Source organism: Coptis chinensis, chromosome 9 (genome assembly GCF_015680905.1).
Source record: "Coptis chinensis isolate HL-2020 chromosome 9, ASM1568090v1, whole genome shotgun sequence".
NCBI classification, from domain to species: Eukaryota; Viridiplantae; Streptophyta; class Magnoliopsida; order Ranunculales; family Ranunculaceae; genus Coptis; species Coptis chinensis.
Genome location: NC_141464.1, coordinates 78526233 through 78587180, shown reverse-complemented (window position 1 = coordinate 78587180; position 60948 = coordinate 78526233). Strand labels below are relative to the sequence as shown.

General features: G+C 37.7%; 4 protein-coding genes, 1 long non-coding RNA gene and 6 pseudogenes across 10 annotated transcripts in view; 2 read left to right on the top strand and 9 right to left on the bottom strand.

Moving 5' to 3' along the window:
• Positions 1 to 3124: 3124 nt before the first annotated feature.
• LOC147478357 (uncharacterized) lies at positions 3125 to 7250 on the bottom strand. 3 transcript variants are annotated; one of them, XR_015209439.1, is made up of 6 exons: positions 7009 to 7250; positions 6229 to 6433; positions 5966 to 6054; positions 5711 to 5860; positions 5311 to 5512; positions 3125 to 3590 (listed from the first exon to the last, which is right to left on the bottom strand). It is a non-coding gene; the product is annotated as an uncharacterized LOC147478357 (long non-coding RNA). The 3 variants fall into 3 exon arrangements; XR_015209438.1 differs by lacking the exon at positions 5311 to 5512 and having other exon boundaries at positions 3125 to 3495; positions 5711 to 6054; XR_015209440.1 differs by lacking the exon at positions 5311 to 5512 and having other exon boundaries at positions 3125 to 3426; positions 5711 to 6054; positions 7009 to 7249.
• Positions 7251 to 9464: 2214 nt separating this feature from the next.
• Positions 9465 to 12852, top strand: EMB1473 (Ribosomal protein L13 family protein). The gene is made up of 4 exons (XM_086584040.1): positions 9465 to 10116; positions 10224 to 10409; positions 10919 to 11089; positions 12548 to 12852. Exons 1-4 carry the CDS (start codon positions 9913 to 9915, stop codon positions 12662 to 12664), a joined length of 678 nt encoding a protein of 225 aa, XP_086440166.1. The 5' UTR covers positions 9465 to 9912; the 3' UTR covers positions 12665 to 12852.
• Positions 12853 to 13497: 645 nt separating this feature from the next.
• LOC147478355 (1-aminocyclopropane-1-carboxylate oxidase homolog 1 pseudogene) lies at positions 13498 to 14619 on the bottom strand (annotated as a pseudogene). Its single transcript, XR_015209861.1, has 3 exons — positions 14555 to 14619; positions 14073 to 14403; positions 13498 to 13748 (listed from the first exon to the last, which is right to left on the bottom strand). The product of XR_015209861.1 is annotated as a 1-aminocyclopropane-1-carboxylate oxidase homolog 1 pseudogene (transcript).
• A 614-nt stretch (positions 14620 to 15233) lies between these two features.
• Positions 15234 to 17737, bottom strand: LOC147478354 (1-aminocyclopropane-1-carboxylate oxidase homolog 3-like; annotated as a pseudogene). Its single transcript, XR_015208724.1, has 3 exons — positions 16876 to 17737; positions 16008 to 16329; positions 15234 to 15700 (listed from the first exon to the last, which is right to left on the bottom strand). The product of XR_015208724.1 is annotated as a 1-aminocyclopropane-1-carboxylate oxidase homolog 3-like (transcript).
• An 853-nt stretch (positions 17738 to 18590) lies between these two features.
• LOC147478353 (1-aminocyclopropane-1-carboxylate oxidase homolog 1-like) lies at positions 18591 to 20527 on the bottom strand. The gene is made up of 3 exons (XM_086584038.1): positions 19829 to 20527; positions 19339 to 19660; positions 18591 to 19166 (listed from the first exon to the last, which is right to left on the bottom strand). The coding sequence occupies exons 1-3, from the start codon at positions 20449 to 20451 to the stop codon at positions 18915 to 18917; spliced, it is 1197 nt and encodes a 398-aa protein (XP_086440164.1). The 5' UTR covers positions 20452 to 20527; the 3' UTR covers positions 18591 to 18914.
• Positions 20528 to 22052: 1525 nt separating this feature from the next.
• Positions 22053 to 25193, bottom strand: LOC147478352 (uncharacterized; annotated as a pseudogene).
• A 12-nt stretch (positions 25194 to 25205) lies between these two features.
• LOC147478351 (uncharacterized) lies at positions 25206 to 25556 on the bottom strand. The gene has a single exon (XM_086586222.1). The coding sequence runs from the start codon at positions 25554 to 25556 to the stop codon at positions 25206 to 25208; it is 351 nt and encodes a 116-aa protein (XP_086442348.1).
• An 11799-nt stretch (positions 25557 to 37355) lies between these two features.
• LOC147478350 (serine/threonine-protein kinase PEPKR2 pseudogene) lies at positions 37356 to 38347 on the top strand (annotated as a pseudogene).
• A 6769-nt stretch (positions 38348 to 45116) lies between these two features.
• LOC147478349 (hydroxyproline O-arabinosyltransferase RDN2-like) lies at positions 45117 to 47830 on the bottom strand (annotated as a pseudogene).
• A 7699-nt stretch (positions 47831 to 55529) lies between these two features.
• On the bottom strand, positions 55530 to 57600 carry LOC147478348 (1-aminocyclopropane-1-carboxylate oxidase homolog 1-like). The gene is made up of 3 exons (XM_086584039.1): positions 56945 to 57600; positions 56414 to 56735; positions 55530 to 56232 (listed from the first exon to the last, which is right to left on the bottom strand). Exons 1-3 carry the CDS (start codon positions 57478 to 57480, stop codon positions 55981 to 55983), a joined length of 1110 nt encoding a protein of 369 aa, XP_086440165.1. The 5' UTR covers positions 57481 to 57600; the 3' UTR covers positions 55530 to 55980.
• A 1941-nt stretch (positions 57601 to 59541) lies between these two features.
• The window catches only part of LOC147478347 (1-aminocyclopropane-1-carboxylate oxidase homolog 11-like), a 2790-nt pseudogene continuing 1383 nt past the window's right edge, over positions 59542 to 60948 (bottom strand). Inside the window, exons 2-3 of the transcript XR_015209376.1 lie at positions 60217 to 60538; positions 59542 to 60006 (exon numbers count right to left, since the gene is read on the bottom strand). The product of XR_015209376.1 is annotated as a 1-aminocyclopropane-1-carboxylate oxidase homolog 11-like (transcript). The remainder of the gene's footprint in view (positions 60007 to 60216; positions 60539 to 60948) is intronic.

The window sequence follows — 60948 nt, the reverse complement described above, 5'->3', positions numbered from 1 at the left end:
GTGCGGAAACAACGTTACCCACAACAAACGGATCAATCCTACACAAAGATCGATCCTTCACACTAGACAAGACTTCAACACCCTCCAGGCAATATCCCAACACTTCTCAATATCAAATAACAAGCATATAAAGTAAAACAATTAATGTAAAGGAAGAACAAACCACAAGACGAGATATATATCGGTTCGGCAATTTGCCTACTTCCACATCAAGGAAGTTCCAAGCTTTACTAGATGTCCCGAAAATGATTACAAGTCTTTCAATTCACTCACAAAGAATGAACACTCAACTCACAAAGAATTGCTCTCTTATAATCTCTCTCTTTCTTGGTTTTGGAAAAGTTAGGTTTTCCAAAAAACTGATTTTGTTTTTATACCAAAAAAACCAAAACCGCGTTCTTGTAAAATAAGCCCAAAAAAAAGGCTCGAAGGCTTGGCGCCATCCTCTTCGAAAGACGGGTGAGCGCTGGCTAGGCTTTTTGAGCTGGGTCGCCCAATTCATCGACTATGAGATTCCATCGGACCACTGAAAGGCGCAGGCGCGCTCTGAACGTAAAAAACAGGAAAAAACTCTTTTTTTCTCTACATGTAATTATCTTGTCGAGCATTTATATGTGATTGATGAATATTGTTGGATTCATATGAGTGTACCACTTGTAAGATATAAGAATATTATATCATGGTGTGCAACATAATTGTTATTCTACACTGGAGAATAAAATATCTAAAAAAAAAAAATAATAATATATATATATATATATATATATATATATATATATATATATATATATATATATATATATATATTTTTTTTTTTTTTTATCATTGTCTTCAAAATGATCTAGCGAATACGTTAGCTCTTTTTTTTGTGGTTTTAAATATTTTGGTCAGTTTAAATAAGTAGGTAGCTTGGACATAGAAACAAATTGTAGCTAGCTAACAAAAGATTTTTTTTTTTTTTTTTTCATTGAGAAACAATTAGAAAAAAAAACATCGGACACTGTTAATATTTGTTCTATAGATCTATTAAGTCGGATATAATATGTGGAGTGAATTGAATGTGTAAATAAAAAATTTCCAAAAGATGGCTATGTGACAAGATTACCATTTAAAAACTTTCAATATAATGTGGATCTTATTTCATGTGTATAGAGATTGAATGATTCAAATGATGGAGTGTTGATTTTTTCAAACCATCTGTATAGAGGCGACAAAAGGAAAATGAAGAAATTATAGATGCTAGTTGCATCGTTGAATTACATATGTTTCACCCTGTTGTTAGTCGCATAATCCTTTGATCAATTCTTACATTGGTTATTGGTCCTCATTCTGAAAATGTTATTAGCACCCAACTCTATTAGCACCCAACTCCACATGCAGAACTTTGGCAGGTTTCGGGCTTCTACTTGATTAACATAATGCAATGGAATGTTGGTTCTTTGATAGTAAAATTACATTAAGTGTAATGATCGAGTAGTTAGCAGCAAGTGTATAGTGCACAATGAAGGAGTGCAGAGGCATTATAAGCGTGATCCATTGTGCATACTCATTATGGTATGCGGCCTAGATGATTATAGAAACAGTTTGTTAAGCGGCAACAATTTTGATTATAGAAACATCCATAATACAGATTGGTGTACTAGGCAAAATGCTAGTGTTTTTCATAAAAAAAAAAATTGTTGGACTGGTATTAAAAACTCTAATATTGCTTCCAATAGACAGAACTTTTGTATGTCAGAGGTGTCATGTTGTGCATTACATGCGGTTAATACTACACGTGCCTAATTTATGTTTCGTGTAAGCATGCTTAGATTTCTTACAGTATTTCTAACTATTATATTAAAAGTAATTATTAAGCCTAGTGTTAGACATTGTTGTTAAATTAAAATTGTTCACCCTCCATCCCAATGAGGTAAAAGACATAATGAAATAAGGAAATAACAACACCTAAGAATGTAGAGAAGCCAGTATTAGTAAGTAGGATCATGCCCTAAGCTTCAATCTTTTGGGGTAAGTCCGCAGCTCGGCCCTAAAGATTCAGGATGTGCTTCATTCGTGTTTGGTCTGAATTTATTGATTGGGCTTCAATTTGTTTTTAGACTTTGGGCGAAATTTAACCGGATTGACATCTCTTTAGCCAGTGCTGATACTGGATTATTGGTTGACAAAAGCACGAGCGCAGTGAGGCAGCTAGTAACGGGCCGTAAAAGCAAAATCCAGCATGTTCGACATGGAACCATATTAGGAAACACGAGAGTTAAGTGCAACTGGTACATTGAATTTGAAATGACTCGATTTCAAGGTTTAAGTTGTTTCAATTGAGGCCTTTGGAGGAAGCGAGAGTGCCTGGACGAAGTGATGTATATGCTTGGGAATGGTATTGCCTTTGGAGAAAAAATGAATGTCATCCTCTTCTGACACATCAATCCAGTGCAATGATCTTATTGAGAAGATATGGACGTTTTAGCAGAGTTTCACACTTTCTAGCCTTGTCAATCTTCAAAATTGAGATGCAGATTATCATGAAAGTCTGTCTCATTTCTGTAGTGCTTTCCATAACATATTCAATCTTTGGAACTATCGTAAAACGTATAATTGAATCGTAAAACCTTTGAATTCATAATAGGTAAATGCTCTACTCGATATTGAATATTACTGCTGCTCATATGGTTTCATTTCAGGTTTATTAAAAGCCTTTAATATATTTTCCTGACTGTATAGATGATTAGATTGACCTTTTTTTTTTAATTGACTCTTCTTCTTGTTGGAGGATGCTAACGTATGGAGAATTGCTAGTGTAATAAATTTGAATATATATGAACACTTTTGGTGCGTTCTAGACTTCTTCTTGAACCAGAAATTCCACTGTCTTGCATCCTAAACGTTTTTCTTCTTCCCCCGTTTTGGCATTTAAACAGTAAAAGGCATTTACAGACTCCCTCAGATATTCCTGTTAAATGCCTGTACCATTACTAACAATAACAATGTCATCATACCAACCTAAGTACGACAAATTGTAGCCAAAATACATAAATGTTTCTCCGTCAGGTCGTCACACACCGAAAATAAATGAAGAAGAAAAACCTAGGTAATTGACGAAAAAATGAACACCACCACTTGCATATTTGGGAAAATATATTTCTTATTAGAACCGATTATAAATCTTGAAATGATAAAATCAAACAACTCCAATGTCACATGACTAAGCTAATTCCCCAAATCAAGCTCATTTACAATTAAGAAGATCAAAAGGCTAGCAGCCCACTAAATGTAAATGTAATGTTTGTTTTATATATCTAAACACTTGATGACCCGACTGAAGGCAAATAAAAGAAGAGAAATACGATACTCAAGTTTTGTCCTAGCTTATCCACCAGAATGGGGGCATCTCTTTGGTTATGCCTTTCACCTGCTCCTAGTTAAGCTCTACAATCATATCATCAAGGCCAAAGCATAAGAAAATTGACGATACATCACGAACATGATACGTCATCACTGAACAACCATATATTAAAACAACAACAACAACAACAACAACAACAAAATTGAATAATTAGAGAAAATTGAAGTGAAAAGAAAAGAGATGCATACTCATTATGGGTGGGCAATGGGCCGGGTCGGGCTAGCCCGGCCCTAAAGTCCCCATAGGGCCGGGTCGGGCCGGGTCATAAGTCTAAATTTCAAGCCCTGACCCTACCCTAAGCCCTCTTTAACAGTTTAGGGCCAGGCCTATATATTTTCTTCTTTTTACTGCATCAATTTTAAAAAGGTGATTTTTGACATATCCACAAAAATACTCCCGTACACCCCATAACTAACTCAGTTTTTGCCATACCCCAATAACCGCTTCAATCCAATAATATCTTCCAAATTAATTTGAGATATTTCCAATAGGGGTAAAGAAAGAGAAAAAACAAAAAGACCGAGAGACTCATTCCAAAAGGAAACAACAAATAAAAAAAATTGAAAATAATACTCTGGACCTTGAAGAATCTTTATGTTACTACAACACACTACTCAATAAGAGAACTTCTAATAAAGGTAAAAGAATGCCCAAAAAACAAATTGTTTTTTTTTTCTTCTTCTAGAAGTTGCTTCAAATTTGATTTTTTTTTTCTTATTGCAATTACTTCTTCTTCATCATTGTAGAAGGGTTAAAGGAGTTTAGTAGAAATATATCAAATTGAAAATTTCTCAAGCGGAAAATGAGAAAGATAGCAAGGAGCTGCAATGAGGAAAAAAATACATTAATGGCTGATGAGTGAGAGGAGGAAGAAGACTAAATTCTACAATTTTATCTCTTTCTAATTCCTTTCATAAAGGAGAAAAAAAATGACAGAAAAAAAGGAAAATAAGTGCGAAGGGTTTGTGTTTGCTGGAAGGATAAACACTTGTTTTGTTTTGTTTTTGATATACTTAATAAAATAAAGGGTAATTTAGGAACCTAAATGTGTCTTAAACAATTTTATTTATTTATTTCAAAGTTGGGGTACGGGAGTGTTTTTATGGGTATGTCCAAGATCACCCTTTTAAAACTCATTTATATTACAAAAAAATTTCAAAGATTTGCAAACTCAAAGTCCCACCACTTTGAAATTTGAATAACAACCAATCTAGTAATAATTCTTGATAAGTCAAACAATTTAAAATGCATATCCACAATCTAATAAACTGAAGTACATAGAGATTCATATTTATATTTCAAAATTACAGTTAAAATGCACAAGACACATTTTGAAATGAGCTTTCAATGACATAAATCCGTTATTTCTTGTACTCAAATCTCACCAAAATTACATTTAACATTGAAGAACACAAAGACAAATAAGAGTATAGAATGAGTTTTTACTGACGTCAACCTATTTTTCATTAGGCTAGTGCCCAATGCTCATTATTATTCTTGGCGACTAGGTTAGACGGGAGTTGTGAGGTGTACGTGAGTTGTGAGATAGAAACAATTAGGTTTACAAGTTTTTATGATATAAGACAAGTTATTAAAAGTACCCATACGGTAAGTGATAAATTACAAATGACAGTGTTATTTTAATTGAAAATATGTAACAAGGAGTTTGATAGTTTTAGTTGTGTATTTTATAGTGAAATTATAACTAGGGCTTGGTTAGGGCTTAGTTAGGGTCGGGCATATGTTTCAGAACCTTAGCCCTGACCCTACCTTAGAAGGCATTAGGGCCGGGTCGGCCCTGCCCTAAACTCTGTGAGGGCTTTAGTTGTAAGGGCTTTATAGGGCTTAGGGTCGGGTCGGTCAGGGCCGGGTTAGGGTCGTTAGGGCCAAATTCCCACCCCTAATACTCATGATAAGATAAAATTAATGAATAAAAGGTTTATGCTTGAGCTAAGGACTAAGGTCACATACCATCACTGGAAAAAAAAAAAACAGCATTTCAAATATGAAAACTCATAAAGACATCTTATATTTAGCATGAAATGATATTTTTTTCATTTTATATGGCTATGCTTGCAATGAAATTCCAGCCATCTGTCCAAATCAATCCTGTGTTAAAGAAAAATTCAAACACCACCAAAATATATATAAGAAAGATAAACAAAGAAGAAAAAAAAATGAAGCACCCATAGCATAGTTTGTAGATGATTATAGGAAAACATTGCCAATAAAGAAATCAAATATACCCATATCGGAGAATCGAAGATATATAAAAGTAAACAATGAAGCCCATGGCTGAAAACTCACATTTGATTGAACTTCAATATCTTCCTACTGGGTTTCTTGCTTCGGCTTGTTGAAAAAAATACCAAACTTGTAAATTGTGCTGCTTGAGCCAAGGTGATTACTCTTAAGTCTCAACTGGTTTGCAATGAATATAGTTGATCGGCAACAAACCTTAAGCACAATTTTAATCAATCAAAAACTTTGGAATTGTAAAATATCTAGAACATTACAACATAACAATCCAATCAGTTTCACACCACTATTGAAGAAACTAACCTTTCAGCCAAATTAGGGAGTTATAGGCTTCTTCCTCACGCTGGTGTTCATCTCTAAATTTGATGTACCTCGATCAAAGATTACATGTGCTATACAGGTAGAATCATCCATGCAAGAAATAAAATACAAATCAGATAGCAAACATGAAAAATATTTCACAATATATTTCAAAGACAAAAAATCTGGAAAAAAAAAAAAAAAAAAAAAAAAATTGGAAACCACTTTAGTTCCTGCTTCTTAATTCAACCCCAAAACCCACTTACTGATATGGACAGCAGCATTACTGCTCCAACCGCCGCTTTTGATCAGCTCATTCTCCGTACCGACCGTACGTATACCAACACAATAGGAAGTGTTAACGGCTTCAGCGGGATAGTTATCCAGTTCCTAGTTCAGCTCATCTGCAGATTTTTCGATGGGTTTCTTCTTCCCACGTCGACTCTAGAAATTAAACCACCACACATCCTCCTAAACAAATGATAAATCAGACTGTCAGTATCCATAACAAAAAAAATAAAATAAAGATCCATAAGGTTAACACCTACTAATTCCAAAAGTTTTCCACATAACCTCAAGAGGGATTTTCACAAATAATTCAAAAAATAAATAAATGAAAATAGTGAAAGAATAAATCAGCAAACAAAGAAGTCATTATTCCCATTCAATTGAGCCTGTAAGAAGCTATCGCTATATATGAATAGGGTCTGTTCAATGTCATTAAAATTGGATATATATTATATTTTTTCTTCCTTAAAAAAATACAAACACTCAATTAAAACATGCATGTTAGAATTAAAAACCCATGGCTTGAACAATCAGTCAATGTAATAATACCAATTAATGGTAAACTTGGCTCCACAACCATGGTTGAAAGATAATCACATCAAAGTATCATTTTTTTGTTCTCAAATGCTTAGAATGAAAAGAACGAAAACAATTGTTCCAACCATATCAAAGGCAAGAAGACATTACTGTTGGAAAATTGCAGACTTATATTACAGGATTTAAGAATATTAGAAAACGAAAATGAAAGAAAGTATTACTTTTGATTATGAAAATGAAAACAGGGTTTAAATTTATGTTTTGTTGGTTGCAAAATGTTTGATTTGAACTTTCCAACTTAACTGGTTTTAATTGGGAATATCATGAATGGAGATGCAAAGTGTTTGATTTGAACTTTCAAACTTGGTTTAGTCCTGGAAATGCTTTAAATTACCAATTTACCCTTTTCGCAAAGAGCAAAAAGAAAGTGGTTGTCTAACTTTCCGGTACCTTTGAATTTAAATCTTTGGTCTAAAACTAGGAATACGGGGACTAATTGGAAAATATCCTCTTTATATATAAGATACGATAAGATAAGATAAGATAACAAGTTGGAGGAAGTGATAGGTACTGTTTTTGTTTGCATTCAATTTTTAAAGTAAAAACGAATCAGCATTCTACTTTCCTCCATGTGAAGCTTTGACATTTGAAGATCTCAGTGTCATATGCTTTGCTATAAAGAAACGTTAAACCTTCATTGCTTTTGCCAACAGAGAGCTTCTTTAGATCTAAGAGACAGAAAGATGGCTAAACATGAGTGCAGCAGTGGGAGGTTGGGTTTTACCAAGTTCTCCTCTCCAGTACCTGTTATTGGTTTGGCCATAGCAGAAGTTTCTTTGGTATGTATGTTCCAACTTTCAGTGCCTGTTATTCGTTATCCATAGAAGCACCTTCTTTGGTATGTATGCTACTCATGATTTTCGCAAGAAATGGTTGTTACGTCGACCATTCACACTAAATTCAGTTACGTGAACTCTGCTTCCAATAGCGGCGAAACTCCCAGAAGATCTCACAACTCCAAAGCCCAGGATTCTAGACCAGTTGTCTAAACTTACTGGAACTACTTTAATATGCATCTATAGGTTGTTTCAAGCCATCTATTGGTACTGAAGACAATTCTGAATGCTAAACAAACAAGATAGCCTTGAGCATTTTCGTCATGCAAGGTTATTTTCACTACATGTAGCTGATGTCCACTGGTGAACACCATAATCTCGTGTTGAGTGATTGTATTGCTTGCGAAGTGTGGTACTTTCCTTGACATATATCGTTGAAAGGGAGGTTTCCTCGATGAGAACAAAGCGCTCCTTACAAAGGGTGGTAAAAAACTATGTAACAACACATTGAAGTTGCTATATATGTAAAAGGTTATAACTCAAATCCTCAATTTGTAATATGTAAAACCCCAAGTGGTTCTATCATTGGTGGATTACACATAATTTGTCTAGCTGTCCTAATACAAGGTGCACTCACATCTCTATATTGAAGCCATTGAAGATTTGGGTGGGAAGCCGTTGAAGATTTGGGTGGGAACAACCGGTTATGGATGTCAATCTGGCTAGTAGCCTAGTAAAGCTTTTATCCAGATCCCGATGGTTTATATGAATTCTATTGAGAGGTCATATTTAAGTTATATGAAGAGTAACTATGTATATCAACGTGTACGACGATATCTTGAAGATCATGCAAAGACTAGTACAATGCCATGAAAGAGCTGGAAGATCCGATTCAATGTGGTAATTAAGGCACTAAATGATTGACGTGATTGTCGAATAATTGTGGAGTAGAACTTGAAGAGCAAGTCTGCAGACCATCTATTCAAACTCTATTCAGATACTCTCCTTTCTGAGCTATTCAGAGAAATTGGAGTCATGTCCAAGTTATACTAATCGAGAAGTTGCTTCTGTTTCAGTGTTGCGTACTTCTAAGAATCTCCGAAGTTCCTCGTCCACATAAGTTCAGTGGTTCTCCACTAAATATATATGTTTGGTGAAGCCTATGAAATCCAAGCTTTCAACCGCTGTGTGTATGGGCTTGAAACGCAGTACTGATAGTTATAGAAGTGAAATACACAATGCATCCTCATTTGGTCATAACTCGATCATGAAGTAGGCATATTTCATTACAGACTTCATCAATCTTCAGAGGTAGTCGGTCTGCTGACTTGAATTCCCTCTGTAAAACACAATTCCCCCAGTTAGAAACTTGGGAGAAAAGTATATAGAAAAGCAATGTACGCACGTACTATGCATCTATTGTTTTTGTTAGTTTAATTTGCCTAGTGCAATTCAGTTCTTTTTTCCCTTTGTTGGTGTATTTCGGTACCTTCCTTAACACTATCCAAAAAAAAAGGTACCTTACTTAACAAGCAAAGTTTAAATTTTCAGATTCCGGTTAATCAAGATCATTTAGTTTCTTTTACCCAAAAAAGAGATCATATAGACTTTCAATGTACATATTGAGCCAATTCTGATTTGTTAACTTTGTAAAATAATCATAATCAAGTGAGCGGTAGTGAACGTTTTTGAGTTGGGCAAATTGTTATTTGTGTGCCCCCCTCCCCTTTCTTCACAATTTCACTCTCTTTCTCCCCAGCCGATACGTTTTTGAGTTGGGCAAATTGTTATTTGTGTGCCCCCCCCCCCTTTCTTCACAATTTCACTCTCTTTCTCCCCAGCCGATCTCTTCTCCGCCACTACTCCCCCATTCACGCACACCCCTCTCTTTTTCTTCTTTTCACTTACTCCCTCTCTCGTGACTCTCTTTCGCCCATAACCCTCCTCAACCAAACCCAACCCTCTTTCTTTCTTCTCCATCCTCCGCTCACGCTCCCACTGCATTGCAGTTATTCTAGTAATATCAGCATTCCAATATCGGCATAATTGTATCTGCCGACAATATAAGAAACACCAATCAAGTCGATACTTCATGCGTATTTATTCCATGTCGAATTTCTAAAAACAATTTTAAAAATGTAACGGGTCATTTGAACCAGGTTCATTGGGACCCTGACCCAGTTTCAATAAACCGGTTCTTATCAGTTTATCTTATCCAGATTCCAACACTACAAAAATAACACTTCACAAAACCGAGAAAAAAATTTGCAAGACCTCAAAACTTAAAAAATGGCTCTACCTTGCTCATCTCACTCAACACTTCACTCAAAACTCACTTTTGGTTCCACATCAAAGACACCATTTCTTGGCTTCACACTCAAACCAACAACACTTTCTCTCACTCAAAAACCACTTCAAGTCCGTTCACAAGACTTATCTATAGTGCCTCAAGAACAACGTTGGATGTTTGCAGATGATGAAATCAGTGGACCTGTAAGACCCTTTATCTCATTTCTTCTAAATGTAGTTGTGTTTTGTATAAAAATATGTTCTTTACTGTTTTTTAATGATAATGGCCTTGGGCATTTGGCATTTTGCAGGATATTTGGAATAAGACATGGTATCCAAAAGCATCCGACCATATTAATACAGATAAAAAATGGTATATAGTTGATGCAACTGATAAAGTTCTTGGAAGATTATCTTCAACTATTGCTAATTATATTCGTGGCAAGAATTTAGTTACTTATACTCCTAGTGTCGATATGGGGGCTTTCGTCATTGTGGTATGTGATTTACGTTAAGATAGAAGTATTGCATTTTGAATTATTGAATTTTTAACTTGAGTACAATGTGTAAGAAGGAAAATTGAATGTTGGGTCTGAGTTTGTCGATACAATTGCTGCATTTTGTGATTTAGTGCTTTTGTAGAATTGGGGGATTCATTGGTATAGTGACACTTGGATTTTGACTACAGGGTGCAGATAGGACTAGTGTTTTTGTTAATTTTATATGTGCTGTTTTTACAAGATAAATATGATTTCTACGCTTGTGTAAGATAACTAGAACCAATCGATGAAGCTATAGATTAAGAATTGACTTGGATAAATGGAGAATATTATTGCAAGAGGAAGGACCACATAAAGTTTTCTTGGTTGTATATGATTTTATATAGGAATCTAGCTTCTCGTCACTGATGTAAAATGAGGATGTATAATGGTGTCTAAAAATATATATCCATTTATTCCACTTAATTTGAAGTCTTAGCTGGTTGTTTTGTCATTTGGACATGAAGGTGAATGCAGAAAAAGTTGCGGTATCTGGTAAGAAGAGGACCCAAAAGCTGTACAGAAGGCATTCTGGAAGACCAGGAGGTATGACAGTTGAAACTTTTGACCAGCTCCAACAGAGAATTCCGGAAAGAATCATTGAACATGCCGTTCGTGGGATGCTTCCAAAGGGGAGAGTAAGTTGAATTTTTTTTAAGTGTTTTCTATTCTGTTTCCATTTTCCTTCACTTATGTTATAGCTTAAAGAAGAAGAAGAGAAAGGGGGGCTAATTATTGAAGCGAAAACATGCAAAATGGTTCTGATATTGTGAAACGTCATCTTATTTTAAGTTCAGCAACCTCATCTAACATGGATAGGATTCAGAGCTCCACTAAAAGGGCATTGACATTATTCTTTTTAAATGTTAAGGGACTGCCAAAGACAGAAAATATGTAGAATCCCATAAAGACTTGGAATTAGGTGATTTTGTTACACAAGTCCATACAAAAGTTTATTGGATGCAAATCTTGGGCTTGCCTTGTTATTCTACATTTCTACAGGGGACTTCTGCTAGATGAATAAGATCTAATTGACTCCACGTCAATCGTGAATTCATTAGGGGAAAACCTTGATCACTATCTGGATTGGCAGTCAGTGTTTGAGGGTAGACCGGTAGATTAGGCTGAAAGCCAACTGTTACCATTTGATAAAAAATAAAAAATAAAAAATGGCCAACTGCCAACATTATCCTGCTCAATACTACTAGAAGCAGATTGAGGAAATAAATTTAGTATCTCTACAAGAAATCCAACCCACTAGTATCTTTAAGTTTGTGTATTAACATGTCTTAGAATAGTATTACTGCTATTGGGCATCATCAAGAAGTTATTCTTCCATACATCTCTTCAGTTCATTTGATGCATAGCCTTATCAGTCTACATACTTGAATATCGGCAGTGGGAACTTAAGTGATTGTGCTTATCGATCCCCTAAACTTGTTATTGTTCTTACTTGTGTCTTTGAGGGGCTTCAGATTATGCAATATTTTTGTATACTATATACATAAATGGTTATAGATGTACATACCCAAATCATTTATGTTGATGTTTGTGCTATTTATTGTGGTTCTATTTCTAGATGTATATTCACAGGTATGGTTTAAGGTCTTCATAAAATTCCCAGTCAAAAAATGTGAGCAGATGTCCCATAATAGGCTGTTTATTATATTTTATGATGAGCAACATACTGTTTCAATTTACATTAAGCATGGCTGGTCTTATTATTGGCCATAAACTTATTTTGATGGGTTTATGCTTTTCACACTGCCAGAAACATTGTTTTGTGCAATAAAAGGAAACGAAAATAAAGTGAAGACTACTTAGAAACTGCTATCTTCTCTAGAGTTGAACAATGTATTTGCATGCTAGCATTTCCTTTTATCCGAAGTCAAATTGCAAAGAGGGAGTGAGAATGTTTTGGTTTCTGATGTAATGAATGTCATTACCTTGTTTGTTAATTGAAACACCCAAAGTTTACTCAAAACACTCAAAACCTTGTTTGTTTGTCACCTTCTTGGAAAACACTCAAAACAGTTTTGCAAAGTGTCATAAGTTTTCCTATTAAAGCAGTGTTATGTGTGTATTGTGATCTGCAGCTAGGTAGAGCCCTCTTCAATCATCTCAAGGTGTACAAGGGGCCGGATCACCCGCATGAGGCCCAGACGCCCATTGATTTACCAATAAGGGACAAAAGAATACAAATTCAGAGGTAGATCCTAAGCTAATTTTACCTTTCAGCCTGTGTTCACCGTATTTTGATAGTTTCTGTTGTACAATGTACCCGTGCGGTATGGAATGATGATTGTAGAGCATTTCAATTTCCTTTCATTGAACTTGTAGAAGTATGCTCTAGATACAAATGTGGCTATTAAAAGTTTAAATGTAGATTTATTTTATGGCTCGAGTTGTTTAAAGTAAGAATTGTGTTGAACCCGTGTTTTAGAGAATTTGAAGTGCAAATAAAAATAACAAATCAAAAGCTATTACCACATATAACAGACCATCAATGAATTTCAATAATTCAAAAGCTAATCTAATTAATTTTTAATGTGTAGACCGTGAAAGTATGAACTTAATTTAAATAGTCATAAATAAGAAAATGGTCGGATTGTATTTTTCCTTATAAGAATCAACATTTAAACTTTGCAGAGAATGGAATTGCGTAAAAGATATCCTCTTGATCAACCTCAGACACATAAGAATCTTACCCAAGCTAATACCATTTTTTTTTTTGGTAGGTAAGCAGGGTTGTTATAGAGGTCCCTTACCCCTTTGCATTAAAGAAAGAAAAGCCAATTACATTCTTGCATATACTTTGCCGAAGATAAGCCACTTGCAATACAGATCCGTACATAAGCCGAAGATAGATGTTATATTGATAAGATAGTTATTATCCATAGTGAGTTTGCAGACAATAATTTATTGGTAATTTAAGCTTCACACAACATTCCATCTTTAAACATAAACAACATTTTATTCAACTTGGTCCCTGAGTTTAAACAACATCAACGAACCATCGCTTCTCCCGAAGCTAACAAATCTGAACTTAGAGCTTGAAATGTGTAAGAGGAGAGATCCCATCTTGTCCCTTTTGGTAGTAATAAGCATGTAGTCCTTAAGTGTGGTTTCCCTATATATGGGGGGATTCTCTTCTGATAACAACTCTTTGATCGGACCATATAACTTTGTGGAACCCTGTATAAATGTACTGAAGACACATTCCACTGACATTCTTGGACCTTCTTTGTTGGCTATCACCCTGTGTTCACTGCTCTTAAGTCTATCATTGGAGACAAGCTGCATTGGAGTATACCATCAGAACAAATTAGAACTAAAAGATTGGTATTGCCCTATACGAAAATTGGAAACTTTTACCACTCAATCATAGTCAATAACAACCTTGCGCATGGCCAGCGCCATTGACATATTTATACACATCATTCTTCCATTATGAACTAAGATGCCAAACCATTTCATTCAGAAGTACAAATTTTGTTTTTGTTTGGTAATTGGCTGTAATTATAAAACCTTGTTTTCTGCAAATTGTTAGAAAATAAGACTTCAGACATCTACATCCGTCTATATAGCAACAACATAATTTAAAGGAGAAGAGATACTTGCCTGCAGTAAATCACCAATATTTATTACTAAAGATCCACGCATAGGAGGGACATCGATCCACTGATTTTGATAAAGAACTTGTAGAGCACCAATCTTATCTTGTAAAAGAATTGTTAGGAAGTCATTGTCAGAATGTTAGCTAGCTCCCAAGGTCAATTCTGGACTTCTGGTTCTGGACATGCTGGGTAGTAGTGACAGAGAACCGAAAAGCCCCTCCGCACAATCCATGTCTTTAAGGTGGTTGGGGCTGACTTCGAGAGCTTCTGATATCAATTCCAACAGTCTAATTCCCAATTCCGTTACACGCTTTGAGTAGTCTATCACTACATCCCTTCAAGTTGGTTAACAAACAAATTAGTTGGTATCATCTTGTGTGATATTAAATTGCGATGAAATGATAGAAAATCTGAAAATTTGTCAGTTTTCATGGGATATAATGTATGAGCCGAGGAGCATTCTTTAATCATAATAACAACCACTACATATCTGCATAATTTTCTTGATCACAACTGTCAAATGCTGCAATGAGATTTATCGTACTACACATTTCCGAATAAGGTTGGCTTATTAGCAACTTTTTAGTTATTAATCGCTTCTTCATCACACAATAGCCTTCTATGAAAACTATGCCTTTCGCTTTGTACATTGACGAACATCCTGAAAGATTTTCTGTTGAAAGGCAAGCAATATCTGAAAGAACAGTAGCATTGACTCATTGAAAGATAATTAAATGAAAACAACGTTATCCATTTTCAACTATCAAATGACAAAGAAAGCATCATTGAAAAGATCAAGACAGTACAAAATAAGACGAAGCCTTCTTGAAACAATGAAGACGACCACAATTAGAAATCAATATTATGCCATGGCAGGCATTGCATTTCCACTGGAACTGGTGGCACCAAATTGCTCACGAAGAATGTAAGAGGTTTTAAAATCTTTTTCTTTGTTTGTCCGTCTGTCGAATTTTTTGTTCTTTAGATGATTGGATGAATATTCTTTCTAGCAATCTTTGCTACACAATCGTGTACAACAGTACAAGTAAGAAGACACTGAACATTCATTCCATATAATGCCATCAATATTTCAACCTTCCATTAAGTCTCTACCCGAGAAAATCAAGACCATGGACACATCTACTATAAAATGTAGACGCAAATCTGATCAACATTTCCTCCTTCGGAAGTAAATCTGTCATTCCTTCATGTAAAATATCCAAATTAACTTTGTAAATAGATACATTGACAATTCAAGAGTTATATGTAATCCATCTTCTATCATTAAAACATACATTTAAGCAACATATGTATTTGGTTCTTTCTTTAAAGTATAGCAATGAGCCATCAGTTCCTCCATGACTAACAAAGCTAAACTTAGAGTCTGAAATGTGTAAGGGCAGAGTTCCCATCAAGTCCTTTTTGGTAGTAATAAATAAAATAGTCTCTAATTGTGGTTTCCCTATATATAGGGGGATTTTCTTCTGATAACAATTCTTTGATGGGACCATATAACTTTGTTGATTTCTGATCGGGAAATGTGCTCATAAAACACGCCACTGATATTCTTGGACCTTCTCTGTTGGCTATCACTCTGTGTTCACTGCTCTTAAGTCTATCATTGGAGACAAGCTGCATTGCAATATACAATTAGAACAAATTAAAACTCTGGTTAATCCTCTTTCTTGGTTCACTGAAAACATTAGTGCCACCTAATGTAAGAATGAGAATCATTTTAACCACTCAACCATCAAAATAGAACCACCTAATGTAACACCCCATTTTTGCCCTAAAACTATGATGCTAAAGTGCTGACCCATGTTATTCAGAAGTGTGATTTTCTGTTGTAGTTTCAAAACTTTTAGCATGCAGATATTTAAAAGTATGACTTAGGAATGCACAAAGGTCTATATAGCAACACCACAAAGGAATTACTTGCCTGCAGAAAATCCCCAATGTTTATTACTAAGGATCCATGAATAGGAGGGACATCTATCCACTGATTCTGATAAAGAACTTGTAGACCACCAATCTGATCTTGTAGAAGAATTGTTAGAAAGTCATTGTCAGAATGCCTGGTAGCTCCCAATGTCAATTTTGGTTCTGGACATGCTGGGTAGTAGTGACAGAGAACCGAAAGCCCCTCCGCGCAATCCATGTCTTTAAGGTGGTTGTGGTCGAGTCCAAGAGCCTCTGATAGCAATTCCAAAAGTATAGTTCCCAATCCTGTAACATGCTTTGTGTAGCCTACTACAATATCCCTATAAGTTCGTATGCATTTGTTAGTATGTCTGATGCTAACATATCAAAATATCATATAATACAACTTTTTGCTGTCTGTAATCCTTTGTAATAGAGTTTCAATTAGAGAAACCATTGACTCCATAGCACAACTGGTCCGGCCTTGGGTTTGCTCCCCAGTGGTCACTGGTTTGATTCCCATCTAGGTCACTGGCGAGGCAGTACCCGGTCAAATTTCCAACCAGGCCCTGGATTAGTCGAGGTGCGTGTAAGCTGGCCGAGACGTGGTTAGCAAAAAAATAACAATTGACTCCATGGTAACTAGAACCAACCAAATGCTGGTGACAGACCACGTTAGCCAAAAAAGGAAGCAGAAAGAAACTCAAGTCTGGAAGCTTTTGACTAGACATTGAGATGCAAAAAACTACAAAGAAAGTTGTGCATTGCAGTCTGTTCGATGACATCCTGAATAGAAAGGTGTATATATAGTAGGTGTAAATATTGTAATTTACCTCGACAAGTACTGAAGTACAGATTAACCAACTAACCCAACGGTGTGTGTATACCTGCATGCTTCCGGTAGCTCTTCTGGGTTGAGATAATCAGGAGCCATAGTGCATAGAAATGTGTCCCTCCAGTTGGTTGCAGGTGCTTGATACAAATCAAAGTTGCTATTGTATATCACTCTTTTGGTAACATCACGACTATAGTACATCGACTTGATCCTCATTTGGTTGTTCATTGAACCTACGCACACCATCAATCATCTCATCCAAAACATAAGTTGGGATCCCATGGTTTACTAATTGAAAGAAACCCCATGTTTCTGATGCACGTCGAACTTCTTCAATGACTTCATTGCGTTTTGCGTCATCTTTATCAAATCCTTCAAGATCTATTAATGGAACTTTTAGCTGAACATCATCTGAAGTTGGTTTTGTCGCCAGGTCATCCGTTGGTGTTACAAAGATTGTAGGAATCTTGGTTACACCATTGTCAACAAGTCCCTTGACACCAGCTTTAGTCTCATCGAACGCTTTTAGTTCCTTTAACCGATCATAATTCGATGTGATAATGGAATTTTTGTTTGCTTCCGTTGCCATTTTTTATGTTTGCGAGATTACTAATTCTGATTGTAATGAACTTCTACTATACCCAGTGCTGAAGATGAGGATATCTCTTTTATCATTACAACCACTAGAAATCCAAATAATTTCGATATCGAAAAAAACAATTAATTGTGAGATTTTTGTACGGTCATGCTGGCTTGACTTACTGAGTGGAGTATGGAGGAATAGAGAGTAGTCAGTTTCTGCACGTGTCTGCACGAGATCTAGGTACCACAGAAATGAATTTTTCTAAGAATATTTCCTACAGTCGACGTCATAGACAAGTCCCTCGGCGGGAGTCGGCGCCAACATCTTAACCTTAAGACATTGTTTTGATATATTTGGTGTGCTGCTTCATTACCAGTTCCATGCACCCAGTTACACAAAACCGTCCCAAAAGTGGACATAATAGTTAGTACGTCATCTAATATCAACATCGATCTCCATGACAAGCTGGTTTTATGTTGCTTTAGGTAGTCATTAGCAGTCGTACAGTCCAGTTCTACTTCTAGTTCTTTGCACTTAAACTTCCTGCTCCATTCCAAGGCCTTGAGCAGTCCTTCACTTTCGGCTTGTTCTGCACCGTCGGATTTCCCTCGGCTTGATCCTGCACCCATAAAAAAACCTTTCGAGTCTCTTAGAACATATCCAAATGATGCATTCCAGTCTTTTGTGTTATAGCTTGCAACCACATTCAGTTTAATCCAGTCTTTCTTAGGTGCTTTCCACACCGTTTTTGTAGCAATCTTGGTATATTCTTATCACCCAAGCAAATATCCTTGTCCTGTTTTCCTCATGGCTCATTTTCATCTGAGCTGATCAAGCCGCAGTAAGCTTAGTCTGATTAACAAATTATGAGTTGAACACTTGAACTGAAACACATTGGTGCTGCTGAAGTAGAGGGATGAGATTATGTCTAAGTGGCTAAGTACCACGAATATGCACCACTATCTGCTTGGTAATTGTTTTAATAGCAAAATTCTGATGGTTACAAAAGAATAAAGAACAAAGCTCAAGAAAGCTGGAAATACATCAAGAAGTAAATCTGCTGCAAATAGTTTAAGAAAGTAAGTGATATGACAAACTAGCTAGTCACGATAAGTATCACATTTATCGGTTGCATTTAAATTTCAGTATTTATGCATCCTTAATTGGGAAATGGTACTACACGCTTGTTCTTCAATGTGTATCTTTTTATAAAGAAAGTTGATAGCATTCTAAATCATTACCATTACTTGCATTAATCACTAACTACAAAAGTCCTGGCATGAAATAGCATGTATGAATTATGAAGTCTTCCAAGCACCAGTCTAGACACCAAAGCGGAAATATGTAAGTGCAAACTCCCCATCCAAGCCTTTGTTTTACTAGTAGGCAACATAATCACATACAGCCGTTTCCTTGCATACTCTGGGGGGGGGGGGGGGGGGTGGGGCTTGACCTTCTACAAACAATAGCAATGAACCATCAGTTCCTCCGTGACTAACAAATCCAGATTAAAGTTTGAAATGTGCTAGGGCAGAGTTCCCATCAAGTCCTTTTTGGTTGTAATAAATAATATAGTCTTTCATAGTGGTTGCTCTATATATAGGGGGATTTTGTTCTGATAACAACTCTTTGATAGGACCATATAATTTTGTTGATTTCCGAAGAAATGTGCTGAGAAAACATGCCACTGACATTCTGGGACCTTCTTTGTTGGCTATCACTCTGTGTTCACTGCTCTTAAGTCTATCATTGGAGACGAGCTGCATTGAAATACACAAATACATTTAGAGCACATTTAAAACTCCGTCCAATTAAGCTAAACAATGTCATTCAAAGTGCAGTTGTAGAACTACTTATGCAAGAATTAAGACTGAAGAGTCCACAGAGGCCATGTCGGGATAGCAAATAATTGTAAGCAAAGGTAATACTTGCCTGTAGAAAATCACCAATATTTATTACTAATGATCCAGGCATAGGAGGGACATCTATCCACTGATTTTGATAAAGAACTTGTAGACCACCTATCTGATCTTGTAGAAGAATTGTTAAGAAGGCATTGTCAGAATGCTTGGTAGCTCCCAATGTCAATTCTGGTTCTGGACATGCAGGGTAGTAGTGACAAGCAAGTGAAAGCCCCTCTGCGCAATCCATGTCTTTAAGGTGGCTGGGTTTGAGTCCAAGACCCTCTGATATCAATTCCAACAGTATACTCCCCAATTCTGTAATATGCTTTGAGTAGTCAAATATTATATCCCTACAAATTTGTAAATAGTTATTAGTATATCTGTACGTATCAATGTCTGAAAATGATAACAATACTTGCTATCCCTGCATTGATTGTTTAGTTATAATCTGGAAGCTCTTGAATAGACACTAAGATGCAAAAACTACAAGTACAGATGAACCACAACAGGGCATATACCTGCATGCTTCTGGCAACTCTTCTGGATTGAGATGATCAGGAGCCATAATGAAAAAAATTGTGTCCCTCCAGTTTGTTGCAGGTGCTTGATAAAGATCAAAATTGCTATTATATACCACCTTTTTGGTAAGATCACGAGTATAGTACTTGGACTTCACCTCATTTGGTTGCTCATTGAACCTACGCACACCTTCAATCATCTCATCCAAAACATCTGTCGGAATCCCGTGGTTCACTAATAGAAAGAAACCCCATGTTTCTGATGCACGTCGAACTTCTTCAATGACTTTATTGCGTTTAGCATCATCTTTATCAAATCCTTCAAGATCTATTAGTGGAACTTTTAGCTGAACATCATCTGAAGTTGGTTTTGTCACCAGGTCATCCGTTGGTGTTACAAAGATTCTAGGAATCTTGGTTACACCATTGTCAACAAGTCCCTTGACACCAGCTTTAGTCTCATCGAACGCTTTTAGTTCCTTTAACCGATCATAATTCGATGTGATAATGGAATTTTTGTTCGCTTCCGATTCCATTTTTGATGTTTGCGAGATTACTAATTTTGATTGTAATGAAACTTCTATTGTACCCAGTGCTGTAGATAAGGATATCTCTTTTATCATTACAACCACTAGAAATTCAAATAACTGCGAGATTTAAATACGGTCATGCTGGCGGGCTTGACTTGCTGAGTGGGGTAGAGAGGAATAGAGAACTAGAGAAGTCAGCCACTGCACGAGATCTAGGTACCATATAGAAAATGATTCTTTCTACGAATTTTTCCTACAGTCGACGTCATGAACAACTGGACAAGTTTTACAATAGTAGTGCGAACAAAGAAAATGCATTGATGGAGGAGACTGTCTTGTTTATTTATTTGTTAGAATACACTATAGGGGAGGTGTATGTACCAGTGTACTTGTACCCCTACAAACGACTATCATTGGGTACTTTTATAAGAGTCACCGCTAATGAGGCGCTTGCTTGTATGAATTATAATCTGCCTCTTATCGTGGCAATCCCGCTTTTTACTAGATTGGCATTAGGGCATGCCCTTATTGAGCAATAACATTTGGGGCCCAATAATATGACACCCAAGTTATATATAGCAGGTCCGGAAATATGTCAAGGGATTTTTTCCATATGAAACTTTGGGAAAGATTTCATACAAAGAGGGAAATATCTCATCAAATAAGGAAAGGGTATTTTAAGTAATAAGATTCCTATAAATACCCAACAATCATTTCAAATAAAGAACTACGTTCATTTGAGAGACTTGATTCCAGAGAACGATTTGGATACGTAGGCAGCCATTGAAGGTACAGTCTCAACAATTCTACAACAATCTCCCTAACAAGATCGTTAGTGTGTTCGGGTGAGTTCTTACCCAAACATAATTGGCGCCGTCTGTGGGGAATAGTGTTGGTATACGACTCAGATTTTTACGTAACAAATAGGAGGAAAGATTACAACAGAATAAGAGAAAAGATAAAATCTAGCCTATTATGTACATATCATTCCTAAGATATATTATTGTCATATATCTTTCCTATTACTCCCCCTCAAGTTGAGCATGGAGATCCGTAACGCCCAACTTGCAAAGGATGCGATGAAAGTGTTCTCGTCCAAAAGCCTTGATGAATATATCTGCAAGTTGTTGGTGACTGGAGACATGGCAAGTGGAGATGAGTTTTGACATTAACTTTTCACGGACCAAATGACAATCAATTTCAATGTGTTTGGTTCTTTCGTGAAAAACGGGATTAGTAGCAATATGGAGAGCTGCCTGGTTATCACAATAGAGGTGCACTGGGTGGGTATGAGGAACACGAAAGTCATGGAGCAACTTCTTAAGCCAAACAACTTAACATGTTGTAGTGGCCATGGCGCGGTATTCGGATTCAGCGGAAGAACGAGATACAGTGGTCTGCTTTTTAGTCTTCCATGAAATGGGACTTTGACCCAACATTATGAAGTATCTTGTAGTAGATCTACGACTCATGGGACAGCTAGCCCAATCAGAATCTGAATAGGCTGAGAGTTGAAATGAGTTGGCCGAGGGTAAAAGTATGCCTTTGCTTGGTGAATACTTCAGATAGCGCAAGACACGAACATCAGTATCATAATGGGGCTGGCGAGGTTGGCTCATGAATTGACTTAAGATATTGACGACATAAACTATATTAGGACGAGTGATGGTTAAATAGATTAGCCTTCCAACTAGTCATCGATAAATATTGGGATCAAGAAGTAGATTTCCTTGATCAGTTGAGAAGCTAAGGTGTTGTTCCAGAGGAAAAAGAGCAGGTCGGGAGCCAAGATGACCACTGTCATGTAGAATGTCAAGTGCATATTTCCTCTGACTTAAGAAAATATCTTTCGGTAAACGAGCCACTTCAATTCCTAAGAAATATTTGAGAGGACCCAAATCCTTAATATGAAACTTGGTATGGAGAAAACTCTTCAAGTGTGCGATAGAGGAGAGATTATTTCCTGCCACAATAATGTCATCAACATACACAAGTACGACAGTAAAGACTGTGCCAGCTGAAAGAGTAAAAAGGGAATGATCTGCACTAGATTGTTTATATCTACTTGAGGCCATAAAGTGATTTGCGAAGACGACAAACAGATTGCTCCCCTTATTTGGCAAGACCTAGGGGAAGTCGCATGTAGACCTCTTCATTGAGATCCCCATGAAGGAAAACATTATGAACATCTAGTTGGTGAATTGTCCAATCACGAGCAGCTGCAATGGCCAAGAGACAACGTACAATAACAAGTTTTGCCACTGGTGCAAAGGTTTCATGATAATCTAAACCTTCAGTTTGAGTGTAGCCTTTTGTAACAAGGCGAGCCTTATACCGTTCAATACTTCCATCAGACCTATATTTGATCTTGAATATCCATTTGCACCCAATGACATTTTTGCCAAGTGGGAGAGATTCAATTGTCCACGTGTGATTTTGTTGCAATGCTTCAATTTCAGCTGCCATTGCTTCACACTAATGAGAATATTTAACAGCCTCAGAAAAACATGATGGTACATGATGATTGGAAATAGATGAAAGAAAAAAGACATGATTAGTAGAAAAATTGTTTAGAGGAAGATACTTAGAAAGGGGTAGCGAATACCTGTTGAGGGCTGACAAGATGAGGAAGCCGATGATGGACCCTTCGGAAGAGTTGGACAAACATAATCACGGAGATAATTTGGAGGGCCAATGTTGTGCTGGGGACGTTGTGGCAGCAGCGGTGGTGGAGGTGGTGGTGGTGGTGGTAGGGGTGGACTCGATGGTGGAGATGATGGATGTGGACTCGATGGTGGAGATGATGGACGTGGACTTGGTGGTGGAGATGATGGACGTGTTGATGAAGTGGGACTAGGTGTCGTGGGTAATTGATTATTTTGGTTCTCCGGCCTGAGTAATAGGTGTAGGAATGACAGGTGCATGAGGACTAGTAGTGGACATCTTTTGAAATGGGAAATCAGACTCAATAAAGGCGACATCTCTAGAGGTGAAAATGAGATGAATATCAATTTCATATACTCGATACCCTTTTTGGTCGAAAGGATATCCAATGAACACACACTTTGAAGCACGAGGAGAAAATTTGTGACGAGTGACATTGAGAGTGTTAGCATATCATAAGCAACCAAATACGCGAAGGTAATCATATGTAGGAGTTGTGCTGAAAAGTAACTCATGAGGAGATTTCCCATTGAGGTTTGGGGTGGGTATTCGATTTATGAGGTAAGTTGCAGTGAGAATACATTCCCCCCAAAAGGTTAAAGGAAGGTGTGCTTGGAATCATAATGCTCGTGCAACCTCAAGGAGGTGCCTATGTTTACGTTCAGCCACTCCATTTTGTTGAGGGCTTTCAACACAAGTGAGTTGATGTAAAATACTATTCTCATGATAATAGGACTTCATAGGACCAGAAAGGAATTCCAACCCGTTGTCACTATGAATAGTGCAAATCGGGCGTTGAAATTGAGTCTTGACCACATTACAAAAGTTTTGAAGATAAATACATGCCTCAGACTTGAAGTGCATGAGATAAACCCAAGTGCAACATGTGTGATCATCAACAATAGTTAAAAATAATGTGTTCCAGTATGAGAAGCAGTTCGATAACCACCCCAAATATCGCAATGAATAAGTTCAAAAGGTTGACTACGATGATTTTTACTCAAAACGAAAGGTTTTCGCGTTTGTTTAGCACGAATACAAACATCACAACGAGAATGAAAGGTAGATATAGATGGAAAAATAAATGAAATTTTATTCAAATGCTCAAAAGACGGATATCCAAGATGCATGTGCCAAAGAATGGACTGGTGATGGTGATTGGCAGGCATTGCAGAGGGTGGGGTTTTAGGCAACATATAGTGGTAGAGTCTATCTCGTACTTCACCCGTTCCAATCAGCTTCCTCGTGGCCAGGTCCTGAATGAAAGACACATAATGAAGGGGAAAAAATAGCAACACAGTTCAAGTTTTGAGTTAGTTTGCTGATTGATAACATATTGAACCGAAATTTAGGAACACAAAGGACATTCTTAAGGTGCAAATCAGAAGAAAGGTGAACCTCTCCAATATGAGAAATGTTAGCAACATCACCAGTAGGAAGTTGTCCTGGTTTAGCATGTAGAGTAGATGTAAAAGTGGTAAGAGATGATAAGCATGGAGTCATATGATCAGATGCACCACTATCAATAATCCATGAAAAAGATGATGCTAAAGAGGAAGTGCAATTAAAAGAACTCAAGTTACCAGCGAGGTTGGCCGATACATTCTCATTATTTTCGAGTAAGGCAAGCAGTTGACGATATTGTTCTGCTGACAATCCAGGAACTGTTGAATCAGATGTGGTTGACGATATGGTTTCATTGTTGAATGTATTATACCGGATGATGTCCCTTTGGCAGTATTCCGCGACTTATTCCACTTTTCTTGACCTTTAACATTGTTTCTCTGTGTGTTCCAGTGTTCTGGATAACCGACCAAGTCATAGCACTTATCCTTATAATGACCAAAGATCTCACAGTGATCACAATAGGGTCGTCCTCTTCCACTTCCATTAGATCGATTTGATGTCCGTCCATTACCTGGGAAAAATTTATTAGCCACCATGGCGATGTTCTCTGAAGTAACTTGTGAAGGTAAACAGAGAAGTCTTTGTTTCTCCTCTTGATTGATGATTGCATATACTTTACTGACATTTGGTAGAGTATCTAATGCAAGGATCTTACTTCGTATAGGACGGTAAGAGTCATTTAATTCCAAAAGGAATTGATAGACACGTTCTTTGTCCTCCCGTTCTTGTAATTCTATAAAAATTCCACAAGTGCACCTTGGCATGACTCCACAAGTTCAGCTTGGAATTGTTGTATAATCTGCCAACTCATCCCAATAAGATTTGAGAGCGTTGTAGTCAGCAGCAAGTGATTTTTGCTCTTGGTGACAATTAGCAATATCTTCCTTTAACTGAAAAATATGAGGGCTATTACTTTGCGAAAAACGTTGGTTAAGATCAAGCCATACCTCACGCGGAGTAGCAGCATATATTATGCTCGAAACCAAAGATTTATCGACGGAATTCAGTAACCAAGATAACACCATATCATTGCATCTTTCCCATGTTTGAATTTTCATAGGATCAGTGGCTGGCTTCGTGACGGTCCTATCGACAAAGCCAAATTTATTATTTGCATTTAGAGCCATCTTCATGGACCTTTTCCATGTGGGATAGTTTTCTCCATTAAGAGAACAAGAGACAAGAATTGCTCCTGGGTGATCCGAGGAGTGAAGAAAATATAAAGACGAGACATCATTGATAGGATTTCGTGTTCCACTCTACGGGTTGGTACTAGACGAATTTGGTGGATTGTTATTTGCCATAGTTGAGACTTGAGATAAAGGAAAAGATCAAGTTTAGAATCGCTCCGATACCATTTTACAATAGTAGTGCACCATCATTTTTTTATTATTCTAATTTAGAGTGCTAGTATCCTTTGATTAAAAAAAAAAACAAGTTCATAATCAATAAGCAGGTGTACTAACTGGAACAGAGATATTGTTGGCACCCGGCCTAAAAATCTCATTGCAAATGCAATGAAACCACCAAAGATCGGAATCCATCGATAAGTCTCTCCATTTCCCCACGACCCGATCACATGGATCGAATTTTTCCTTCCTTCAATGTTGGAGTTATCCCTCACATGAGGAGAGAAAACAGAGTCGACGAAATGGGCTTAATTCGGGTTTGAAATGCCACCAAGACTCAAATGGGGCGCGACTTCCTTCGGGTTCCAAGAGAATAGAGGCTGCGACCAATCTTCCATAGAGGGGACCACCCGCCCAAACTTCCAGTGTCTTAGCCGACTTCAGCGCCACATGATGGCCAGCAAAGCCCATTTTTTTTCGTGGGCTTGCTACAAGCATTCGCGAAAAGTTGGTTTTGGAGATAAAACCAAAAATCAAGGTTTTGGAAAACCTAACCAAACAAGTCGGAAGGATTGGAATCCGGACTAAAACAAAGAGAGAACCTTTGACGAGATACAACCCCTCAGAAAGAGATAAAGAGTGATCTAGTAAGGTGAGAGACCGAAAGAGAGATTGTAATCTTCCTTCCCACTTTATTAAGAACCGCTCTTGTGGGAAGTAGGCATCATTGGCCTAACCACGGTAAATCTTTGTGTTGTGGTTTGCTTTTACCGCTTTACATTATTATCCGTTGTTAATAGTTGTTTAATGAAGTTGGGCATGTTAGTATAGGTTGTAGTTGATATTTAGATTTTGTCCGAGTTGAATTGTGTTCAAATACAAGTTATCCGTGTAGTGGGGAATCGATTGGTATTGATATAATCCCCAACAAGTGGTATCGAGCCTTGGTTAGAATAGCCTAGGGTGTTATCCTAATCTTGGTCGGGGTGTTTGACCGAAATTCCCGAGAGAAGATTTGAGGTTAAATAACTTGTAGAGATGGACCATTCCGCGAACACTCATATGATGAGTCCGAATAGGAAGAACTACACCATCCGGAAAGCCAAGATGGAAGACTTGCTATACCGCAAGGACTTGGCACTTCCCATTGAGAATGAGGGAGTAAAACCGTAAAAAGACCGATGAGGCTAAGTGGAAAAAGCTTGACGAAGCGATTGGATACATTCGACAAATGGATTGACGATGGTGTCTTTCACCATGTGGCCCAAGAGACTACAAACCTTCCGATCATGGAAGAAACTTCGAAGACCTTTATGAGAGGAAGTCGGTGGAAACAAAGTGCTAGTCGTTAAGAAGTTTGCGCATTAACGGTACCAAGAAGGTTCTTCAATGTCCGAGCATCTTAATGAAGTACGAATATCATCAATCGATGCATTTGATGAAGATCAATTTGGGAGACGGTTGAGGCTTTGTTTCTATTAGGCTCTCTACCCAAAGTTGGGAGACATTAGCGGTTTCTACATGGAGCGACCAAAGGATGGAATTGTTACCATGGAGATAGCTACCACGCCTTTGTTGAATGAGGAGACTAGAAGGAGTGCAAGAAGCGGCTCTTCTCACTCGCAGATCCTTTTCACGAGAAAACGGGGAGAGGTCAAAACAGAAAACCATCTCGCTTCTAGAGGTGATGACGTATAAATCTAGGGGTGAAGCTAGAACTCCTAAGCGCAGAGGCAATGTTACTATTGTATTACCAAAAGGCCACTGAGTCATATGAAAGTAACAATCGAAGAGGGATGAGAAGAATAACCGTGTACATGAAGACATGGTGCGCGGAACGGAAACACAGCAGAGATACTACCCGCACTAGTCGACGACCTAGTGGAATTGTGTCGATCAGTGGTGTGTCCGCCTTAGTACCTCATGTCGATACGAGTGGGTGATAGATACTGAGAGCATCCTATCACGTCCACAATCGCGACGGGATTCTTCACTACCTACAAATACGTGGTGAATATGGTGAAGTGAGGATGGGTAACAGCTGGCGCCTCTCAAGATTATAGGCATCGGAGATGTTCATATAGAAACCAATGTCGGCTACACCTTGACACTCAAGGATGTAAGACATGTCCCGACATATTAAGCCTAATTTCGGCCGGAAATTAGATGATCGATGGCTTTGTAAACTCGTTTGGTAACGGGTATGGAAACCGAAAGCGAGGTTCCATTGAAGCGACGAGGAAAGAAAACTTGCTCTCTTTACAAAACACGTGCTAGTTTGTGTAAAGCGTAGGTTAATCTTGCGTAGAAGAAGAAGCTTCATCCGAATCGGTGGCACAAGAGACCGGTCACATGGGCATAAAAGGGATGGAAGTTCTTGCTAAGCAAAAGGCCATGCCGCATATTAAAGGTACACATTTAAATACATGTACTCATTGTTTGGTAGAAAGCAACACGGGTGTCTTTCCAAAGATTCCCGTCTCACAAAAGGACACCGTCCCTCAACTAGTGCACACAGACTTATGTGGTCCTATGAGAGTAAAGTCCCACCGTGGAGTTTCGACTTTCTTGACATTCATTGATGATGCCAAGAAAGATATGGGCCTATAGTCCGAAGACCAAGGATGAAGTACTTGGCGTGTTTGAGAAATTCCACAAAGATGGTGGAAAGAGAGACCGGGAAGTTGTTGAAGTGTATTCGCCGATAATGGGGGTGAGTACATTGGGCCATTTGAAGAGTATTGCCGTGAGTCATGGGATTCGCCATGAGCGCACCGCTCCCAAGACACCGCAAATGAGAATGGAATAGCAGAGAGAGAATGAACCGCACCATTGTAGAGAGGATGAGATGCATGCTATCTCACTCTAAGCTACCTAGAAGCTACCGGGTAGAAGCAATGCGTCATACCGTGCATGTGATCAACCGTGCCGCCGCAAAGCCTCCGAATAGTGATTATCCGCAGAGAGTATGGTCGGCAGAGATGTTGATTATGGATACTTGAGGTATTTGGGTGTAGGGCATTTGTGCATATTCCGGGATGATGAGAGATCCAAGCTTGATGACAAAGCCAAGCAAAGGCATTTTTTTCGGGTTATGGAGATGAAAAGTTTGGTTACAAACTCTATGATCCGATTAACAAGAAGGTAATCCAAGTCGAGATGTTGTGTTCTTAGAAGACCAAACCATAGCGCACTTTGAGGAGGGTGAGAAGTTCTGTGCTTTCACCAATGATCTTGTTGATTCGTAACCGAAGTTCCCACCGTGGAACGTCGCGTAAGGCATTGAGAATGCAGAGAACCATGAGTTTGAAGCTCGTGATGAGAATCCTATTGCTCATGATGGGATAGAACCTATTGGTATAGAAGATGCGATGAGATGCATGAACCACCACCGAGAAAGCAGTGCGCAACCTCCCGAGGCACCGCCAGATGGGGCAAGGAGGTCCGACAGGGGGAGAATAGCTTCAACCAGGTATCCACCACATAATGCGTGCTACTATCATCGGATGGTGGAGAACCTATGTACTATCAAGAGGCACTTGAAGCGTACGCACAAAGAAAAGTGGTTGAAGGCCATGCATGATGAGATGGATTCTTTGCATAAGAATCACACTTATGAAGTTAGTTGAGAAACCCACAGGAGAAAAGTTCTCAAGAATAAGTGGATATACAAAGTCAAGCATGGGGAGAACAATCCTCACCCAAGGCAAAAAGCTTCGCCTTGTTGTGAAGGGATTCGGCCAAAGAAAAGGGATTGACTTTGATGAGATTTTCTCTCCTGTAGTAAAGATGACTTCTATCCGGGTGGTATTGGGTATGACCGCAAGTATGAACCTAGAGGTTGAGCGCCTAGATGTTAAGACGACTTTTCTTCATGGAGACCTTGAAGAAGATGTCTACATGGACCAACCGTAGGGTTTTGAGGTCAAAGGCAAGGAGCACCTAGTATGCAAGCCGATAAAGAGCTTGTATGGGTTGAAGCAAGCACCGAGACAAAGGGTACATAAAGTTTGACTCCTTTATGGCGAAGCAAGGATACAAGAAGTCCGCTTCCATCATTGTGTGTTTTGTTCGAGAGATTCCGGATGGGGATTTCATTGTCTTTATTCTTTGTATGTGGATGATATGTTGATAGTTGGCCCAAACATCAACAAGATATCCAAGTCGAAGAAAGACTTGAGTAAGTCCTTTGAGATGAAGGATTTGGGTCAAGCAAAGCGGATACTTGGGATCGCGGATCACTTCGTGAAAGAGTGGGAAGTTGTGGCTTTCAAGAAAAGCTACATTGGTAAGTGTTGAAGAGATTCAACATGGATCAAAAGCTTGCCGTCGGTTATCCGCTTGGTGGCGGCCCGCATGACCAAAAGAGATGTGTCCTAAGGGTGAGCATGAGCAGAGTTAGATGGAAAAGATTCCTTATGCATCCGCAGTGGGTAGTTTGATGTATGCCATGGTGTGTACTAGACCGATATTGCTTTTCGCCCGTTGGGGTGGTAAGCGATTTACACAAATCGGGTAAAGAGCATTGGGAAGGTGTTAAGTGGATATTGAGATATCTCAAAGGCACTTCCAAATCATGTTTGTGCTTTGGTGGAAGTAAGCCCTTACTTGAGGCTACAATCGATGCACGCATATGGCGGTGATGTTGACTTCGATGAAGTCCACCCTCCTTATCCGGGTTACTTTTGCGGGGGAGCGTTTCTTGGCAATCTAAGTTGCAAAAGTGTGTTGCCCTCTCCACTTCTGAAGCCGAAAGTACATTGCAGCCACCGAAAGTGTTGCAAAGAGTTGCTATGGATGAAGAGGTTCTTCGACGAACTAGGGCTAAAGCGGCGGTTTGTAGTTCTATGTGATGATACCGTCGAAATACCATCCACTTGAGCAAGAATCCGAAGTTTTCATTCTAGATCCAAGCACATACACGCGCGTATCATTGATTAGAGAAGTACTCGAAGACAAGCATTTGTGTATCGAGAAGATCCATACCGACAAGAACGGGTGGATATGATGACCAAAGTCTTACCGAAGGTAAGTTTGATGTTTGTTGTGCTATATTGCGGAATGGCGACACTCCTCTTGTTGATTTGGCAATTGCATGGAGGTAACCCTCCTCACCGCTCGAGGGGGAGATTGTTGAGTTATCCCTCACATGAGGAGAGAAAACAGAGTCGACGCAAAAACGGGCTTAATTCGGCGTTGGAAATGCCAGAGCGCTGGCGCCAGCTCGGCCGAAGCCCGCGACTTCGCCGTGGTTCCAAAGAGAATAAGGCGACCAGCCATAGAGGCGACCCACGCCCACGAAGTCTTAAAGCGACTTCAAGCTCACATACATGGCGCCTTCGTGCTCAGTCTATTTTTCGTGGGCTTGCTACAGTACCCGCGAAAGTTGGTTTTTGGAGATAAAACCAAAAATCAAGGTTTTGGAAAACCTAACCAAACAAGTCAGAAGGATTGGAATCCAGACTAAAACAAAGAGAGAGAACCTTTACAGAGATACAACCCTGTAAAGAGATAAGAGTGATCTAGTAAGGTGAGAGACTGAAAGGAGAGATTGTAATCTTCCTTCCCACTTTATTAAGAACTGGCTCTTGTGGAAGTAGGCATCATTGGCCGAACCACGGTAAATCTTTGTGTTGTGGTTTGCTTTTACTGCTTTACATTATTATATGTTGTTAATAGTTGTTTAGCGAGTTGGGCATGTTAGTATAGGTTGTAGTTGATATTTAGATTTTGTCCGGAGTTGAATTGTGTTCAAATACAAGTTATCTGTGTAGTGGGGGAATCGATTGGTATTGATATAATCCCCAACATCGAAGACATGCCTCTGGTGAGTCTATTTTGACTGAAAATGTAAAGAGGGCGATGCCATGATGGCTATAGTGTTTGTTACTATGAACATTAGATACATCTCCAGAGACTAACCGGCTGTGCTGTTTTTTCTGTTTTTCCTTAGATATATATTATAGCTATACCTTCTTGGCTCTATTTTTCAAGGCTTAATAGAGTCTCCAACTTTTTGTAAATTCTAATACTAATTACAAAAAAAAAAAAAAATTCAAAATCCTTAGATATATATTATAGTTATACCTTCACCAATCAATCTATTTTTTGGAGCACTCACAGAGACTCCAGTTTTTTCTAAACTCTATTACTAATTATGAAAAAGTAGGATATAAATAAAGAAACAATCCAATCTAGAGTTTCACAGAGTCTCCAACTTTTCCTAAACAATATATATAACTAATTATGAAAAAAAAAATACTAAAGTGCAAAAACATTATTTTCAACCAAAAATGATTTTCCTAAAAGCCTTACACCAAAAAGAATAGTTTCCACACTAATCTCAGGTGAAGTTTAACATAACAAAGTTTCTTTCTAGAAAATGATAATGAGACTATGAAAGAACAAAGGAAAAAATGAATTGAGCTGCTTAAACATTTACTTTATGCATTTGTTAACCACACATGTGACTGAGAAAAAAGGAAAAAAAGTAAACTAATCACAAAATAAGTAATAGTGTATACCCAAAACAATAAAATTGTATTGTATGTACTATATATATGGCCCTAACAAATAAAGTTTGATCAATTTGAGGTGTCATCCACTGTAGGATTTAGACATTTAGTCATAGTTAAGGATTTCAAAAACCATAGACCACAATAATTACGACATATTCTAATTAAATTTATAAATTTTATAATTTCCAATTTTAACGGAATAACCGGATTCAGTTAAAATGGACGTTGGCTTAAATAAATCATATAACTATTGATTTAGTTAAAGTGGGCGTTGGGCTTAAATAAATTATATACCAAACCAAATCAAACCAAAACAAATTACATGTGGAAAATTAAATTATACAAAAAATAACATCACAAAATATATAATAACAAATGGAAAAAAAAAAAAAAAAAAAAAAACCCAATAATGACAAATATTTTAAAATATATATAATACTGAAACTAATGTCAAAGATCAATTGACGAGAAACAGAAAACTAGATGCAAATGCATCGAACTAATTTCAAATAATATTTAACGGGAAATCGGAAATTGGATGCACATGCAAGCATTAAACTAACCTCAAAGAATAATTAACGGGAAATCAAAACTTGGATGCAAATACATCAAACTAACACCAAAAAATAATTGTCGGTAAATCAGAAATTGGATGCAAATGCATTGAACTAACCCTCAAAGATTAAATTAACAGGAAATCGGAAACTTGATGCAACTGTATTGAACTAACCTAAAAAAAATAACTATAAATTGGAAATATGATGCAAATGCGTGAAACTAATCTTTAAAAATAATTAACGGGAAATCGAAAACTGGATGCAACTACACTGAACTAATTTCAAAAAATAAATTGGATACAAATGCACTGAACTAACCTCAAGAAATAATTAACGAAAAATCGGAAACTAGATGCAAATTCATTAAACTAACCTCAAACAATAATTAACGAAAAATCAGAAACTAGATGCAAATGCAACCTCATCGAATAATAAACGAGAAATCAGAAACTGGATGCAAATGTATTAAACTAATCTCATAAAATGATTAACGGGAATTCGGAAACTGGATGCAAATGCATTGAACTGAGTTCGAAGAATAATTAGCAGTAAATTGAAAATTAGATGCAAATGCATTAAACTGATTGCAAAGAATAATTAACAAGAAATCGGAAACTGGATGCAATTGCATTGAATTAACCTTAAAAATAAATAAATGAAAAAATCAAATTGGATGTAAATGCATTGAACTAACCTCAAAATATAGTTGTGTTATATATTGTGGGAATGTCCCAATAAGTATAGTTTTGCATTTAAAACGGTATTTATCTTATCTTATCTTTTTTCGTATAATTGGGGACACCTTGCTATTCAAGTAGCTTCAATATGAACTTCGTCTTATTAGACAATCTCACAAAACTTCAATCAAACTTTTATTATTAAACAACAAATGAAGTTGAAGGGTTTTATCAATGACGAGTTTTTTTTTAATAGAGAGTACGTGGGGTTTTCATGTTATAAGAAATTTGGATGAGTGATCAATATAATATTTGTATATAATTGTTATGCATATATTTTTTAGAATAATTAATATGACAGGACCCGTTCGTAGATAATCTTTGAAGATCCCACATAGTGAGTCAGATATATAATTTAAAGAATAATTAACGGGAAATTGGGAACTGAATAATCTTTAATGATCCTATATAGTATATCAAACATGATTTATTTTTATGTCATGTTTGCAAGGACACTACAGATAGATAGGTAGAAAGTTGGTATTACACACTACATTGGATAATTAAAAGGAAATCGAAAACTAGATTCAAATACATTGAACTGAGCTCAAAGAATAATTAATGGGAAATCAGAAACTTTATGCAAATGCAATAAACTAAACTCAAAAAGTAATTAACTAGAAATTGGAAATTGGATGCAACTGCATTAAACTAACGTCAGAGAATAACTAATGGGAAATTAGAAATTGGATGCAAATTCTTGAAAAATATTTAACGGGAAATCGGAAATGGTATGCAAAAATGCATCAAACAAACCTCAAATAATAATTAATGGTGAATCAGAAACTGGATACAAATGTATTGAACTAACCTCAAAATATAATTAATAGGAAATAAAAAACCAAATGCAACTACATTGAACTAACCTCATAGAATAATTGACGGGAAATCAGAAACTATATGCAAATGCATTGAAATAATCTCAAAAAATAGTTAATGGAAAATCAGAAACCGGATGAAATTGCATCGAACTAACCTCAAAACAATAATAATCAGAAATCATAAACTAGATGCAGATGTCTTGAATTAACCTCAAAGAGTTATTAATGAGATATCGGAAGCTGGATGCAAATGCAATGAACTAATCTAAAAACTAATTAACGAATATAGAAACATAAAAAAAATGGATGCAAATGCACTAAACTAACCTCAATGAATAATTAACGAGATATCATAAATTTGATGCAACCGTATTAAACAAACCTAAAAAAAAATTAATGGGAAATCGAAAACTTGCTGCAAATGCATTAAACAACTAACCCCAAATAACAATTAACTGGAAATCAAAAATTGGATGCAACTGCATTGAACTAACCTCAAAGAATAATTAATGGAAAATCGAAAACTTGATGCAACTGTATTAAACTAAAATCATATATTAACTAACAAGCCGGGAAATCAGAAATTGGATGCAATATCCTTGATGAATATTTAACGGAAAATCAGAAACTGGATGCAAATGCATTGAAATAATCTCAAAGAATAGATAACTAGAAATCGGAAACCAGATGTAACTACATCGAACTACCCTCAAAGCATAAATAACCGGAAATTTGAAGCTAGATCACTTAACTAACTTCAAAAATAATTAACGGAAATCGAAACTGGATCTGATGTATTAAACTAACCTCAAAGAATAATTAATGGAAAATTGGAACCTTAATGCAAATGCAATTAACTAATCTCAAAGAGTAATTAATCTAAAACATTTAAAACTAGATGGAACTACACCGAATTAACCTTAATGAATAACTAACAAAAAATCGTAAACTTGGTGCAACTGCACTGAACTAACCTCAAACAATAATTAACGGAAAATCAGAAACTTGATACAACTATATTGAATTAACCTCAAAGAATAATTAATGGGAAATCAGAAACTAGATCCAACTACATTGAACTAGCCTCAAAGAATAATTAACGTAAAATCGGAAACTTGATGCAAATACATTAAACTATCCTTGAAACATAGTTGTATTATATATAGGGAGAATATAATATCTCAACAAGTATAGTTTTGCATTTTAAGTAGTATTTATTATAATTATTTTATTATGATTGAGAATGTGTTGCTATTTAAGTAGCTTCAATATCATCTTCGCCACATTGGGCATTCTTACAAAATTTCAATCAAACTTCTATTATTAAACATAATAACAAAAATAAATCGATAAGTTTTACCAAGGTTTGGTGCTTTCTTTTTATAGAGAGTGGTGCAAAAAATTTTGAACAAGTGATTAATATAATTTTCATATCTCATAGCTATGAATAGTTACTAATATTTTTTAGAATAATTTAATATAACGGCACCCGTTCGTAGGATGGGTTCGAAAGCTATTCTTGTTTGAATACTTAAGACTTGCAAAAATATCTCATTTCCATAGTGACTCCAGTCTTCTTGCCTTGGGCATAACATGAGTTGGATTAGGGTGTGTACAAAAAAGCTTATTTGTCCATCTTGCACAAGTATCAGTTCCTACAACCTATGTGACTCGTATGGTTGATTATCTGATCCAGTACTGTACGTTTAACAAACTCAGTATGGGCTGGTTCTTGATCAAGTTTGTCTATCTCCAAGGCATTGTTATATATTACTTTGATGTCCAACATTAGGTAACCTCAGTTGATTTAAACATACTACTTTCTTCTCCCGTCATTAAAATCTTCCATTCCTGAGATGCGCTGCACGGCTTTGCATCTTATATGCTCTTTCATTCCCTTGGCAACTTTCTTATGAATTTGACCGTCAGTCTGAAGCATGATCCTTCTGAAAATGTGTCAGTGAATAAATGCTTTTTGATCATTTGACTTGATGTCTTGATTAGCTCAGCGACTAGGTTCCTGTGACTTTGTGAGTAGATGGTATGAGGTTTCTTATGAAAAACTATAGATTTCAAAGTATAGCCTCTTTGTTGATATAACAGTGAATATAAATCCCAACATTGTATAGTGAATACTTCCATTGAAAAGCTGAAAAAGTTCTCTTTGGTTTGGCAGAGGTAGGAGTAAATTATCCCCTCCGGCTGTAAATACTAAACTTAGTTTTAAGTAAAGAAAAAATCCAAAATGATTTTTACTCTGTGCTCTTGCATTGAAATATTTTTGATATGGTTTGTTGGTTACAGGAGAGTGGGCATAGGTTGCAAAAGATCAAGAAAGAAAACTACATCCAAGAAGACATCGAAAGGATGAAGGTTTTACTATATGCGTCTGTCTGTTGCCAATTCTTATAGCTATATGCCCATATTGTAATAAGTATGCATGAATAAGGTTCTGTAAAATGCATGAATCTATATGTTAATGTTATACCAACATAAGTTGTTTGTTTCCCCCTTTGGCCCAGTAGGCGTCACTGTTGTCCGTTGGAGGCATCCAACTGAATCTCCTTGTTTGCATATTTCATAGCATCAGTTCAGATTTAGAAATGGAATATGTATGAGCAAGGGAGGAATCTCCAATTCCACAGAATCTGCTCATACCATTGAACATTGAACAGTAGATTTTGGCATAACTATAAGCACGGTCTGCCGTGTTTGAAGCCAATTTTCGAGAGAGTTTGTATGTCAGTGGGCTTTTTGGCTATTATCTTGATGGGCTCAAATAAAGACCGTTTCTTCTCCTATTAGAAGTCGAACTCGTAAACGCGTGTTACTTGCGTATGAATCAAGCTGAGTGTGCCTATAAATTAACAAGTGACATCCTCGTTTTTTAGTTTGAAACATCATAAACTCATCTCAGAAAACTTAAGGTACGTAGAGAAAAAATATTTCAAGGTAGAAGAGAAAGATCATTAGTTTGCAGTAGGAAGATGACGGTAGTTGAAGCTGGGTGTGCCGACCTTTTTTCTCATCTATTTGACGGCTTTGTTGATGCATCTCGTGGAAGTCCTGGGGGTGGTCTCAAGAGAAAGATAGAGTGCGTTGATGATGGCCCTAAGATAGGAGTACAGAAGAAGATTGAAGAAGATTTTGTTTTGGGACGTGAAATCGGGAGGGGAGGGTATGGTTCAGTGAGGTTGTGCACAAGTAAGGTAAACGGAGTAGAGTTTGCCTGCAAAACCCTACGTAATGTGGATAAGAGAGCTCGTAGGGAGATAGAAATAATGCAGTACCTGTCTGGCCATCCTGGTATAGTCACTCTCAACGCAGTTTATGAGGACGCCGACTGTCTTCATCTTGTGATGGAGTTATGCTCTGGTGGAGATTTGTTTGAGAAGGTTGTCAAGAAGGGGTGGTGTTCAGAAAGCAAATCAGCTCTTATATTAAAAGAGTTGATATCAGTAATTAAGCATTGCCACGAAAATGGCGTGGTTCACCGAGACATTAAGCCGGAGAACATCCTGCTCACTGCATCAGGAAAGTTGAAGCTTGCAGATTTTGGACTAGCGACGTGGTGGATTCCAACTGGTAATCACTTGTCTGGTCTTGTTGGTAGCCGATTTTATGTTGCCCCAGAAGTTCTTTTGGGAGATTATTCTGAGAAGGTGGATATCTGGAGTGCTGGTGTCCTCCTGCATTATCTCCTAGTTGGGGCCTTACCGTTTGAGGCGAGTTCAATGGAAGAACTTCGTGAGGCACATAAGAAAAAGAAATTGAACTTAAACTCTGGTATGTGGGTCACCATATCGCGACCTGCTCGGGATCTCGTTAGGAGAATGCTCACTTGGGATGTCTCATCAAGGCTAACTGCGGATGAAGTACTAAGTCATCCATGGTTTATGTTTCATAAAGAGCAATCGTTGAAGCCAACATAGAACATGACTAAAAAGAGAAAAGTTTTGGAAGATCTCTCCAACCAACTTGCATCGCCGAAATTCCAAGTGATGATAAGATGATCACCAACAAGAACCTGGTACATGACAAAGAGACATAGGAGTCCTGTTGTTGCTCCATAGCAAATAGGAAGAAAAAGGAGGGCTCGTTTCTCAGCATTTTCATGGCGAAGCACAATGAGATTTAACAGCTTAAAGAAACAGAATGCCCCTACACAAGCAATCAATGGAGCCATCGTCCATTCGAGGAAAATCCAAAGGAGACCTCCACCATTGTAATTGTGATTTGCATTCTGCATAAGACCAGTTTTTCACTGTAACAGTGCATTTCATTCTCTAGTGAGCTTAATGTAACACATGAATTCGTTGTATAATGTTAAAAAAAGTGTTCATAAACATTGATTAAAACTACACCTAGCTTTTCACCATATCATACTGATTACCAATCAAATATTCTATTTACTTTGAATATTAATAATTATGAGCAAGGCAACTCTGCTTTAAGAAACATTGTCAAAGTGTTGAGCTAGAACCTAACCAACTAATTCCAGTGTTATTAATTCCTTGCACAATTGATGCTTAATTACAACTTAGAAACTTGAGAAATGTGTAAATAATTATTACCTTGTTCCATGTAGGTAAGTATCTAATGCCTTCAGTAACAAGCATGGTTCCTAACAATGCACCCTGGGTTGATTGTTGAGCTGATACTGGTAATTCCAAGTATGTTGCAATTGCAAGCCAAATTGCTGATACGAACAAACAAAAGAGTCACTAAAATAAAAAATGGGAGAAGAATGAAGTAGATTATTTAACACTAGCCTTTAGGTAATAAGCATGGGCTGCATGGTGTCACTACTCATTAGCATGTATGTCAAACAAACGGGCACCCTAAGCCAAATCTAGATAATGTGGTGGAGCTTGTATATGCCATTCCAAATTAAAAACGGCATAACGGCAGTGTCAACACCCTTCAACTGCATTTCCAAAATAAAATTTAGAATACTGAATCATTCTAAATAGTTATTGCGTTGCAGGCTTGCAGCAATCTTCGACACAGTTTCTGGAATCTAGTACAAGTTAAGGGGTGAAGCCTTGTGAGGCACCACAATTCATGCCAATGCCCAACGATGTTTTGAGCAAAGCGACACAGCCCTTTATCTGTTTGTATATTGGCAGGCCTAACTGTGTTGTGTACTCGCACATATCATGAGAACCGATCAAACACCTAGTTTGGATGTCAAAGGGATATAAACCAACCACCTGGTCTAGCGAATGGATTTGGTGTTCTGACTAGATAGTAGGATCCAGACGAAGTAGCAAGCTGGTGGCCTCAGCTTAATCAGGTTTAATCACATTTTTCAAATATAATTGAGATAAAAACAAAATATAAAGTTAAAACTTGATTAAATGATGGAGTACTTGCTGTGATGAGGACAGCTACCAAACTCCACATTAAGAATCCCTCATTAGGCTGTTTTTCTTTAAGAAACTGCAATACAACATGAAGGTATATAATATATTAGCTTCTATACCGAAACTCAGCCTAACTCTCTCATTTATAAATATCATTATGATACAAAGCAACAAAAACTAAGTACATGAAAACTATATTAGTTTCAGCCTCGAGAATTAATCTCAGAATTTTCATACATCAGACTAGGGGTGTAATACGGGGCGGGACGGGTCAACCGTGGGTCAAATAGTGATGGGTCGGGTCGGGGTGGGTCTAGGGGATACAAATTCAGTGGTCCTCGACGGGGCGGGGAAGGGCGGGTTGAAGTGTCATGTCTTAGTACCATCACCCGACCAGTTGGCTCAGCTTACGGGGGTGGGTTTTGGGCGGGTCATCCGGTCGGGTGGAAATTATCATTTTAACCCAATTTCACAAAAAAAAACTTTCTAATTTTGCAAGTAATATATTTCCTCACAACATAGAGAAAAAAAAAAATTGAATCAATCAATAAAAAATAAACAAAAATAAAAAAAAACTTGAACTTGAACCCAAAACCATATCTGTAAATTTGAAATTTCTTTTTCGTGATTTACCATTTGTAAATTGATTATTTTTCATAATATGATAAAATGAAGATGGGAGCAAGAATCTATAGTACAAAACAACAAAATATAAACTAAAAAAATTCGAAATTAATACAAGGATGAATGATTCATCTTCTCAAAAATTTGAAAGTTGAATTTGAACTTTTGATATTTGCCCAATGTTCAAACTTGAATATTTGAAATTGATGTTGAACTCATAAGTTTGTGTTCATATCTCCCAAATTCCTACAAAAGTTAAAAGAAAATATATACAAAATACAAAAATATTAGAGTTAGAGTCTTAAAATTGTGCAGGTCAACAGGGTTAGGTCAACGGCTTTTGACACGGTGCGGGTCGGGCGGCTTGACGGGTCGGGTTTGAGCATAGAACCTACACCCATAGCTTGACCGCGTAGAAACGGTGGCGGGGCGGGGCGGGTCTGTTTTCAGGTCGGTACGGGTTTGGGTGGCGGGTGAAAACCGGGTACCTTACCGGATGATGGGTCAACGGTTTTTTTTTTACACTCCTACATCAGATAGTAACTCATCGAGGCTGCTATTGCTCGCAAAGGCTGTCCCTGGAACATAAATCAGAAAAGCCGCTACTGAAGCTTGTATCAGGGTCAATGTACCTGACCCTACCACTGTTGAGAACTGTCCATGAACCACAAAATATCATCAGTGTAAGGGAGTAATATTCTCATCAAGGAATATTAAGCACGCGTTAAGCATAAGCGAACTCATGACATCGACCTTCAAGACCGATCTGCGAGCAGCTCGCTTCACGTAGGTGGTACACTTCAGCTCGCTCAAGAATATCTCAAGACGAACAAACGACCCGAGGCAGAACGCCTCAGATAAAGACATCATATCTAATCCAGATATAATCATCACCGGAGCCTTACCTGTACTTCCAATCACCGTAAAATATGAACTACTGCATCCACTCCCCATGATCACGCATACCTACCAAAACTAACCTAACACACATTCATAATCTCCACCCTACATATGGACATGTCAGTATACGTGTCTTATGGATCAACACCCCCTGATGCCTATAAATACCACCTACATGAGCTACGTGAGACCTGATTCTTCTCTTCCCTCAGAATCAAGAGAAGATACGTAGGCAGCTCGCTCAATAACGAACTCAGTCTTTCCTAAACCTAAACTCATTCTCCCATAGCCCTTGTATGTAAAGGAAAGCCAAAACGCCATTTTACTTTGGCCCCGTCTCTGTGGTCTCGATTACTTGAGAAACCACTTTTACACTAGTCAAAAACCAAAATCTCAAGCCCACGAAGCATGACAAGCCTCGAAGCTCAAGTTCAAAGCCTCACAAACCAACTAGGCTTAACAAATGAGAGCATTTCCTTACTCAGGCAAGAAAATGCTACTCTACGTGCACAAGTAGATGCTCAACAACAACAACCAGTTGGTAACGTCGCTGAGAACGGCATCAACGAAGTGAATCAACAGATTAACGAACTGTCGCAAAGGATCGGCCAGAGTGCAGTAAGAAAGGATGCAACCCAGATTGTTCAGAAAATGCTCAAGACGTACCGCGCGTCTCCGTTCAGTGCTGAGGTACTCAGTAAACCCTCTCCTCAAGATTTTGTTCAGCCACGTTTCCCGATGTACGATGGCAGCACGTACCCCGGTCAGCATGTGGCTCGCTACATTCAAAGCCTGGCACTCTAAAGTTCACCGGTACCCGAGTTTGATCACCTTCACTATCGATTATTCCCTGCCAGTCTCAAAGATGGCGCACTCAATTGGTTCTTCTCACTCGAGCCAGACTCGGTCAAGACTTTTGAGCAGCTTACTGATCTATTTGCCAGTCAATACGTCCACAATAGACGTAAGAAAGCGGATCTCGATTCACTGTTCTAGCTATCATTTGGCGAAGATGAGACCATTCGTCAATTCCTAGGTCGGTTCAAAGCCGAACTGCTATGCATGGAAAGCAGCCTGAAAGAGTCTTTCGCCACACTGGCATTCTCCAATGCCTGTCGAGTGCGCAACACAGATCTCTCCAGATCACTGATGAAAGAACGTCCGGAAACGCTGTCCGAGCTATATGCTCGAGTAGACAAATACATTAAATTGCAAGAAGGTTTGAAACTCCACGGCTTAGCAGAAGACCAAGAGGTTGCCGTCATCTCTGATGACACCCCACATGCCAAAAAGCGATCCAGGTCGCTTGCACCAAAGTCGGGCAACCGATTGGACAACAACAGAGAGTTCGCTATCCTGACACGCTCTCCCAATTACATATTGGAAAAGATCAAGTGAGCTTTATATTTCCGACCTGATGTGAGGCAACCAACGGATCGACCTGGCACCCCTACTGTGCATTCCACAAAGCAAAATGTCACGAGACTGATGCTTGCTAGGGGCTAAAGTACTATCTCCAGGACCTCATTGAAGTTGGTCATATCAAACAATACACCAACATTGTCGACGGCGACTTGCGCCATAAGCTCATGGCTCGCCAAGTGCGCAGTTGATAGGTAATTAGTTGGTCTAAATTAATAAATTAATCTAATCCTAATTAAACCACAAGCGCATAGCTGTCGTTGAAAATAGTTGCGGCAAACGGGTCGATCCCACAGGGATTGCTATTTCGAACAAACGAGTAATAAAATTGTACTTAACTAATTTAGACAATATTCTTTTTATGGAAAATTGAATTAACTACTCACTAAACTATTTAAACTACGAAAACTATAAACTAAATAATTGGGTTTTATCAAATAGAGAGAATTCTAGGACTGTTGAATCCACCTTAGACTTCTGTTTATATTTTTAGGAGTAATTTTAATATTCCAGATTTAATACGAGTAGCACGAGGGAAAGGTAACCCTTGCTTTCTCGAAGATATGATCGTGACAACTCTTAACTAAACATGTATCTTCTAAAATTTTGGCACTACAGATCAAACTTAAAAGATTACTCGTCTTTTTACGGCACGAATAATATCTAAATTTGATATCAATAGTTAAAACAAGCTTAACTAATAGCAACGAATATCGAACTATAAAGCATGCGTGACATACTATATGAAAGATATAAGCTAGCTATCAATATATGAAACTAGAAGAATATAGCAATTTGAACTAACTGGAAATCATCGAAATTAATCCCAACAAACACAACATTAGCCTAAGGCTTCATCTGCCCTAGATTTGGAGTTTAGCTATACATAACAATGAACAGAAAAATGAAATCAAAAGAAGAATTAATCATTGCAAAAATCGTAGTCTCGCGTTGAAGTCTTCTCCTCCAATTCGTTCTGTCCCCAAACTTTAATCCGCGTACTGACTCGAGCTCCACTTTTCTGTCTCTCCCCCTTTCTCTGTCTTGTGTTCTCCAGAGATATCTGTTATTCTGTGTTGTGGCTATTCTGGAGCGCCCCCTTCTCTTTGTTTCCCCTTGTATATATATGGTTCGGCTAGGGTATGGGGTAGTGTTTGATTAGAATTGGAATTGTCTAATTCAGTGACGAGAGATTCGGTTTCGATCGGTATTGTAACTGGTGAAGTGTTTGTTTTCTTTTCGGGTTCCTCTACATGAGAATTGAAGCTATGAAAACATAGTGGGCTTTTCCTTGATCAGGTGGTGCGGGCTTGGGTATAAAATGGTGAGCGCTGGAACAAGTGAAAAGCAAACAAGCTTTATTTGGGTGGTGGTCCTTTTGTGCGGGTTCTTTTGTTCATGACCGTAAAACAAAACCAATGCATTCCATTTAGCTGCTGGTCACGTGGGTACCAAAGGTCCAGCTGCCTAAGCTAGAGAATCATGGTAATGTCTTCACGTGACTACTTAAGCCCATATTCTTTTCTTGCCTCTTTTCTTAAGTTCGGTCCAATATCACAAGCCCATCCAAATACTACTACAGAAAAGCTCATTTACCACTGTTATATACAGTAGTAAAAAGCTTTTAGCCATTGTTTTCAAACCGTGGTAACAACCACCATGACAAATACTTCTAACATAACCGTGGTAAAAAGTATCTATTATATACCACGGTTTTAGCTAAAACAGTGGTATTATGATTTACAAACCGTGGTTAATAGTCTTTATAGTTTTTCATTTGAAAAATAGTGATGCTATATACGACGGTTGGATAAAAATTGTGGTTTATAAAATATCCTTATATCTCAGTTATTACAAAACCGTGGTTTATAGACATTTAAAAAAAACCCATAATTATTCGACAGTTGGATAAAAACCGTGGTTTATAGAATATCCTTATATCTCAGTTATTCCAAAACCGTGGTTTATAGACATTTAAAAAAAAAAAAAAAAGACCCCTAATTATTCGATTCTCATCATTTTCAATCCTGGAACCTACAACCTGTCCATTTTCACCATATCCATATTAGATTTAAAAAATTACTCAAATAAACAATTCATAGTGCAACAAACAAAATAAATAAATTTCGACATTGAATAATGACCAACTTGTTCCATCTAAAACATCAAAATAATAATGACCAACTTGTTCCATCTAAAACATCAAAATAATGATGACCAACTTGCTCCATCTAAAACATCAAAATAATGGTGACCAACTCCTCCATGTCTAATACCATCATCACTTTCCAATTTCAAGTCATCACCAATATAATGAACTACAGGAGCTTGTTTCAAAGTACCTATATAAACTGATGCCCCTCATTTCTTTTCATGAAACAAAACACCCCAAGTAAGTTAAAACTTTCTTCTTCAATAGTAAATTCTAAAACTTTTCTAGTACTTAGCTCATTTCTTTCAAGTACTAGAAAAGTTAACCAACAAAACTAAACACACTAGTCTTCAACTACTTTAACACAAGTTTAAAATGTGTCCCATCCAGGAATATTAGCTGTGGCCTCATTCACCTTTGTCACCAACATGACCTGCAGTTGAAAGATTTTGAATGTAAGGGATTGAGGACTAATGAAGTTTTCTTATAGCTATCGGGTGTTAAATGCTAGCACAAACATAAAGATATAATGTTATGTATGAATAGCATAATTAACTTCAGGCATATGGCATACCACACTCTTCGGAACTCCAGGTGGTGGCAAGGACAAGTTTCTTGGTGGAGGACCACGAAGATACGATCTCTTGTTGAAGCACCACTCCCCAATTTTTCCATATGTTAGCTTCCCCTGTAAATGTATCAATTAATAAAATAGATAACTTTAGAATCAATAATGCATCTATCCCATTCATGTGAATGTGTCAACAAAAGGAGGATTAGCATTACTTATAAATAAAACCAAATGAGAAAAGAGAAAACCATCGCCAATTCTTAAAGGAGTTTACAATTAAATGGGAAAAATGCGACCCACCTTCAAAGAGTAGTCACATCCATAAGTATAATGGATAATAAAATTCTTTCCAACCTCAAGATCCCATGGGGGCTGTTTCATCAATTTTGAAACGATTTAGTACAAGACATAGATAATTTTTTTTATCTATCACAACTTATAAGAGATAAAAAAAAAAAAAAAAAAAAAAAAAAAAAAAAAAAAAACTGTATCATAAAGTCCTTTCGCAGAATATGTTGCAAGCCGTGCAATGCAGATGTAACAACATATCCATACCTTGTTGATACAAAAAATAAAAGAAACATAGATAGCATGTCAGCAACATATGGAGCTATATGCACCAATTGATTCACACTGAACATAGAAGGAACCTTTATAGAAATTTCACTTACATTTCCAGCACCCATCCAAAAGTCTTGTCAATCTCTGGATCATTTTTCATACTAATTGAGACATTCATCCATGTAGGGGATTTTTTTTCAGCATGGACTGTATTCAAGAAATTTAGTTCTAATGAGATGTGGACATGACATTTTTGACAAGCAACAAATGAAGCAGAGAATGCAACATCACCTGAAATGCTAAGGGAGATAATAAAAATGACAATATAACAGCAATGTAATACGAAGAAAAGCAACACCTTTAATAGTAGCAACGACATTAGTAACAATAGTAATAATGACAATCATTTTACGATCGTGATCTCTAATTAGTATTATTTGCTCCCGGGCACCTCGCCTTCTGGACGAGTGGTTACAACTTTTACATTCCCTTAGTATCTTTACAGAATCGTGTAATGCGAATGAACCACACAGTATACACATGCCCATCCTGATTTTGCAACTTCTTGTCCATTGATACATCACAAAAAATCTACATGTTGGTGAACAATTAAACACCGTCTGTGACAGCGTGTGAATCTTAATACATGCAGTTATCATTGTACACGTAATAGTAGATTGGCAGAGATACACCCAACACTAAGGTTCCATAAGAGTGGTTATCTTAACTTCGGTAAAACGAACCTAAGGGTGCATTGGTACAAAATAAAATAAGAGAAATGAGAGTAAAGTATACACTAGATAGGGGTCCAAGTCTATCCTACCCTAATCAGTATATATTGGGCATCTCCAAATCTCCATAAATTTCTCATCACAATCAATTAATGACGTTGAAACTTTTCAATAAATTATGGGAATATGGGCTAAACAGAGAAGGAAATGAAGAGCCAGTAACCAGTTAGTATATGGATGTACACAGAACACCATACGTAACAGAGACTAAATCATGAGCAATTATTATATAATTGGTTTATCTGAACTACATTATCAACAAGAAACTCTACCTTCTTGATAATTACAGGAGAATTGCCAATGGGATCAACATTTGTGACAGGACCCTTTTCCTCCAGATAAAATTTCTTATTAATTTCTCATTTTCAGCAGGCTTGATATAGAAAAATGGAAATGCTGTTGGATAGCCTCCACGTGCCAAATTTGGTAGAGGTCTCACAAATACGTGATCCGGCTCCGCCATCAGAATATATCTAAAATGGTCGTAGAATGCACAAACTTTATGATTTATATTTCAAAAGAAGGAAGCAGAGAAACACCATCATTTTGAAGATAAACTTACTCTTCCTCAAATGTTGCTTTTTCCAGCCATTGAACAAAAGCCCATGGCCTATTGAAGACAACGTAACCCTGGAAAACAGAACATTCAAAACCGTGTGAATTTTTTTTATAAACTCAATCTTAGTAATAGTTATTGCTCGATGGTTGAAAGGGAGCAATCAAAAGATGAAAACGGACAATGAAAATAGATGAGCAAGATATAGGCCATGGGCCATAAAAGTTCAAAATTATATAAAAAGAAACTGACTTGTTTAACTACAAGAAACTCTCTAGAATCAAGATTCATTCCCATATAAACACGACCAAAAGCACCACAACCAATCAACTCCCTTTTTCTCCATCGAATTGAAGGAGTATTCGAACTAGTAGTACAATTGATATCACTATTATCTCACTTGTTAAAGGCCATGCCAGGCCACTGCGGGCCATCGCAAGGCCTCTACCAGGCCATCCCATGCTATTATAGGCCATTGCCAGGCCTCTACAAGCCACTAACAGGCAAGCTAAAACCTAAGTTGGCCCTTCAACAAATTCACAAAAAAAAAAAGTAACAAGTTCTCAAAAATGCAAGGATAATAATTATACACCAAATTTCCTTAGCCTTATATTTTCTTACATCCTCAACAAGTGAACAACCATTATATTTCAACAGAAGGTTATCTATCGATCAATGCCCATTATCCTCAAGAAAATCAGGTGGCATTTCACTTCCACAACGAGACCAATGATCTTCATATAGAGCTCAAATTTTAATTCAGAAAACCAACTTGTCCTACCAATACGGTGTATCATCTCTTTCATCTTGCTGCAATAGCAACAAAGTCCATTTTTTACATTGAAATACACAAAATTTGAGTCCAAATTTTGCAAAAAAAAAAAAAAATCTTTAATTTCAGTAATAAGAGCGACCTTACAATATTTTAAGTAAAGTTTTTTAAAAAAAAAACCAAGAACTTACTTGCACAAAAAAAAGTAACCTTGCCACTTTATCCACGGGAGAGAGAGATAGAGCAAGCTTGTTTGAAATAATACATCAGTGGCATAGTAATAAGGGATAAAGATTACTATTAAACCAAAATTTGGATTATCTTCCCAAAATTTTCCATAGACCTCACTGAGATAAATAATGCGACTGGGAGAAATTGGGGAGAGAGATCGAGTAAAAGAAATTGGGGAGAGATCGAGTAGAAATTGGGGAGCAAAATCCCTAGCTGTCGATTTACAGGAAGTTGAAAGAGGGAGTTTTAGCCGAGAGCTTTTGCCCCCTTTTTTCCGATTTTTATTTTGCAAGCAAGTTGTTTTTGGATAGACCACTTTTTATCCACCGTAGGTGTGATTTTCCAAAAAACATAAACAACCATTTTTCAAAAACAGTGGGGTATGTGGATATCTAAAAACAAATTACCCAATATTTCGTTGTACTGTGGTATTAGGCGTATTATATACCACTATATCATGTAAACAGTGGTATTTGCTTGTACCAAAATTAGATATAGGAATTGTATCGTGGTAAGTGACTATTAGCCACTGTTATTATGAACACAGTGGTATATATCATTTGACCAACCATGGTTAATGACTATTTTTGTAGTAGTGAAAGGTAAATAATAACCCACTAGGTCACTAATAATGTTTCGGGCACCTCCACTGAACTACACAACACTGTTAGGCCAACCAAACTAGGAAAACTCATGCGACATTTTGATTCTCGATCCTTTCAACACTTTTAATCAATAACTCCAATTCCTGCAAAACCACTGAAAATATACTAACTAAATCAAACAAATAAAATAAACGAACTAACTAATATAAAATTGAGCGTAAATATATAGCATTTATGTACTTATCAACAGTCGATCTCCACCTCGCCATGACCACCAAAAGGTTCAAGCTCGCCCCGACAGCAGAAGACGTCCCAGAGACCGTTCTCGTCATGAGCGACGTCAGCACTCATCAGATCGCGACAACGCCAGAACCATTCATATGATTACTTTTTCAGATGATTCTGTAACTTCTTCCAGAGAGAAACGAAGGCGTGTCGGCGCTCTCCAAGAAGTTTATCATTTTTCTTCACAAGCAGCACACGCCCCACGAAGTTCAGGTCATAACGCAGGGGATATCACTTTCACAGAGGCCGACCTCAACAAGGTTTGCCTCCCTCACAACGATGCACTGGTCGTCCATGTCAAGATCAGCGACTAGACGGTCAAACGCGTCCTGATAGACCTTGGTAGTTCGTGCGACATTTTGTTCTATCACACTATTCAAGAGATGAACTTGCCCAAGTCAATTTTTATAGATCCGGTTGCTCCTCTTTACGGGTTCAATGGCTCCAGAGCCGACCCAATTGGTGATATCATACTCTCAGTTTATGTGGGATCACGCGAAAATAAAGTCAGTTTCAACACACGTTTCAGCGTACTGGACATTAAGTCATCTTACAATGCCATACTAGGACGGCGTTGGATTCATCAAATGCAAGCTGTGCCGTCAATATTGCATCAAGTTCTCCGCTTCCTAGGCCCTAGAGGTATGATGGAGCTTCGCAATAATCAGCTCGAGGCTTATCATTGTAATCAAATCCTCTCAGCAAGTAAGACCATTAACCTACCAATCCACACAAGGAATGAGCCCACCAACTATACAATGGCCTAAGACGTAGTCGCTGAAGTCAGAACCAAAGCTCCAACGCAGAACGCTGGGGGCACCAGCAAGAAGACCTCCTCATCTGTTCATACACCAGAAGTCACTCCAGTAGTTGTTGCTCCACCAGTCAGGACCCCAGAGGTCAATCCAGTATTTGTTACTCCACCAGTCACGACCCCAAAGGTCGCTTCAGTCGTTGTTATGCTGCCATTTAGGACCCCTGAGGTCGCACCATCAGGTGTCGCACAGCCAGCACCGATTCCAGAGGTCACTCCCACCCCTATTGTCATGACCACAGAGGCCACCTCAGCCCCTGTTGTCGTCGCTACAAAGATCGCTCCAACCCTAGCTGTCAATCACACCGTCCTTCAGAGCGACAAAGGATCTCTAGAGATCAATCCACTTGAGGACGCATCATCATCAGAAGCAGCACCCCCACATGCAGAAAAAGAGCGAGTGAACTTAGGAACCGAAGACGACACTAAATTCGTCTATGTAGGGGCTAACTTTGACCCCACACTTAAGACCCAGCTTGTAAACTTTTTGTCCATGAATAAAGATGTTTTCGCTTGGTCGTATGTCGATGTGCCCAGAATAGATCCTAATGTTGCGTGTCATAGATTAAATGTAAATCCTAATGCTAGACCAGTTCACCAATGACCTCTCCGATTATCTTTGTGATTTCAGAAAGCCATCAATGATGAGGTTCACAAACTTAAGCAAGTCGGTTTCATTAGAAAAGTAGACTGCCCAAACTGGATCGCCAACATAGTCGCGGTCCTAAAAAAGAATGGCACAATTTGCCTCTGCGTCGATTTCACGAATGTAAATCAAGAAACACCAAAAGATAGCTTCCCCCTACCTCGCATTGACCGACTTGTTGACCAAACCTGTGGCCATGAGCTCCTCTCCTTCATGGACGCGTACAGTGGATACAACCAAATCCTACTCACTGAAGAAGATCAAGAAAAAACATCATTCATCACAGAGCAAGGAATCTATTGTTACAACGTTCTCTCGTTCGGCCTTAAGAACGCTGGGACAACTTATTAGCGTCTCGTTACTGACATGTTCCAGGACATGTTGGGGGACACCATGGAAGTCTACATCGACGACATGGTTGTCAAAAATAAGAAAGCGGAATATCACCTCACTCACCTCGAGGTTTATTGCTGTTTATTCATTTGTCAGAAGACACTATATAACAATACAATGAAGGATCATTTACAGAATAATGGGAGAAATCATAGGTGAATAGGAGGAAAGATTACAACATAATAAGAGGAAAGATAAAATCTAGCCTATTATGTACATATCATTCCTAAGATATATTATTGTCATATATCTTTCCTATTAACAAGTCCCTTGACACTAGCATCTACACCTTAAGACATTGAGAATAGAGAAGAGTGGAGGTTGGAGAATAGGGTTAGAGAGAAATACCTCATACTCTACCCCCAGAGTTTTATATATAATACTTAACCTACCTTGGGTGTCAAGGTACCCCAATACATGATATATACTTAACCTACCTTGGGTGTCAAGGTACCGAGAATAGAAAAGACTAGATACAGTTTAGTTTGGCATACTAAACTGATTGTCCACACTTATAGAAACGTGAGACTTTACATACGTCAACAATATATAGGAGGCGCCTGCCCTCATGTAAGGAGCAAATAAGGGGCGCACGCCCTCATACTTCAAATACTTCAACAACTATTAATGCTATAGTGGAGTAAATCAAGATAGTTGACAGAGCAATATATAGGTATTATTCCCACAACACTTCCTCACAACCCTACCACCCAGGTGAGGATTTATTCATCCAACACTATGAAAACTTCTCATAACAAACAATATTTTTTTTTTTAAAAATTAAGCTGAGGCAAACCCCCACCTATTATTATTGCAAAAGGTTTAACCTTACAAGCCTCCTTAAGAGTTAGATCATTATTAAAAGGAGGAACATAACGACACTATACCGACAGACTTCAAGCCTAACATACATAAGATAACATACTAGTCGTCCTACAGTCGAGCCTAAGAAAGTAGAGATAGTAGTCCTACTTCCTAGTCATGATTTCTTTAACAATCTTAAGATGATCCTTCCTAAGATGAGTCTGCGCTTTCTCATAGTTGCAAAAAAAACCTTCACAAGCACAACACACATAAGTGAGTCCCAAAGTATCATCCCAAAACTCTTTGGTGTAGTCCTCAAGATTTCTCATCTTTTTGTTTTTCTTTAGCGACTTTACCTTCTTCATCATTGCAAGCATAGGCTCTATTTCTCCTGAAGACCGCTCTTGTATTCTTTTGCTTCTTTTTGGTTTCACAATAGTCCATTGATGTTGATCCTTAGAAGGTGCTACATACCTTGATGAGCTCTTATGCAAAACAATAGTTGGGGCTACTGTAATAGCATCCGTAAAGAACTCAGTCTCATTCTCTGAGAGATCATCATCTTCATCCTCATATCCAGCAACTAGCCCTTCATACATGTTTCGGGGTTCTCTACTACTTGGCAATTGGTTAATCGGAATAACTCTAGGATGATGACTTTGGGTTGGTGTAACCATATTATTTTTATCTCTTTGGTTACTTGAAGTTCCTCTTTGCGATTGACGAGTATCAATAGTTTCACCAATCCTATTTACTATAGGAGTTAATATCTCAGCAGGCACATAAAGTGCTAGCTGAAGTCTAATGGAAGGATCGGTTCCATTATCATGTCCACCAATGTTAAGCTCTTCAACCTCTGTTCCATTCCCCTTATCACAACTACTTTGGCCTACTTCTTCTGTTCTAACAGTGGAAGGACCCACACAAATTACTAGTACTGACTCCGCAATAAGAGTGTTCGACACCGCATCAACTCTTGTTACTTGTACTATTGAACAATCATTTGGTGCACCACTTGTTACACCTCTCTCAGTTGCAGGCATTCTCACTACCCAAACTCGAGCGCCTTGATTCACACATTTAGCAGTGGAGTGGCCAAATTTCTTGCACTTCTCACATGAAGATGGCTTCCATGGATACTCCACTCCTACTACTACTTCCTTTTCTTCAACCTTAAGCTTCACCGTTTTTTTGTATTTATGGTTATAAGGTATTTGAACACATACTCGTGCAAAAGTTAAACGCTTCCTCTGTGTAGTAGCATCGTCCATGACCATGGGTCCTCCCACTAGACTAGCAACATATGATAATTCATCTCGAGTTCACATCTCTTTGGGCAAATCAATTAGTTGTACCCAAATTGGGACAATGTCTATATTGTTCCTTTGGGACTCCACCTCTACTGACCAAGGTTTGAGTACAAATACCCTGGCCTGCTATGAACACAGGCCCAACTTCCATCACTATTTTCCTATCCTCATCATTCACGAACTTGATATAGAATAAGTCTTTATCTGTGGTAATCTCAAAAGAGGCTTTCAATTTCCATAGTTTAGTTAAAGAATCTCTAACATATGGAAAGGATAATATTTTATCAAGGAAGTATCCTACCAAATACTCCTCCCACTGACTTTTACCTTGTTCAACAGTGTGGTCCGGTACTTGTGCAACACCATCTTGTATAAGAGGTGAGAAGCTCGCCAGTGTACTTGTCAAACCATTTGACCCAGCTCCTTTGAACAGAGAGCTTTAAGAAGTTGTTGTGGATGTAGAAGAGTTTACTTGTTGGTTATCCATAGCAGGGAAAGATGGATTTTGTGGTGTGATTCAGGCAGATTTATTGTCTTCTTCCTTGTTTGGTCGTGTGTTTGTTACCCGAAAAGAAAGGTTTTGGGGGAAAAAGAAGATAAGAATGCCTCACCAACTAAAAATTGCTTGAAAGGGTAATAAGTTGGTGTACCTGATCACTTAAGGCAAAGAACCTTAAGTTACTCTCGATCACTCTCTTGCTGTCCCCATGACTTTCAACATAACTAACAAACAATATTTTGTTAGAACTAATGAAAAAAATGGTAAACAATCGGATGGATCACTAGCAAAGAAATATAGTCTATGTAAATGTGTGACTTAGTTTTACCCTACAAAAGTGGTGAGGAGAGGAGAATGGGTTTGGATATTTGAAAGACCGAGTTCGTTGTTGAGCGAACTGCCTACGTATCAAGCTCTCACTTCTTAGGGGAGAGTTGAATCAGGTCTGACGTAGTTCATGTAGAGGGTATTTATAGCTGATGAACGTGGAGATCCATTCAACACGTGTACTGACAAGCACAAATGTATAGTTGAGATTGAGGAGTGTATGTATTGTGTTGGTAGGAATTTTGTAATGATGGGGAGTGGTTCGTGTTTTGCGGTATTGGAATGTGCAAGTATGGCTTCGGTAATGATTGCATCTAGAAGAAGGATGATGTCATTATAAGGAACATTCTGTGTGAGCTCGTCCATACGACTTGCGCTCTTCTGGAGCGAGCTGGTAGGGCGAACATCTTAGATCGGGTGATGATGTCGTTGCTTGTAGTACGAGCTGAAGTAGACCACCTACATGAGGCGAGTTGCTTATAAAACAATCTCAGAGGATGAGGACATGAGGCAGTGGAATATTTCTACTTATGCTGGACGCGCGCATGATGTTTCTGAAAGAGGACATCACTCCCTCACAGTCTACATCTGGTGCTCTGGTGCAGAGAACTATATTGACTGAAATTAGTTTTACAATACAATGACAAAATTTACTTTTCCTTGAGCGAAATAATGGCCCCTGTAGTTGGGAGAACTTTCATGAACCAAAACATTTCATTAATTCTCATTTCTGTGTCAGTGTCACTCAGTTATCAGACATTACCCGGCCGTCAAACTAAACAACTAAGGACTCATACACCATTTTCATGTTAACTATTCAATAGAAAGTTATTGAGCCTGTGGTTGATTCAACATTAGTTGTATTCTTATCACACAAGCAATTATCCTCGTCCTGTTTTCTTCATGACTCGATTTCATCTGAGCTGATCGATAAAGCCACAGCAAAATTAGTCTGATTAGCAAATTATGAGTTGACCTGAAACACATTGGTGCTGTTGAAGTAGAGGGATGAGATTATGTCTGCGTGGCTAATGGCTATGTGCCCAAGAATATGCACTACTATCTGCCTTTTTTTTTTATAAAAGGTAATTGTTTTAAGGGTTAGTTAGACTTACTCCATTACTAGTTGCAATTAGTGTTACCCCCTGTTTTTAAAAATATTAGTGATACCCCCAATTGCAAGATCCAACGGCTACGAGATGAATTTTTTTCCGATGAAGAAATCTGACCGTTGGATCACTCAAATGGAGGGTATCACTAATATTTTTGAAAACGGGAGTAACACTAATTGCAACTAGTAATGGGGGTAAATCTAACTAACCCTTGTTTTAATAGCAAAATACTGAAGGTTACAAAAGATTCAAGAACAATGCTGATGCTCAGCATCTACAAAGTTCAAGAAAGCTGGAAATACATAAAGAATTGAGTAAATCTGACGTAAATAGACTAAGAAATTAAGTGCTATGAGAAACTAGCTAGTCACGATGAGTATCACATTTAATGGTTGCATTTAAATTTCAGTAATTCAGAAATGTACTACAAGCATGTTCTTCGTTGTGTATTTTTCATAAAGAAAGTTGAGAACATTCTAAATCAGTCCCATTTATGTATCAATCTCCAACTACAAATGTCCTGGCATGGAATAACATATAGGAATTAAGAAGTCTTCCAAGCACCAATATAGACTCACAAGCGGAAATATGAAAGAGCAGAGTCCCCTTCCAAGCCTTTGTTATACTAGCTAGTAGCCAACATAATCTTTCCTTGTATACAGGGGGATTTTCTCCTGATGCCAACTCTTTGATGGGACCATATATAATTTCTCAAACAAATTCATAGATAATTCCAGCTCTATTTGGAATCCAACTTCATATAGAACTTGTTCCTTCAACAAACAATAGCAATGAACCATCAGTTCCTCCATGATTAACAATTCTAGATTAAAGTTTGAAATGTGTAAGGGCAGAGTTCCCATCAAGTCCTTTTTGGTTGTAATATCTAATATAGTCTGTGATTGTGGTTTCCCTATATATAGGGGGATTTTGTTCTGATAACAACTCTTTGATAGGACCATATAACTTTGTTGATTCCCGAAGAAATGTGCTGAGAAAACATGCCACTGACATTCTGGGACCTTCTTTGTTGGCTATCACTCTGTGTTCACTGCTCTTAAGTCTATCGTTGGAGACGAGCTGCATTGAAACACGCAATATACATTTAGAACACATTTAAAACTTCGTCCAATTAAGCTAAACAATGTCATTCAAAGTGTGATTGCTTGTAGTTGTAGAACTACTTGTGCAAGAATTAAGACAGAGGAGTACACATCGGGATAGCAACAAATAAATAATTGTAAGCAAAGGTAATACTTGCCTGCAGAACATCACCAATATTGATGACTAAAGAACCAGGTATGGGAGGGACATCTATCCACTGATTTTTATGAAGAACTTGTAGACCACCTATCTGATCTTGTAGAAGAATTGTTAGGAAAGAATTGTCAGAATGCTTGCTAGCTCCCAATGTCAATTCTGGTTCTGGACATGCTGGGTAATAGTGACAAACAACCAAAAGCCCCTCCGCACAATCCATGTCTTTAAGGTGGTTGGGTTTGAGTCCAAGACCCTCTGATAACAATTCCAACAGTATATTCCCCAATCCTGTAATATGCTTTGAGTAGTCTATTATTATATCCCTACAGGTTCGTAAATAGTTATTAGTATATCTGGAGGTGTTAATATGTCAAAAAATGATAACCAAACTTGCTATCAGCAGTTCCTTTATAGACATTTAATCCTACCAGAGAATCCGTGCAATGATTGTTCAATTATAATATGGAAGCTCTTGAATAGACACTAAGATGTAAAAACTACGAGTGCAGATCAACAACAACAGGGTATATACCTGCATGCTTCCGGCAACTCTTCTGGATTGAGATGATCAGGAGCCATAATGAAAAAAATTGTGTCCCTCCAGTTTGTTGCTGGTGCTTGATAAAGATCAAAATTGGTATTGTATACCACCTTTTTGGTAAGATCACGACTATAGTACTTGGCCTTGACCTCATTTGGTTGCTCATTGAACCTACGCACACCTTCAATCGTCTCATCCAAAACATCTGTTGGGATGCCGTGGTTAAGTAGTAGAAAGAAGCCCCAGGTTTCTGACGCACGTCGAACTTCTTCAATAACATTATTGCGCTTAGTGACATCTTTATCAAATCCTTCAAGATCTATAACTGGAAATTTCAACTGAACATCATCCGAAATTGGTTTTGTAACTGGGTTATCAGATGGTGTTATAAAAATTCTAGGAATCTTGGTTACACCATTGTCAACAAGTCCTTTAACACCAGCTTTAGATTCATCAAACTCTTTTAGTTCCTTTAACCGATCATATTTTGATGCAATCACCGAAATATTGTTTCCTTCAGATGCCATTACTTTTTTTTATGTTTAGGCAAGATTACCAATTCTGTTTGAAATGGATGCTCTATTATACACACACGAAGTGCTGAAGATAAGGGCAAACTCTTGATCACTACTACAACCACTAGAAATCCAAATAATTGCTAGATTTTTTATACGGTCATGATTGCGGCCTTGACTTATGCAATGCAATGGAATAGAGAGGTCAAAGGCGGCACGAGATCTAGCTAGCACACAGCGACACAGAATTAAGAAAAGATTCTTTCCAAGGATTTTTGCTGCATATTCATGGACAAAACTACAAAAGTCCCTCGACAATTGAATCCAACAGCTCCACTTTAATTCCTTGTTTTGATACGCAACGCAATTTATAAGAGCCTCGTTAAATTTTTTTTGACACCAACATCTCAACTTTTAGTTGACAACAGTTTTGCAAAAGAAAGCTTGTACTCCATCAACTATTAATGGTTAATGTTAAGTTCAATAGGCGGAAAAATACCAAATATCACGTAAATTGCATAGTTATCAGACCCAGCTCCGGACACTGACCCGGCAAAAGAATTGGGTCACTGGGTCACCGATTCGACCAGTGGGTCAATATTTAAGTAGAAAATATTATATAATTCATTTAATACATACATTTTCACAACTTCATTAGTGGCTCAGGTGGTTTTAGAGCCATTTCATTTTCCAGGTTTGAGTCTATAATAGTCACCCAGGAAATTTTATAATTTCTAAAGTTAGTTATGGACCGGCTCGGACTAAACCGTCTGGGTTAAAACGGTTTACAAAAAAACCGGACGAGTTAACCGGGTTTGGCCTAGTTCAACTGCTTAAACAATCTACTATGTGACCCAATCTGGTTTGGTGACCGGGTCGTCAGTTCATCGGGTCAAATTACCGGGCCGGGCCGAATCTGATAACACTGGTAAATTGTGATCCAATAGTGCGTGAAATCGCTAACGCTATCGGTATAAATTTTGCTATGAACGAGTGGGCAGCCACGTAAATAATTTTGAAATAAATCTACACGCCTATCAATGTAGCGATTAGAAGAGGGAGAGAGATGAGAAAAAGGGTAAAATGGAGAAGGCGTGAAAAAACAAAGAGCCACACTAGTGTGAATGGCAGTTACAATTTTTTTTTTCTCTCCAGCCACACGCCAGTGTGAATGGCAGTTACAAAAAAAAAATCTCTCTCCAGCCACAAGCAAGTGTGAATGGTGGTTACAAAAAAAAATTATCTCCTACATGCAAATGTGAGTAGCAACCACAAAAGAAAAACCATTGAGTCTATCCCGCCTGACCGCATATACTGTGCTACTGTGGTTTGGCGTTTTAGGTGTCCAAACCATTGGACTCGGCCTAACAACACCCCTGGCCCCGCCCAGGCCCCGCCCAGGCGTCCCAGCCCTACAACGCAGTTCATCTATTGCTCCAATATTACGAGAATTCTTCATAACAGTCTCTAACAGAAAAATGATTTACATAGCTAAAGAAAATGTTAAACACCTAGATGGGTCACAAGAAAAAGGTAGAAAAAATATTCAAATCTACGTAATCGTCGCAGAGAATTTATTAATTGAAATAAGTTTTTACTGTGACAAACTTTTTTTTTTTTAATTGGATAAAATTGGCCACTATAGTCAATCTAGGCAACACTCCATGAACGATCAAAAGATTTCATTCTCGTTCTGGTTGCTCATTGAACCTACGCACACGGCACACCATCAATCATCTCATCCAAAACATATGTTGGTTTACTAATTGAAAGAGAAGTCAGTTGCTGCACGAGATCTACGTATTCCTTGCAGAGAATTTATTAAATGAAATTAGTTCTACTATGACAAACTTGATTTTCAATTGGATGAAATAGCCAATATAATCTAGGCAACTTTTTATGAACCAAAACATTTCATTCTCAGTTCTGCGTCACTAAAAGCGATATTCTCATCCTCTTTTCTTCATGGTTCGATTTCATCTGAGCTGATCAAGCCGCAGTAAGCTTACTCTGAATAACAAATTATCATTTAAATTCAAACACATTTGAGCTGCTGAAATAGAGGGATGGATCTACTTTTAGGTGCTACAGGGATTTTCTCCCCGCAGTATTTGATTGCCTTTAAGTATCCTTCAGAAATGTACTAAGCGTTCTTCGTTGTGCATCTTTTTATAAAGAAAGTTCATAACAATCTAAATCACTAGCTGTCATGACTTGCATCAGTATCGAAATGCAAATGTAATTAACAAAGTGCCCTGGCTATGAAGTCTTCCAAGCACCAATATAAACTCACAAGCGGAAATGTGGAAGAGCAGACTCCCCATCCAATCCTTTGCTAAAGTAGTAAGCAAGGTAATCACGTACAGTAGTTTCCCTGAATAGGGGAGGATTTTCTTCTGACTGCAACTCTTTGATGGGACCAATTAGCATCGTCGACTGCAAATCTGGCCTGAAGAAGCATGCCACAGAAATTCTTGGCCCTTCTTTTTTAGCAAGAACTCTGTGCTCACTGCTCTTAAGTTTATTATTCGAGACAAGCTGCATTAGGACAGGACGTCCACAACCAAAATTAAACGTACTCAAAATAAATTTAAAATCAAATAAAATTATATACTGTGGGAAATTGTAAGTGTGTCTTAATTCTTTCAAGGGGTTCCTTAGAGCGCACAACAAGTATCAACACACTAAATAATGGGAAAATGTGATTTTTGTAGAGCAAGTTAGAAAAAAAAACAATGCTTAAATTACCTGAAGAAAGTCACCTAAATTTACTATTAAACCACCACACAGGGGAGAGACGTCGACCCATTGGTTTTCGTGGAGAACTTGTAAACCGCCTAGGTGATCTTGAAGAAGGACAGTGAAGAAATCGGGATCAGAATGCTTGGTGGTTCCCATAGTCAGTTCTGGTTCTGGACACGCTGGATAATAGTGGCATATAGCAGCAAGACCCTCCACAATACCCATGTCTTTAAGATGGTTCGAGTTGAGTCCGAGAGCCTCTGATATAACTTCAGACAAAGTAACCCCTAATACTTGAACATGCTTAGAAAACTCCAACAATATATCCCTTGAAATCAAAGAAAGCAACAGAAGACCCACTTATGTCTTTATTTAGGAATCGTCAATATTCTATAGTAGTACTGGTAACTGGTAAGTCATAGTAATAATGTTAAGCAAAAAGATAGGTACTACTGGTAAGTCATAGTAATAATTACATGTAGTTACTTGTTAGAGTAAAAGAAGATCTTCACACTTTTTCTGAGTTTGATACTTCACAGTTCACCCAGATGATTGGATGCAGCAGTATTTTTGTTCTTATTGAGCATATAGACGGTTGTATACACTGATATTAGTAACTTGTGCCAGAAATTTACCAGGATTTGCAGCAAGAAAACTTTTAGTTAGTTTGTACTACTGAAGTACTAAATACCAGTACTGCTATCTCCCTAATTTACAAGGAACTCTATTACAAGTCCA

Excerpts from the sequence above, each read along its gene's own strand:
- EMB1473 (XM_086584040.1), top strand. The coding sequence starts at position 9,913 with ATGGCTCTACCTTGCTCATCTCACTCAACACTTCACTCAAAACTCACT. Across the intron at positions 10,117-10,223 it reads ATGATGAAATCAGTGGACCT|GATATTTGGAATAAGACATG; the intron begins GTAAGACCCTTT and ends GGCATTTTGCAG. Across the intron at positions 10,410-10,918 it reads TGGGGGCTTTCGTCATTGTG|GTGAATGCAGAAAAAGTTGC; the intron begins GTATGTGATTTA and ends TTGGACATGAAG.
- LOC147478353 (XM_086584038.1), bottom strand. The coding sequence starts at position 20,451 with ATGATAAAAGAGATATCCTTATCTACAGCACTGGGTACAATAGAAGTT. Across the intron at positions 19,661-19,828 it reads GAGTTGCCAGAAGCATGCAG|GGATATAATATTTGACTACT; the intron begins GTATATGCCCTG and ends ACAAATTTGTAG. Across the intron at positions 19,167-19,338 it reads ATATTGGTGATTTTCTACAG|CTCGTCTCCAATGATAGACT; the intron begins GCAAGTATTACC and ends ATTTCAATGCAG.
- LOC147478351 (XM_086586222.1), bottom strand. The coding sequence starts at position 25,556 with ATGGCTCTAAATGCAAATAATAAATTTGGCTTTGTCGATAGGACCGTC.
- LOC147478348 (XM_086584039.1), bottom strand. The coding sequence starts at position 57,480 with ATGGCATCTGAAGGAAACAATATTTCGGTGATTGCATCAAAATATGAT. Across the intron at positions 56,736-56,944 it reads GAGTTGCCGGAAGCATGCAG|GGATATAATAATAGACTACT; the intron begins GTATATACCCTG and ends ACGAACCTGTAG. Across the intron at positions 56,233-56,413 it reads ATATTGGTGATGTTCTGCAG|CTCGTCTCCAACGATAGACT; the intron begins GCAAGTATTACC and ends GTTTCAATGCAG.